Source organism: Uranotaenia lowii, chromosome 2 (genome assembly GCF_029784155.1).
Source record: "Uranotaenia lowii strain MFRU-FL chromosome 2, ASM2978415v1, whole genome shotgun sequence".
Lineage (NCBI taxonomy): Eukaryota > Metazoa > Arthropoda > Insecta > Diptera > Culicidae > Uranotaenia > Uranotaenia lowii.
In genome coordinates this window covers 47,871,279-47,943,367 of record NC_073692.1, presented here as the reverse complement: position 1 = coordinate 47,943,367, position 72,089 = coordinate 47,871,279, and the positions used below count along the sequence as shown (strand labels likewise).

At 31.7% G+C, this 72,089-nt stretch overlaps 1 protein-coding gene across 1 annotated transcript; it reads right to left on the bottom strand.

Annotated features, from left to right (window-relative positions):
- Positions 1 to 17,462: 17,462 nt before the first annotated feature.
- LOC129741363 (uncharacterized) lies at positions 17,463 to 69,132 on the bottom strand. The gene is made up of 3 exons (XM_055733087.1): positions 68,070 to 69,132; positions 18,890 to 19,093; positions 17,463 to 17,527 (listed from the first exon to the last, which is right to left on the bottom strand). The coding sequence occupies exons 1-3, from the start codon at positions 69,130 to 69,132 to the stop codon at positions 17,463 to 17,465; spliced, it is 1,332 nt and encodes a 443-aa protein (XP_055589062.1).
- Positions 69,133 to 72,089: the final 2,957 nt, after the last annotated feature.

Genomic DNA, 72,089 nt, shown 5'->3' with positions numbered 1-72,089 from the left:
TTGATGCAGACCTTTGATGCGGACCTTTAATGCGGACCCTTGATGCGGACCTTTTGATGCGGACCCTTGATGCGGACCCTTGATGCGGACCCTTGATGCGGACCTTTTGATGCGGACCTTTGATGCGGACCCTTGATGCGGACCTTTGATGCGGACCCTTTGATGCGAACCCTTGATGCGGACCCTTGATGCGGACCTTTGATGCGGATCTTTGATGCGAACCCTTGATACGGACCACCAAGCACAAGCACTACTTGTTGCGCATAAGAGCTTCGATTTCAGAATGCTCTCTTAAGCGACCAGGTTGCTTTATTTATAGCGATTGATACCCGCGCGTCACGTTTAAAACACTCGGGTGGGCAGAGGAAAACGCGAGTGGATTTTTTTCTTTCTTTTCTTCTTACCAGAACGCGTGTTCGCGTTGCTATGGGTTTCAGACCAAAAGTGCATAGGGTTACCAACGGACAAATATTGTATTAAATTTATTTATATATTTTTTTTATTTATTATTATTATTATTATTTCTAGTTCTAGTACATTATCCTACATTCTTGTATAGTTGAAATGTATTTGAAAGTCTTGCGAGACAAATATTGATGAACTAAAATTGATTTTCAAAAAAATTAAAAACATGAAAGCTCCGGGAAAGATGGGATTCTCTACATTTTTATTAAAAATTGCCTGTAAGCTCTTGAAACTTTTTAGATAAAATCTTCAATAAATGTTTTCTCTTGGCTTATTTTCCCAATAAATAAAAAAAAAATAAAGTAACTCAAATTTTAAAACCTGTTAAAAACGCTTTTGAACCTTCAAGTTATCGACCAGTTAGTTGGCTTCCTTCTTTATGTTCACTATTTTAGAGAGTTATTTTGAATAGAATGATGATTCACATTAATCAGAATTCTATTTTCCCTGATGATTGATCCCCAATTTGGTTTTCGTCATGGACATTCTACTAAACATGAACTTTTGAGTGTGACTAATATAATTGACTAATATGATGACTTATAATGATTCAAAATTATTTGACAAGCCAAACTATGCAAGAAAGCTATCAAAATTCATGCTCTGAAAGAATACCCATAAGAGCTGGTGTCCCTCAGGGCTGTATACTTGGGCCAATTTTATACAATATTTTTACTTCTGATCTTCCTGATGTACCAGAAGGAAAAGGTAGAAGATTATTTGCTGATGATACTTATACTTATACTTATACTTATACTTATACTTATACCGTGAAGGACCCAATGGCCGCGCATTTAAGCAATGATGAATGTTCTCTGTGCCGTACAAAAATCGTTTTTTGTGCGATTCCGAAAAGAAAAGCACTGAAACGTAGTAAAACTTACGTTCTTCAAGGGAAAAATTTAAACATGAGAGATTTTCCATTGTAATGCACAAAAAACGCGAATTTGTAAACCATCATTGTTTGTGTACCAATGACCGCGCACGCTTATGATGCTTGTTCCAATCGCCGCTCACAAGTGTACCAATGGCCGCGCGCTTCTTAATTTGGTTAAAAACAATGAATAAGGTATCCAAACAGTTAAAAATGCTGTTTACATGGCTCTCAGGCTCATTGCGATTATTCGCAGGCAAGGATTTTCAAGATTCACACATCAAATACTGATTTGTCGTCATTGTTTTGTGATACTAATCTAGTGCAAAATTAGATGAGGCGCCATTTTTACAAAGCATTATTTTGCCGGAAGATGTATTGGAACAATATTTTCGGTCCCGATTTCGATGAATCATCACAAATTCGGCGAGCTGTCTGAAAATCCAAGAGGAAACTGACCAACTAAAACGTAAACAGATCCGAATTGCTATCTAACCTCAAATTTCTAACACTTGGTAGCAATTTTTATTAGATAATCGTTTCTTCTGACACTGTTTCAAAAAAATGTGTTTTTTCAGCCGGTTTTATGAAGGAAAACATTGATTGGAAAACTTGCCTGTGAATCTTACATAACCCTTGTGAAATTCCGAAGAAGTTCTCTAAGTTTAACTGCTGATAAATACTAGAATACTTTCCGTGCGCGGCAATCGAAACATTCAAAAATCAAGTGTACCAATGGCCGTGCACAACAATATTGTCATTTTCTCCGCAACAGAACCTTCACTGTTCACTTTTCTTCACAATTGATTCGTTATACAGCCACAAAAAACTTACGTTCGAAAATTTTTGCCAAGGTGCTCGAACTAAACACAAAAAAACTGAATTTCAAAAAGGGACCCGTTTATCTCACTTGCTAAGGACAACAGAAAAAATGGCATCCGACAAAAACGATGTTTGTTTTTATTTTTTCCTGACCTCAAAAAGCAGAATAAATTTATTTCTTGAATGGCAAGTGAAAGATACCTAGCGGAGGTATCCGAAAATGCGAAACATAGAAATTTTCGTTGTTGAATTTCGGAGAAAATAAAGATTAAAGTTGAAAGTGCGCGGCCATTGGTGCTTTCACGGTACTCATACTTATACTTATACTTATACTTATACTTATCCCGAGCAGACTTTTATGGCAAAATAATACCTAATTTTGCTATCATGCCTTGAAAGTAAATTTTGGTATCATTTTGCCCGAATAAAGGTGGTACAATGCCAAAATTCGGGTCTCACTTTTCATATACCGATACCATGATTATGCCAACTGAAGGTTTCATTGAAACCTTAATGATACCTCGTTTAGACACCGTTTTAAAACACGTTTTGAGAGCAAGATGATACCAATTTTTGGCTCTGACTACATCCAAAATTTGGCATCGGTGTGCTTTCAAAATTTCTTTTAAATGCCTGGCTTAGCGAGGTATCAATGAGCTATCAGTACAACCAAAATTTTATAAAACTATGCAATCCATATAAGAGAAATGAGAGCAATGTTGGGGCATTATTTCACCGTTATCCGGGCAAAATGATACCAAATTTTGCTAACAAAGCATGATAGCATAATTTGGTAAAATTTTATCATAATTTTAGGTTTAATTGCACCTCATACAAGATCCAAATTTTAGTACTTCACTATCTTGATACGGTAAAGACATGAAAGCAAATCTGCGTACACCAGTTTGAACACTTTAACCTTTTTTGGTGTACCCAGGGTGAAAATAATATGATGCATTAAATTCAAAGAATTTGTTAAATCGCCTGCACTTATGCAATCTTCTGGCGTTACACTGGCATAAGATACCTAGTTGGTGTCTTCAGAAACTTTACTAAGTAGACTTCTTTCATTTAAACTGTTCTAAAAAGTTCTACCGTAGTGTTTATGTTAGCGTGTAGAAATCTTGACACATATTCGCTTCATTATTCAAAAATCTCCCAGTACATTTTCGGATAACTCCTTTGAAACATATATGAAATATAACAGTTTGATTGAAAGAAGTTCATAAAGTCAAATTTTCATAGAACTGCTGTATCTCAAGTTCTAAAAAAAATAAAAACGCCAAATTTCGCTAGATAATAGGTCGATAGCTGAAATTAAAAAATATTCATGAAGATAAAAGGTTTTGAACGTACGAAGTAAAATATCTATGTGCGTGCACCACAATTGCTATAGATTCAGGAACGGTACTGTAATTCCGATACTATTTCCTGTAGCTAAATGTCTGAACTTATGATTGAAAAAATTTATCGTAATGAACAGTCGTATAAACACTTAACTTCGCATTAGTATTCATATGTTTAAAACGCCTGAACTTATATTATCAATTAGATATTTTAAAACTATAAGAGAAATGCTGCTACAAGAGAAATTGCTATAAGAGAAATTTCTCTAGGCCTTAAACAAAGGAGTATAAGGGCGTCAAGGCATTTTTTTTGTAGTCAGTCAATTAAGAGAGTACATGAATGACTTATTTAAAAAGCACTAAATCATGTTTACGATAATATGACAAATCTCTGAAAACAGAGACTCAGTGTTTTGGTAATGATTTAATGAAAATGTTCATAGCAAATACTAGATCATAACAGCTTTCAAACTATTAAATGAAGTCAGAATTACTTGGAACTATGTGCAATTCTTTGTCAAATGTTTTACTTAATGATTTTGAATAGAAATTTGCAAAAAAAAATGGTTTATAACGAGATAACCCAGAAATTCCTACGACACACTAAAAGTACCTACTGTTTTTTCTGGGAGGTACAGTCTACATTTTTTTGTTTCTTTAAACTTTCTAGCCTCTTCCCGAGTTTTGATTTCTTAACGGTTGATTAACTGTTGCCAACTTTTTGCTTGTGGAAAAATATTTTTAGTTAATTGTTTTTTTTAGCTGCTAAGATAATTCAGATCTGCGATCTTTGTTTGACCATAATTATAATTTAAGTACAAAATCTAATTTTATAACTTAGCGCAGCACATTTTGTACTATTTCATGAAACCTTTAGAGATTTCCATGCATTATTTTTCAGGAGATGTTAACTTACCATTCTTCACGGAAGCACTAAAATTGAATTGATTTTGTCCTACGGGAAAGATTTTCCTGTCCTTAGCCTAGTGGTTTTCACAGGATGTGGATTACTTTTTCCAAGCACTGCATTTTGTGACCAGCCCGCAATAATTTCTTGAAGTTTCGACGATCGGGATGGGCTTACATATGACGAAAACACGCTTTAGAAAGCGAGACATTCCACAAGCATCTTAATAGGCACAGCTTCGACTCCGGAACTTACGATGGTTTTTCATCTTGCAGGACACCTTAGCCGGACCTTCTTTTAGCCGGTGCAGCTAGTGGTCTGATTTCTGCAGTAATCTGAGCCATGGCATTCATCGTCTATAATATTCAACACGTCCATTTTAAGTAGAAGTGCTGTATATAACACAAAATCTCAGTCAACACTGTACAAGTTTTTCTAACCTCACTATCCTTACCTCATTCCGGACCAGCCGACGACAGGTCAACAAAATGAAAATCCTTTTGTTATCGAGTTATGAGGAAACTCATTTTTCACACGATTTAAATACGCAATTTTTACAAGTTCCAAGAAAATACAATGTTTTTTCATCCCGCGTACCATTATCGGTCTCGGAAAAAAAACACATTGAAATGTTTGTTTACATCGATTACACGACAACAAAATTTACATCAACGAGTATTTAATTTACAATCATTTGAAAGGCTCATGAAATTTCATACACTTTTATGTATTTGTAATTTAATTGCATGTTACTACCCAAGTAACCAAAAGTTCCATAAAACGGTCTTTTAGAAGCTTACTCAGCCCTGTTTTCGGGCTGTATAGCCTTCTACTCAGCTTAAAATTTAAGTTCTTATTGATACTTTAAAGTCTCAAAATCAAAGCTGAGTAGAAGGCTATTCAGCCATTGTATGAGATTTTGAATAAAAAGATTTTTTTTCAAAAAGCATTGTAGGGGTATTTACTTTAACCCCCCTCTCCCATTGAAATTCTATTCATTTCATTTTTATTATACCTACTATTCCCGTTACTCTTAATGAAATTTATACTTACAATTTTCATGAAGATTTGAACCTGAACCTTTTTGGTGAAAACTGAACATGCTACCTCTGTACCATAGCCAATACTAAGATTGATGTTATTTAAAACTTCTATTCAAAGTTAACTCTGGTTTATCACCTTTTCCGAGTAGGCAACATTTGCATCCATTAAATAATGCATCATTTATTTTCAAAGCGGACTCGCATGGTTCGTGATTAAACGTAAGTTTTTAAATGTTTGATTTTGCTTTATGTAAAATGTGTGCCTTACTTTTTTGTTTCAAGTTCTAGTTTAAAAAAGAAGAACCAATAATGAAGTGCTGCGATATCTCTTCAAAGTTTAAATTTTCTGCAACAGCAAATGGAAAGCCATATTGAGCTCGTGAATTAGTATGGTTTTTTAAAATGAGTTTTATTTGTTCTGTGCCACTAACGATATTTTTTAAATTTTAGATTCTTGTTGGATGAAATCAAAAAACAAAGTTCTTCAAAATGGGCCTGAAAAAAACCAGAAGTCGCATAGTTTTAAGTTTTTCTCATATGAGGGCTTCTCTCGGTACCTACCAACCAGTGGAGACCTTGCTTTAGGCCGCTCCGATTCTTCTGTAAAGCTGCTCCTCCATGAAGAAAACTAATGAAAATGAGAAAATATGATTCGGTGTGAATAAATACTATCATTGAAAACTATTTGAAAACAAAATTTGAATAAAAATTTGATTTTTTTGTTTGTTTGGCTCAAAAACAATACTATGGATTATCAATGTTCCAAAAGTAAAGAATTTGTGGAAAGCTGGTGCAGAAACTTGTTTTGGATTTAGTAAAATATTCCCTTAGTATCATTTACTTATGAACCTGGACTTTTCCATTCCAATGTTCTTTTCCTAACATCATTCTTGTTCTAATCGCCGACGGAGATAGTAAAACCTACCATTCTTTAATTTTTTGTAAATAATGTATACGTTTGCTTGAAGTTCTTAAGAAGTTCCTCATGGAACCAAAACGTTCGTAACAAGTTCTGCATGGATCCAAAAAGTTCGTAAGAAGTTCTTCATGGAACCAAAAAATTCGTAAGAAGTTCGTAACGAAGCACGATAGTCCAAATTGAATCCTGGATTTTTAAAGGTACTTCCCAAGTAACCAAAAGTTCCATAAAACAGGCTCTTAGAAGCTTACTCAGCTTTGTTTAACGAATGAATAGCATTCTACTCAGCCTTAAATTTAAGTTCTTATCGATACTTTCAAAGTCCATAGTTGAATCTGAGTAGAAGGCTATTCAGCCTCCACACGAGACCTCGAAAAATAAAAATTATTGAAAAAAGAATCGTACTTTTTCCTTGCTTTGGATTGTTATACCTATTTATTCTAATTTTATGTTGCTTTAACTGTGAATGAGTTTTATACTTACTTGAAAAACTTGCATGCTTGAAGATTTGAACCTGAACCAACGAGGTGAGAACTGAACACGCTACCTCTGTACCATGGCCAATACTTAGATAGCTGTTATTTTAAACATCAATATAAAAGAAACTTAGAATTATCGCTTTTTCAAAGCAGGCGATATTGTAAAAATGTAAACATTCGTATCTATTTACCAAAGGATGTATAATTTTTTTCCAAAACAAACTAGGAGGAATCGAAATTAAACGTGAGTAATTTATTTTTTATTTTTGTTTTTTTGATTAATTTCCTAACTATCTGTTTCCAATTTTAGTTTAAAAATGGAGAGGGCTTTCATGAGATTGCTCATCAAGGTTTTTCCCAATCATGACAATCAAGATTTGCGGAACTGTATCAAATATAGAAAAGGAATAGAGAAAGTTAGATTCAAGTTGATCCTTTTGAAGAATTTTGCTAACAGCTGCGAAAAGCTACCGTCGATACAAGCCGGTAATAAATTTGCTCTAGGTGCTGGAGGTTTTCCAGCTTCAGCTGTAATAATAACTTCGCAATGGATAAATAAAGGAAATCGGATTGTAAACAAGGAGATGTGTTTTTTTTTTTCAGTTTGTTAGATATGAATATTGTGAAAACAAAATAAAAGTGAAATATATGTTAGATTTATGCCATCTATCCATTTTGATTACAACAGTGGATTTATTTGAAAGATTAATTCGTTGTTCGTATATTCGTAGCTCTGATATTTTGTTATTCACTCTTGGGCAAAATCTTAACGCTAACGTTTGCAATGAAATTCTATAGAAGTTCCTCATGGAACGAAAAGGTTCGTATCAAGTTCTGCAAGGAACCAAAAAGTTCGTAAGAAGTTCTGTATGGAACCAAAAAATTCGCTAAAAGTTCGTAACGAAGCACGATAAGCCAAAATGGATCCTGGATTATTTAAGGTACTTGCAACGCGCAAAAATGTTCTATGCTACTTGTTTAGACTTTTTTTGTTCGTTCAGAATCCCAAAACAAGCCCTTATTTTCATTTCTCTCGAGTACCTTTTATCCAGCCAAATGTGAACTTTTGATGCACAAAATTAAGTATCTATGCGACTTTTGGTTACTTGGGATTGAATGTGATTTGGGATAACATTGTATGTGAGCGAATTTACAAAACATAGTGTTGAGTTTTAAATCAATTGAAGATCTACATGAAATGAAAAAAGTTCATCTTTTTCTATGTGTATCTATTACAAACTGTTAACTTGACTTAAGAAATGTCGAATGACAAATTTGTCACCAAACAGTGAGTAAGTAACAAATGTTGTTGTTAGAATGATGAATATTATCAAACTTTTTTCAAGTCTTTAAGGAAGTTTTGCATTGAACAGCTTAGCAAACTTCATCAAACTGAGCATACCTTATCTACTACCTTACAAACTCAATACCTCGTTTTGGTCTCGGTTTGCTATTGTATGAAAACTAAAGTTTTTTTTTAAATAAAGAATAGCTATTAAATATTTTCTTATTTTTTTTTTTGTCGAGATGAAAATTGCATTAAAATTGATGATACCTTGATGACGCCTAGTTTCGATATCACTGGAAAATCAAACACCAATTAAGGTCCGCACTATGCTGATAACAACTAAATTGCAGTTTGTTCAATCTTTTAACTCTTTGTAGACTTTTTTTTCCATCTCAGAAAATGGAACACCAAATCATGGTATCGTTTTCATCTCACTTTTCTAGTCGGTGAAAATAAGTTAACCTTAGTGATGCCTTGTTTTGTTATCCTGGAAAAAAGCAAAACCAAATAGTGCTTTCATTTTGGTCCCAATGCCTTATTTAGAGCTTAGATTTGAAGTTTTAATGATAAAAATCATATATTTATTCTATTTAACCTGTTATTTAAGGGTAGTGGCATTTTACAAACATGATGCGGGCATACAAAAACACTCTCTTTTTCCACTTTCCCATCATTAAGAAACCATCATAAAAGCTTAAACTTATTTTACTTTTATGGTTCATTTGAACAAGTAACAAAAACCACCCAACTTTTTGTTTTAAGCTTTTTTACGTATAATTTTTAAAATTCAAAATATTACATCAAAAGGTGTCAAAACCTTGTATGAATTTTTATTATTTCTTTTTTTGAGTTGGTATATTCATGAAATTCTTTCTTGCCTTATGTTCAAAGCGTATCACCCTCAAAATGCATTGATTGGATAAGTTGTCTTGTCAGCCATTTCGCCAAACGGCCGTAGGGTCATTTAACCCGATAGGCCCATCTAGGTAACCTTTCCCCTACGGCACTTCACTCGGTTAGAACACGAAAATCTAGACTTAAAACTAATTCCAAAACCCCCAAAACACATCTCAAGTCCAAAATTCTGTAGCACTTTTCAATTTTTTCTCACTTGTTCATCGAAATTTAGGTCGGAATTTGAAATTTTGCATTAAATTAAACCCATTTTGGAGGATCTGGTTGCAACACTCCCATAATTAAAATTGTATTCCTATTTTCGTATTTCGAATTCTGTATCCAGTTCAGGATGCTTGATTTTCAGTTCGAATAATCATAAGAAAATAGAATTGAAAAGCTTATTTGAAGTACTGGTTTAGATTTGGTTTTGCATTTCATATCAAATTTGAATCATGTTTTTCGAGATCATCAAGATCGAGTTCTTGAACTTGATTCTTACACAAAATTCAAAAATGTATAGCATCGGAATGGCAATCCAAAATTGAAAAGTCAAATTCGGATATTTGTAAATTCATATTTAAATTCTGAATCACAATACAAAATAACAATAAATAATTTGAATAGTGAATTTAGGTTAAACCTGAACTACAGAATTTAATTAATATTTTCATGAATGAGGGCTCTAAAACTTGGCTCATAAAATTCTGATCTGGATAAGTTTCAGAATTTTTTTTTTTTTTTTGTACATTTCTGAAATCGTATGAAAATTTGGCTACAGATTCAAAGCGCAAATTTTGATTTCAGGTTAAGAATTTATATTCATAATGCAGATTCAAAATTCAGAAAAAGATTAAGATTGTAGATAAATGCAGTGTGCTACACTTCGAAGAATAACTCGAATGGACTGAATTCAAGTTTTAAACTTTATCCGACAAAATTGAACACAACATTTGCTGTAACTTAAAAATGCTAAATTTGTAAAATTTAGTCCGAAGGATTCTAAGATATAGAATGCCTAATTTCGGTGTTTCTCGTCATAGATTTTTTTGGACCTTTATGTGTTAAGATCGCTGGTCAATTCAATTACCAGATTTCAAATTTAAAAAAATAGTTTGTATACATAATTCAGCTGAAAATTACAAATAAAAGGTAGAAAACCCAACTTTTATTTTAAAAAAAAGTCATCCACAGGATTTGCATTATGGAAATGATTCTTTATGAAAAATATTTGCTGTTAAAGAAACATCTTCGCCTTAAAAATCTGCACAAAATTCTTTATTTTCCCAGTGTATTGTTTAACATTATTAACACTTCAAAGACACACAAATTCGGCATTTTATGTTTCAGAAACCAAAAGGCAAAATTGTGCTAATTTAATATAGATTTTTGAGTAACGGGAAGTGCTGTGTTAAAATTTATAAAATGAGATTTCATTATTAGTTTCATAACATTTTAATAATGCTTTTTAATGGAGCATACTAGTGGCAAGCGGAAAAAGGAGATATTTCGTATTTGGTCCGCAATGTGTTCTTCCTTTTTTTTTGTAGCAAAATTGTTTTTTTTTTCATCAAAGGTTCAAATCTTTGAATTGTCAAAATAGGCTTCTTTGATTTGAGTAAAGAATAAGTTTTTTTTAACAAATGGAAGACTCTCCTAAAAAATGCTTATTTTATGCCCAAATCAACTAAGTTTGTTCTACCAGACTTTTGAACAAATTTAATGATTTTAACCATTGATGAATACGAATTCAGCGCACTCGTTGGGTTTAGGACCAATTTTCTAAAGGTACGATTTAATTACGAAAACTTTTAATGTCAAAGTTCTCAAACATTTATATCATATACATAGTAACAATCATAATTTGTTTTAAATTTAAATACTTGATTGCCCTTAGCAAATTTAAAATACTTGATTGCCCTCAGCAAATTAAAGTCGTATCAATATTATTTTACTATTTAGTTAACTATAGGGCTTTGAAAAGCTCATTATTGAGCTGAACGCCTAATTTAACATAATAATGAAATATAAATGTAATGATGAATTGGTACAAATAAAAACATATTTGAAAAAAAAAGTCCTTACAAAATTCCTGCTGTTTGCCCTGGCGAAATTCCTTACGATTTTCACTCTACTCCGAAAGGTGGTGAACTTGAGCCACAGCAGAATAGATTTACAACAGATGTTCATCTTCGATATCTTAACGTCGCCCGCAATTGCTCCGTTCTTTAAACCTACACGCTCCAGCTGGTTATCCACACAGCCAGAGCTTTCTCTAGGTTACGAGAAGTTTCGGACAGAATAATACAGTCTGTATGACCACAGTGTAGAAGGATTAATGAAATGATAAACTGGTTAAATAAATAAAATAAATAAATTCAATAAACAAAAATGATTAAAAGTTTAAATATTTAATTGATGATTTAATGTTTAACCCGTAATTGAGTTTCGAATTTTAGCGTGTATATTCTGCCAGCTTTCAGGGCGCCCAGCAAGCAAGAAAAAATCAGTTGGTTAACGGCCATTCTTGAAAACGGTTGCGACTTGAGATTTGTGGTTTGCGTTTTAGTATTATAAAAATAAAGTGATAAAAAATGGATTCAACAGGCGGATTCGACAATACTTCAATAGTCAAAAGACTTCAGTCAAAGACTTCAAATAATCAAAGACTTCAATAAATTACCTAATTATTGGAATTTCGTTTGCAGAACAAAATATTCAAGGGTAACCAAAAATGTGACATCCGCCAAACAAATTTTTGCGATTTTTCCATGCATATTTTCAAATCAAAAACCCAAGTACCGTAGACCGGGGTAATATTGATCACTTTTTTTTCAATATTTTTCGATTATTTTTTCTGTTAAGGAGAATGTGGCATGGTTCATATTTTTAAAACCAGTACTGGACTTCTATGGACGTAAAACATGGATGCAAAAATTTTTTGGACTACTTTAAATTTGATTTAAATATCGATTTCGTTGCTGTACAGGAATTAATGCTTTGGGGTTACATTGATCAGTCTCCATTTTGACGGTTTTAACGAGTTTTCTTGATCATTAAGGATACAAAACACCTTCATAATTGTTTATAAATTCTAATTTATCAATTTTACTTTGCTTTTTAACGTTTTCTTTTAAAAACATTTATAATCGAAAAAAAAACAATGAAGCTGCATACATCTAGGCGGCATCCATTGCTCTTTTTTGACCCCCTCCCCCCGTATGTCACAAATCGTCACGCTTCGACATACCTCCCTATTAAAATTACGTAACGCTGACAATTAAACCACCCCCCCCCCCCCCTCCACATCTTCCCATGATTTTAAACACTGATTTTCGAAGGTAATATATAATATAACATAATTTTTTTAACATTCTTTAAAACGGAATTGTTATCCATTCAAATCGCTTCTTTAGTACTCATTGATGACAACTCTTTGATAAAGTAAATTAATTGTCTTACTACGAGTTGCTCTGTGCTTGTTAACTGGTGATCTAACTTGTTTACTTTATTTTGTTCAAGCAGCATAACTTGTTATGCAAAATATTCTCCATTTGGTAATATTCGTCGGAATAATCAAAACAGCTAATCGGAATAATCAAAATCAATTGAGAACAAAATAGTAAAATTTCCATCTTAAGGATGGATTGAGTTCTTGGGAGTAAATGTACCTAATATTCGGTTTTACAATGGTTAATTCACGGATATCCAATACACGTTTAGTCTAGCTTAGAATCTTTAAATACAAATCAGTTTCAATCTTGTTAAAGCTAACAAATTTTGAGCTGATTTTGGTTTGCTTATCATTCAGCAAAAATTGCATGATATCAAAAAAGCTGCAATTAAACTGATTTTTTTAGGAACAAAATCGTTACGTAACGATGAGCATACCTCCCCCCCCTCCCCTATGTCACAATTCGTAACGCTCGAGCTTACTCCCTCCCCCCCTAGGAGTGTTACGTAATTTATGGATGCCCCCCTAGGGGCAAAAAATATAATAATTGCTAAATAGTTTTAGCTACAAAATTCAAATGAAATTTTACCTTCACACATTTCCCTAGGCCCTCCAACTATTTCCATTTTCATTTTTTCTTCAAAGTTAATCATTTGATAGGATTTCTATCCATTCGTCCAATAAGGGCTTAATCTCGGAAAATGTCCTTACTTTTAAAATATGAAAAATTAATCTTTAAATGACTATAAAAATAGCACAATAACTATGCATATACAAAGAATAAAAGTTGTTATTTCACGTTCAACCATCCGTTTGCTTCTAAATACTTTTTGATATCATCATGGCGAGCTTTGAAAAAAATAGATATTTTAAGATTTTGAAATTCCACTTTTACTGTCAGAAAACAATTTCAAATACCAACCAAATTTTGTCTATTTGATACTCAATTAATAGGCCTTCAAACGTAGAAAACAGTTTTCAAAAATTCAAACTAAAGACTAAGTTATTGATGATAATGTGGAAAAATTTATTGATGGTCAATGTTACCCCGGTGATCAAAGTTACCCCGTTTTACGGTACCTAAGTTTAGCGCCGATGTGGTTTAGCGGATAGGTTCGATTCCCAGTATCGGCAAGAAAACTTTTGGGTTCGAATCGCATATGTGACCGACAGGTAAGACGTGTTTCCTCATATAACTGACTATATGTGTAATAAGAATGCTCAATCAGTTGCCAGCTGGCCAGGTATATACACGGATGCTGGAATACCTGCAATTAAACTAGCCCACATAGTTGACTCGTTCTTCCAAAATAAACCTACACCAACACAATACATTCACTCCATAACAGTTCATACGAAGCCATGGGGTCCGGGTATGGTGTACGCGTTGCATTGGAGATTTGTCGAACCTTATAATCTAAGAATGCATGTGAGCTCATACTTAGGCAGAAACTGCGGTGAATCCTTGTACCCATGGTGCATAATCTACATACATACATACAAAAACCCAAGTACCTAAGCTTAAATTTCAAATCTGCAAAAATTCTGTCGTTCGTTTTGATGGAAAAGGAAACTTTTTAGACCACTTAACAAGTTCCAGTTCAAAGGTGCATATAAATGCTAGATCCCCTCTTTACCTCAGCTATATGACTGAAACGTAGTTGGTAATAAAATTCATCTCAATTATGAAGGAAGGCTGTAACTTTTTGAAAATATCCTGGAGAAGCTATCCAAGACATTTCATCACTGATTACGATTGGAGACTCAGAACAATTCCGATAAAAATTAATTTCGAGACGTTATAACTCTTATCTCCAAACTATCCTTAAAATGCTGAACTAAAAGCCGTGCATCATTCGAAAGTGGAATGTTATTATTAAAAATGGTCCCGCACTCTCGAAATTTCCCCTCCGTTAAACGATCTGTGAAAATGGCAAAAATCAGCTCCAGAGCTAAAAGGTTTTTCATCCCATAAATTCCTCACTCCCGGAAGAGTAAAATGATTTACTACCTTTGCTGCCATGTTTTGGACATTTGCATCGGTTGATGGTCGAACGACGAAATGGAACGAAGGAATTTTCCCATGATGACGAAAGGAAGTATGGAAATGGGCAAAAAAAGCACCAGTAAACCGGTTATGTGTATATGGAAAACATCTTTTTCCCTCCATTCCCGGAGCGGATTCCCCGACGCAGAGGACTTTTCCGGTTGTGTTCACATTTCCCAGCTGTCATCGAATGTAATGTCACAATTTGTCCTTGTATATATTTGGTTCTGTGGTTTTCCAGTTATACTTTTTTGTTGTTATTATTTCTTTCATGTTTCCTGTTTTCCATTGGTTTTCGCATTTTTGGGAAGGTGCTATAGCATCTGTGAAGTAGCCCGGTGGAGCTTAGAAAAGAGGAAAGGAATAGGACCAAGTTGGTCTGACCCCGGAGCCAAACCATGAGGGAGTTCGTTCAGTCAGTCGGATGTGAAATTATGAACAGAGAGAAAGGGAAAAAATCACATGGCCAAGGACGGTCGCTTTCCGATTCCGGTTGATTCGCCCTTTTGGCACTGCACTTGTCGTGAAAGGCGGCCGCGATCATAGGTCGAACACACACACCAATTCTGTGGCTGGCATGGCAATTTTGACATGGGTCTTCGGGAGTATTTTTTCCGGTGCCGTTACCCGGTCACGCATGAATTGACGGTACTTTGCCAAATCGAGATATTTTTTACTATACACAAACTGGGCCCTGACATTCCCTGGTAAGTTTTGCTGTAAGCAGTATTTTCCCGGGGGAGCAGCATAGATATGAATGGGAATGTAATGAATGTAAATCATAAGTTTTGTCTTCTCCCAGAACGTTTCAGAAGACGGGTGACCTCCAAAAGTCGGAAAATGATCTAGAAAAGGAAAAATTTAGTGTATAGGTTGAATGTTTTGTTTAAAGTTGACTCGTCAACTGACAAGTAAAACTTGTTGTTCCACTTTTTTTAACAGCAAAAAAAATAAATAATATCGCCATCATTATAGACTACTTTTGCTATAAGGTTTGTTCAGCTAAGTAATTGGTCGTATACAATTTACGATATCTCCATGAAAAAATATAAAACAAAACTGGTGAAAATATGTTTTACAGGGTTTTAACGAAAAAATACAATAAAAATACTAGTCTGCTGTTTTGGTGATTAAGCGAACTTTTCGTAGAATATCTCCCATTAATTTCTACACAGTGGCAACATCAACCGTATGATGAGTTCTTCATTGTACACTGCTAGCTGAGATTTTTTAGCTTTTGGTTGAGAGTTGTTTTTACGTGGGAACTTATTTTCATGCAATCAGTGACATCTAGATGCATCGTAGCTGCACGGAGAAAAAAGTATAGTTTTATAAACTATATTTCACTTTTTCTTCGTTTCGATTATAGTCGTTTTAACATCTTTATGTCATTCACGGTACAACTGTGATCGATGTTTACTCTTGGGCTCGAGCTCACGGACATCTGCTCAGGAAGCAACTGACTTGCCAACTGAGCTTTATCACAAGCCCAACTATATTTCACATATGTCCCATCATATTGTTGATTGATTCTCGACCAATTATATTTATTAAATATTCAACTATATTTCAATAAGTGGTATGTGAATTCAACTTTAAATATGATAGCTTCAACTACCATTGTATGATTGATCCAACCATAAATATAATAAATTTAACTACACCCAAAATAATGTGCACGTTGCTGCTACCTAAAAAACTACATAATTTATAGCAATTGATTTTCACGTAATTTGTACGAATAAAATAAGTAAACGCTTCCCTAATAGGAATTTTGTTCTATGAACATCACATGCAAGTTACGTGAATTGTTCATGCGTTCAACGTGTTATGAAAATGTCTCTGTCACTACACTTAAACTTCATTATTTAATCACAATTCTGGAACTTCTTTCCGTCAAGTTGGTGTGTCCTGTAAAAAATGGAATATATTTAACAATTAAAAATAGAATCATCAAATTGATAATTAATTTACCTTGTTAGGATCAGTAAAAACTAACTTCCATTCGGGCCAATTTGGTGCTAAGGCTTCTTCTCACAGCCCTTCCTCGTCTTCTCTTTTTTCCGGGATTTTCATCCTTTAGGATGATTCATCCCTTTTCCTCGTCTTCTCGAATTTCTTGGAGCTTTTATTTTAAGCTGGAAAAAACACAAACCACTGCCTAAATTGAATTAAATTTCGACAGGGAAAGCAATTCAAACTTACCACCTTGCTCCCGAGGCTCGGTTTGGTATTTCTCGTGTTTGGGACCCGCAAGACGTCCTTTGTGGTGTACTGCTCGTCTTCCGACGCTGGATGCTTCTGAGCTGGCGCATCCAGACAAAATCAGGTTAGCTAATTGACAACAATTCCCTTTTCCATTATGAATACACTACCACATACTTGAGAAAATTGCAAAAAAAAAGTATTCAAACCCATCCACATAAACTTAACGTCAAATTCATGTGATAGTTATATGGAAGTACAGTAGTTACTACAAAGCATACGTAGAAGCTATGTGATGCCACAAAACCTTAGTTTAAGTGAAAAATCCCGTATAAATAATTTCTAAATTATTTTGGGTGTATATATACTGATTAATATTGTATATTCAACTATAAATATGTATAATTGAATCAATCATACTTCTATGATTGATTTTAAGCGTTTAACTATATTTAATAGTTGTTCTTTTGTTATTTTCCTGCATTTATTGTTACGGTTGGTTATTGGTTATTGGTTATTATTGGTTATTATTATTATGGTTTTATACATTTTTTTTGTTTATTTGTTTGCACGAAAAAGATTATGTTAACAACGAATAATACGATTATGCTTTGTACGGGATAGCGGTCAGCACATCAACGGTTTTGGCATTGTCCAGCCATTTCTGCTTCCCGATGAAACGTAAATCGGTGCCACCAAACCGGGATGTCTACTACCGATTACTCCAGCGGTATCATTTCCTTCGTTTGCAATTTAGTTGCTGCCGCATCTGGCTTGATTTGACCTGAAGGAAGGAAAAAAATTTTCACAATTTTCTTTAACCCTCCAAAGCTGTTCGGGTCAATAATACCCAAAACGCACATTTCAAACATCTTTATCATCATTCCAATATACTGAAGAACTGGGAATTTTAGAAAACCAAGTATGTTCTATGAAAATAATGCTCAAATTAACGACAAATAATTAAAATTTAAGTTTTGAAAATCGGTAAATTGGAAAATGAAATACAGCTAAGCAAAGCCAAGATAGGATGTCGTTTTTTAAAGTAAGATTTTTTTCTACCGGAAGATCTGAGTTAGCGGTTAAAACTTTCATTGGGCTCCAACATATCTATACATTGTCGGATAGATGGATTCTCAACAATTTCAAACATCAAAGAAACACTTTAATGCTGAAAATCTGTCAGAAGTTATGATTATTTTACAAATAAAATTAATTTTTCGGATTTTTCAATTCCTCAACCAGAATATTCTGGTTAAACATATCGACTTAATTTTGAAATGTCGAGTAAATAAAATAAATTACCTAAACAATGAGTTTAAAAACAAATGTTTAGCGAACGACTTTGGAAGGTTAAACAAGCATATGTGCTATTCAATTATACTTCCTTTGCTTATTAGGCCGGAACAAATTTCAAATCCTTCTTTTGTCACTCGGAGTATGTACACCGAAAGGGGGGGAGAATAAAAAATAATGCAAAAAACAAATCAATTGGAATAAATTGCACGAAATCTTGTATGCAACCAAATTGCATACAATAGCATTGCACAAAATCTATAGATAAAGTAATTTTGTATCGAAAAATTCAATGAAATCAAGAATAGAAAAGGTGAAATACCTCCCATCTTCCAAAATTTGTTTTTTGGTCTTGTAATCATTCGGATATTTGAATTTTTTTTTCAAAATTTAAATAAAGTACTTCAAACTTTATTTATTTCCCCCTTCGGGTTTTCGGAAATTTCGAAGGGGGGCGGGGGAGGGGGGTGACAAAAGAAGAAATTGAAATTTGTTCCAGCAAATATCTCCAGTTGATAAACACGAGCTGCCTGCTGCTGAGAGCACACAGGCTTGACTTATGAACATGTAGTTTATGAATGAATTAGTTATAGTAACACAATCAATCATAAAATATAGTTAAATATACTATATTCATAGTTCAATGCCTAGAATCAATCATACATTTGTAGTTAAATTAAGGTTGCCAGATTGCCCGGTTTTATCCGGGTTTGCCCAGTTATTTAATACAAAATTTATGAAAAGTCCGGTCCGGCCCGGTAGCCCGGATTTCATTGAAAACAGCCCGGATTTTGCCCGGATTTTTTCACTTTATTTGCCAAATCAAACAAAAAAACCAATTTGTCGTAACCAGGGCCGTCTTCAATGTCCATGTCCTCGGTATCTCCGAAAAGCTCCCTCTCGAACAGCTTTCGGGATGCCATCGATTTCATCGGCTGGCTGGACCTCGGCTGGCTGAACCTCGGCTGACTGGAACCCGGCCGGCTGGGACCCGAATGGCTAGAAACCGGCTGTTTGCTGGCCATCTTGCTGGAACACGGCTTGCCACTGCGAACTAGGTTTTTCCTTCAATAATATAATTTTGTTCAACTGTTACAAGAATCTCTTTCTGCGTCACACCCTGCATGTACAACCAAAAAGATGTCCGTGATAGAGACACTCTTCTTAAGTGCATCGCATAAACCTCTTTTTTTGGAGGAATTCGATTAGTGATTTCGAACGTTTTCTCTAAATACTTTCTAATACAGAGCTTAATTTATGTACTTTAAGTTATCCAAAGATAAGCTTGAAGTATTAGGCTACATACAAACCATATTTAGCTTAAAATACCGAATGATTCAGCAGTTATAAGCCGAAACTGGTATCATTTTAATCGGATTTTTAAATCATTGATCCTTATTCTTCCTTCCTATTAACTGGTATGTACCACACAATTGTGTTGCACTTTTTTTTTTTATTTATACGTCAAAATAGAAAATTTCTTAGCAATCTTTATAAAAATAATTTTGAAAGATTTTTTGGAAGCCTAAAATTTGATATCAACTAAACTGATAAATTTTAATGAAAAAAATAATTATTTCAAGTTTATTTTTGTGGATTTTTGTTGAGTTATTATTGAGAACAAATTTGCCCGGATATTGCCCGGTTTTTTGGTCATAAATTTCAAAACAAATGCCCGGATTTTGCCAGGTTTTAAGATAAAATTGCCAGGATTTATCCGGCCCGTATGGGTGCTGAAAAAATTCTGGCAACCTTAAGTTAAATCTATAATATTTACAGTATAATCAGTTATACTATTACAGTTGAATTCATCATATTTATAGTTAAATGTGAAAGGTGTATAGTTGAATCTGTTATATTTAGAGTTGAATGCATGAAATCAGTCAAACAATTGTAGTTGAATCTATCATATTTACAATTGAATCAATTTGAATCTATTATATTTATAGTTGAAAGTGAGAGGTCAACCAGAAATGTATTGTTGAATCTGTTATATTTTTAGTTGAATGCATAAATTCAATAATAGAATTGTAGTTGTATCTATCATATTTTCAGTTCAATCAATTATATAGTGTCGGACAATAGAATAGGACCACAGCTCAATCCAAAACAGAAAGTGACAAAACTTTGAGAAAAAAAAATTCCATTTAAGTGCCTCAAACCATTTACGAATTGTAAATTCCATTCTTTGAAGAAATTAATATCATCCGTAGTCAAAACAATTGTCCTTTATTTAAAAATACGTTTTAAGCATACTTACTGACTAAAATAACACGACATAAAATAGGACCGCTTTAGAATTCATGGTAGAAAAATTTAAAAAAAAAAAGGAAATTCATACCGTGATCGATTTGCAGGGTTAGTACTTGGTGGTATAACCCTTATTACGCATCACTTCTCGCACCCGGTTCGGCATCGACTCCACCAGCTTTTGGCACGTTCTCACCGGGATAGCGTACCACACCGCCTGGATTCTCTCCCACAGCTGCTGCTTGTTTTTTGATTTTCCGGTGTACACCTTACGTTTAACTATTTCCCATAGATTCTCCATGGGATTGAGATCAGGGGACTGTGCTGACCACTCCATAACGTCTACCTTATTATCCTGGAACCACTTTTTAACCGTTTTAGTGGTATGTTTGGGGTCGTTGTCCTGCTGGAACTGCCACTTTAGGGGCATCTCCCACTCGGCGTGTGGCAGCATTACTTCCCGAAGTATCTGGGCGTAGAGATGCTGGTCCATAATCCGGTCGATTCAGTACAAGGGACCCACCCCGTACCAAGAAAAGCACCCCCACACCATGATGCTACCTCCTCCATGTTTGAATGTTTTATTTGTATACTGGGGCATATACGCAGAGCCGAGTGGGCGATGGACCCAACTCTTTCCGTCCGAGCCGATGAGGTTCACTTTGGTCTCATCCGACCACAGCACATTTCTCCACAGTTTCTCCTTTTCCGGACCGACCCAATCGAAATGATCCTTCGCATACTTCAGCCGCGCCTTCAAGTGCTTCGGCGTCAGCATCGGCACCTTCCGGGGACTTTTTCCTCCTAGTCCCTTCTTCGCCAACCGTCGCTGAACCGTCCGGGAACTCACAGATAAGTTCAGCTCGTCTCTGATCTGGTTGGACGCTTTGAAAGGGTCCTTTTGCGAGGCCCGCTAGATTGCCGAATCGTCCTTTGGCATCGTTTTGCGGGGGCGGCCGGTCAGTTCCCGTTTGCCGGTGCTGTGAAGCGCGTTGAAAACGAAAGTTTTCGACCTTCCTAAGTAGTCGGCAATCTCGCGTTGGCTTTTGCCAGCCTTGTACAGATTCCGGATGATCGCTCGCTGGACCTCCGTGCAGTGCTGTGCCCGACCCATCGCTTTTTCGCTGAAAACAGAGTAGGGGGAAGGAAATCTTTATTTTTTGTTTGTTTTCATGATTTACATGATTAATTTTATGGGAAATACTTACCAGGATACGAAAATGGACAAACAACACCGAAAACAACACCTTTTCTTCAAATCTAGAGCGTTGAAAATGCCGGAACAGCCGAACCGATGAGTTGGTCTTATTTTATGACGCGACTTTTTTCACCCTCTGACAGCTTTCTGGTCGAGTAGAACAAACGGGTTGCTTTGATTACAACAAACGTGCAGTATACAAAGTTGGCATACTACAATAAGTGCTTGCCGCTAGGTGTCGCATATTATTATATTTGAATTGCCAGTTTAAAGGTGATTTGAATATTTTGCATTAGAGCGGTCCTATTCTATTATCCGACACTGTACTATTATAGTTGAATCTGTTATACTCATAGTTGATTGCGTAAGGTCAATCATCAGTTTGTAGGTATGTCTATTATATTTGCAAAAAATGCAAAAAAAAATAGAAAAAAAGGATATGATTTTGTATGGGAGCCCTCCAAAAAAAACTAAAATTCTCGAAACCATTATACAAACCATCTTTGGCCCGAAAAACCCTCGGATACCAAATTGCACTTCATTCCGACCGTCCGTTTATACGTGATGGTGTTACAAAGAAAACGTCTCCATTTTTATATATAAGAAGATTTAAAAAGTTGAAAGTGTTTATTACAAAAGGTGGCCTCCATCAGTCATTTTTACCGATCGCGGTTTAAGTTAATAACCCCTTTTTTATATTAAAGTCAATACGTCTTTACACAAAAAGTTTGAACCTGGCGAAACAGTAAAAATTCTTCCAACCCGATAAACATTGTTACTTTGAAGCTAAATTAGGATTCCAAGTATCAAATGAGAAGTTTCATCCTTTCTGGGATTCTGGGAATGAAACACCCTTCCTTGTCAAAAACCGAGTTAACGACAGAGAATGTCGTATTACATCCCCTGAACCGCGCCACCATCGTGTGTCAATAGTGTTTCGTAGTTCAAATTCAAGCCCTGGCGGCAGCGGCCAAGGTTCAACTCCCTACAATCTACATACATAGTGCCAAGGAACAACCACCTTTTCCTCCCGTGGGTATTGTTGGACCAGAATTATAACCAGGAACGCGTCGAGAATCGCTCGCAAAGTTACCGGGACATGTTCGAGCTAAGCTTGAAGCCGCCAATTTGTTGGATCCATGTCGCAGCCTTTCGTCATCTTCTTGTTGCCTCGGTTCAGCTGAGTTATTCAAACATGGCAAAGGCAAATGTCATTTTCATGTCAACCGAGCCGCCCGACGTGCATATCCCGAGAATCGTGTGGGTGGATGGATTTACACCGTTCTAGACTTAGACATGTTGCTAGCTCGAGATCCCCAAAGGCGGAATTCATCAACACGCGCTTTGTACGCTGCGAGCAACGCTAATTTTGGAACCAAGCAATTTGTGGATCCTGTGAATTTTGTTGGTTGGCCCTAAAAATTGGAAGGGGTTAAATTTGCCTTTTTTTGTCATTTTTGTCATTTTTGTAATTTTTGTCAATTTTGTGAATTTTGTCAATTTTTTATAGATTTTGTCATTTATGTTATTTTTGATATTTTTGTAATTTTTGTAATTTTTGTAATTTTTGTAATTTTTGTAATTTTTGTAATTTTTGTAATTTTTGTAATTTTTGTCATTTTTGTAATTTTTGTAATTTTTGTAATTTTTGTAATTTTTGTAATTTTTGTAATTTTTGTAATTTTTGTAATTTTTGTAATTTTTGTAATTTTTGTAATTTTTGTAATTTTTGTAATTTTTGTAATTTTTGTAATTTTTGTATTTTTTGTAATTTTTGTAATTTTTGTAATTTTTGTAATTTTTGATTTTTTTGTAATTTTTGTAATTTTTGTAGTTTTTGTAATTTTTGTAATTTTTGTAATTTTTGTAATTTTTGTAATTTTTGTAATTTTTGTAATTTTTGTAATTTTTGTAATTTTTGTAATTTTTGTAATTTTTGTAATTTTTGTAATTTTTGTAATTTTTGTAATTTTTGTAATTTTTGTAATTTTTGTAATTTTTGTAATTTTTGTAATTTTTGTAATTTTTGTAATTTTTGTAATTTTTGTAATTTTTGTAATTTTTGTAATTTTTGTAATTTTTGTAATTTTTGTAATTTTTGTAATTTTTGTAATTTTTGTTATTTTTGTAATTTTTGTAATTTTTGTAATTTTTGTAATTTTTGTAATTTTTGTAATTTTTGTAATTTTTGTAATTTTTGATTTTTTTGTAATTTTTGTAATTTTTGTAATTTTTGTAATTTTTGTAATTTTTGTAATTTTTGTAATTTTTATAATTTTTGTAATTTTTGTAATTTTTGTAATTTTTGTAATTTTTGTAATTTTTGTAATTTTTGTAATTTTTGTAATTTTTGTAATTTTTGTAATTTTTGTAATTTTTGTAATTTTTGTAATTTTTGTAATTTTTGTAATTTTTGTAATTTTTGTTATTTTTGTTATTTTTGTAATTTTTGTAATTTTTGTAATTTTTGTAATTTTTGTAATTTTTGTAATTTTTGTAATTTTTGTAATTTTTGTAATTTTTGTAATTTTTGTAATTTTTGTAATTTTTGTAATTTTTGTAATTTTTGTAATTTTTGTAATTTTTGTAATTTTTGTAATTTTTGTAATTTTTGTAATTTTTGTAATTTTTGTAATTTTTGTAATTTTTGTAATTTTTGTAATTTTTGTAATTTTTGTAATTTTTGTAATTTTTGTAATTTTTGTAATTTTTGTAATTTTTGTAATTTTTGTAATTTTTGTAATTTTTGTAATTTTTGTAATTTTTGTAATTTTTGTAATTTTTGTAATTTTTGTAATTTTTGTAATTTTTGTAATTTTTGTAATTTTTGTAATTTTTGTAATTTTTGTAATTTTTGTAATTTTTGTAATTTTTGTAATTTTTGTAATTTTTGTAATTTTTGTAATTTTTGTAATTTTTGTAATGTTTGTAATTTTTGTAATTTTTTAATTTTTGTAATTTTTGTAATTTTTTAATTTTTGTAATTTTTGTAATTTTTGTAATTTTTGTAATTTTTGTAATTTTTGTAATTTTTGTAATTTTTGTAATTTTTGTAATTTTTGTAATTTTTGTAATTTTTGTAATTTTTGTAATTTTTGTAATTTTTGTAATTTTTGTAATTTTTGTAATTTTTGTAATTTTTGTAATTTTTCTAATTTTTGTAATTTTTGTAATTTTTGTAATTTTTTAATTTTTGTAATTTTTGTAATTTTTGTCATTTTTGTAATTTTTGTAATTTTTGTAATTTTTGTAATTTTTGTAATTTTTGTAATTTTTGTAATTTTTGTAATTTTTGTAATTTTTGTAATTTTTGTAATTTTTGTAATTTTTGTAATTTTTGTAATTTTTGTAATTTTTGTAATTTTTGTAATTTTTGTAATTTTTGTAATTTTTGTAATTTTTGTAATTTTTGTAATTTTTGTAATTTTTCTATTTTTTGTAATTTTTGTAATTTTTGTAATTTTTGTAATTTTTGTAATTTTTGTAATTTTTGTAATTTTTGTAATTTTTGTAATTTTTGTAATTTTTGTAATTTTTGTAATTTTTGTAATTTTTGTAATTTTTGTAATTTTTTTTATTTTTTTGTAATTTTAGTCATTTTTGTCATTTTTTGTCATTTTTTGTCATTTTTTGCCATTTTTTGACATTTTTGGTCATTTTTTGTCATTTTTTGTCATTTTTTGTCATTTTTGTAATTTGTCATTTTTTGTCATTTTTGTAATTTCTGTAATTTTTGTCGTTTTTGTTGTTTTTGTCATTTTTGTCATTTTTGTCATTTTTGTAATTTTTGTCATTTTTGTCATTTTTGTCATTTTTGTCATTTTTGTCATTTTTGTCATTTTTGTCATTTTTGTCATTTTTGTCATTTTTGTCATTTTTGTCATTTTTGTCATTTTTGTCATTTTTGTCATTTTTGTCATTTTTGTCATTTTTGTCATTTTTGTCATTTTGTCATTTTTGTCATTTTTGTCATTTTTGTCATTTTTGTCATTTTTGTCATTTTTGTCATTTTTGTCATTTTTGTCATTTTTGTCATTTTTGTAGTTTTTGGAGTTTTTTTTCATTTTTGTAATTTTTGTAATTTTTGTAATCTTTGTTATTTTTGTAATTTTTGTAATTGTTGAAGTTTTTGTTATTTTTGTTATTTTTGTCATTTTTGTCATTTTTGTCATTTTTGTCGTTTTTGTCATTTTTGTCATTTTTGTCATTTTTGTCATTTTTGTCATTTTTGTCATTTTTGTCATTTTTGTCATTTTTGTCATTTTTGTCATTTTTGTCATTTTTGTCATTTTTGTCATTTCTGTCATTTTTGTCATTTTTGTCATTTTTGTCATTTTTGTCATTTTTGTCATTTTTGTCATTTTTGTCATTTTTGTCATTTTTGTCATTTTTGTCATTTTTGTCATTTTTGTCATTTTTGTCATTTTTGTCATTTTTGTCATTTTTGTCATTTTTGTCATTTTTGTCATTTTTGTCATTTTTGTCATTTTTGTCATTTTTGTCATTTTTGTCATTTTTGTCATTTTTGTCATTTTTGTCATTTTTGTCATTTTTGTCATTTTTGTCATTTTTGTCATTTTTGTCATTTTTGTCATTTTTGTCATTTTTGTCATTTTTGTCATTTTTGTCATTTTTGTCATTTTTGTCATTTTTGTCATTTTTGTCATTTTTGTCATTTTTGTCATTTTTGTCATTTTTGTCATTTTTGTCATTTTTGTCATTTTTGTCATTTTTGTCATTTTTGTCATTTTTGTCATTTTTGTCATTTTTGTCATTTTTGTCATTTTTGTCATTTTTGTCATTTTTGTCATTTTTGTCATTTTTGTCATTTTTGTCATTTTTGTCATTTTTGTCATTTTTGTCATTTTTGTCATTTTTGTCATTTTTGTCATTTTTGTCATTTTTGTCATTTTTGTCATTTTTGTCATTTTTGTCATTTTTGTCATTTTTGTCATTTTTGTCATTTTTGTCATTTTTGTCATTTTTGTCATTTTTGTCATTTTTGTCATTTTTGTCATTTTTGTAGTTTTTGGAGTTTTTTTTCATTTTTGTAATTTTTGTAATTTTTGTAATCTTTGTTATTTTTGTAATTTTTGTAATTGTTGAAGTTTTTGTTATTTTTGTTATTTTTGTCATTTTTGTCATTTTTGTCATTTTTGTCATTTTTGTCATTTTTGTCATTTTTGTCATTTTTGTCATTTTTGTCATTTTTGTCATTTTTGTCATTTTTGTCATTTTTGTCATTTTTGTCATTTTTGTCATTTTTGTCATTTTTGTCATTTTTGTCATTTTTGTCATTTTTGTCATTTTTGTCATTTTTGTCATTTTTGTCATTTTTGTCATTTTTGTCATTTTTGTCATTTTTGTCATTTTTGTCATTTTTGTCATTTTTGTCATTTTTGTCATTTTTGTCATTTTTGTCATTTTTGTCATTTTTGTCATTTTTGTCATTTTTGTCATTTTTGTCATTTTTGTCATTTTTGTCATTTTTGTCATTTTTGTCATTTTTGTCATTTTTGTCATTTTTGTCATTTTTGTCATTTTTGTCATTTTTGTCATTTTTGTCATTTTTGTCATTTTTGTCATTTTTGTCATTTTTGTCATTTTTGTCATTTTTGTCATTTTTGTCATTTTTGTCATTTTTGTCATTTTTGTCATTTTTGTCATTTTTGTCATTTTTGTCATTTTTGTCATTTTTGTCATTTTTGTCATTTTTGTCATTTTTGTCATTTTTGTCATTTTTGTCATTTTTGTCATTTTTGTCATTTTTGTCATTTTTGTCATTTTTGCAATTTTGTCATTTTTGTCATTTTTGTCATTTTTGTCATTTTTGTCATTTTTGTCATTTTTGTCATTTTTGTCATTTTTGTCATTTTTGTCATTTTTGTCATTTTTGTCATTTTTGTCATTTTTGTCATTTTTGTCATTTTTGTCATTTTTGTCATTTTTGTCATTTTTGTCATTTTTGTCATTTTTGTCATTTTTGTCATTTTTGTCATTTTTGTCATTTTTGTCATTTTTGTCATTTTTGTCATTTTTGTCATTTTTGTCATTTTTGTCATTTTTGTCATTTTTGTCATTTTTGTCATTTTTGTCATTTTTGTCATTTTTGTCATTTTTGTCATTTTTGTCATTTTTGTCATTTTTGTCATTTTTGTCATTTTTGTCATTTTTGTCATTTTTGTCATTTTTGTCATTTTTGTCATTTTTGTCATTTTTGTCATTTTTGTCATTTTTGTCATTTTTGTCATTTTTGTCATTTTTGTCATTTTTGTCATTTTTGTCATTTTTGTCATTTTTGTAATTTTTGTAATTTTTGTAATTTTTGTCATTTTTGTAATTTTTGTAATTTTTGTAATTTTTGTAATTTTTTGCAATTTTAGTCATTTTTGTCATTTTTTGTCATTTTTTGTCATTTTTTGTCAGTTTTGGTCATTTTTTGTCATTTTTTGTCATTTTTGTAATTTCTGTAATTTTTGTCGTTTTTGTTGTTTTTTTCATTTTTGTCATTTTTGTCATTTTTGTCATTTTCGTCATTTTTGTCATTTTTGTCATTTTCGTCATTTTTGTCATTTTTGTCATTTTTGTCATTTTTGTCATTTTTGTCATTTTTGTCATTTTTGTCATTTTTGTCATTTTTGTCATTTTTGTCATTTTTGTCATTTTTGTCATTTTTGTCATTTTTGTCATTTTTGTCATTTTTGTCATTTTTGTCATTTTTGTCATTTTTGTCATTTTTGTCATTTTTGTCATTTTTGTCATTTTTGTCATTTTTGTCATTTTTGTCATTTTTGTCATTTTTGTCATTTTTGTCATTTTTGTCATTTTTGTCATTTTTGTCATTTTTGTAGTACATGTAGTTTTTTTCATTTTTGTAATTTTTGTAATTTTTGTAATCTTTGTTATTTTTGTAATTTTTGTAATTGTTGAAGTTCTTGTTATTTTTGTTATTTTTGTCATTTTTGTCATTTTTGTCATTTTTGTCATTTTTGTCATTTTTGTCATTTTTGTCATTTTTGTCATTTTTTGTCATTTTTGTAATTTCTGTAATTTTTGTCGTTTTTGTTGTTTTTGTCATTTTTGTCATTTTTGTCATTTTTGTAATTTTTGTCATTTTTGTCATTTTTGTCATTTTTGTCATTTTTGTCATTTTTGTCATTTTTGTCATTTTTGTCATTTTTTTCATTTTTGTCATTTTTGTCATTTTTGTCATTTTTGTCATTTTTGTCATTTTTGTAATTTTTGTAATTTTTGTAATTTTTTTTATTTTTTTGTCATTTTAGTCATTTTTGTCATTTTTTGTCATTTTTTGTCATTTTTTTGCCATTTTTTGACATTTTTGGTCATTTTTTGTCATTTTTTGTCATTTTTTGTCATTTTTGTAATTTCTGTAATTTTTGTCGTTTTTGTTGTTTTTGTCATTTTTGTCATTTTTGTCATTTTTGTAATTTTTGTCATTTTTGTCATTTTTGTCATTTTTGTCATTTTTGTCATTTTTGTCATTTTTGTCATTTTTGTCATTTTTGTCATTTTTGTCATTTTTGTCATTTTTGTCATTTTTGTCATTTTTGTCATTTTTGTCATTTTTGTCATTTTTGTCATTTTTGTCATTTTTGTCATTTTTGTCATTTTTGTCATTTTTGTCATTTTTGTCATTTTTGTCATTTTTGTAGTTTTTGGAGTTTTTTTTCATTTTTGTAATTTTTGTAATTTTTGTAATCTTTGTTATTTTTGTAATTTTTGTAATTGTTGAAGTTTTTGTTATTTTTGTTATTTTTGTCATTTTTGTCATTTTTGTCGTTTTTGTCATTTTTGTCATTTTTGTCATTTTTGTCATTTTTGTCATTTTTGTCATTTTTGTCATTTTTGTCATTTTTGTCATTTTTGTCATTTTTGTCATTTTTGTCATTTTTGTCATTTTTGTCATTTTTGTCATTTTTGTCATTTTTGTCATTTTTGTCATTTTTGTCATTTTTGTCATTTTTGTCATTTTTGTCATTTTTGTAGTTTTTGGAGTTTTTTTTCATTTTTGTAATTTTTGTAATTTTTGTAATCTTTGTTATTTTTGTAATTTTTGTAATTGTTGAAGTTTTTGTTATTTTTGTTATTTTTGTCATTTTTGTCATTTTTGTCATTTTTGTCGTTTTTGTCATTTTTGTCATTTTTGTCATTTTTGTCATTTTTGTCATTTTTGTCATTTTTGTCATTTTTGTCATTTTTGTCATTTTTGTCATTTCTGTCATTTTTGTCATTTTTGTCATTTTTGTCATTTTTGTCATTTTTGTCATTTTTGTCATTTTTGTCATTTTTGTCATTTTTGTCATTTTTGTCATTTTTGTCATTTTTGTCATTTTTGTCATTTTTGTCATTTTTGTCATTTTTGTCATTTTTGTCATATTTGTCATTTTGTCATTTTTGTCATTTTTGTCATTTTTGTCATTTTTGTCATTTTTGTCATTTTTGTCATTTTTGTCATTTTTGTCATTTTTGTCATTTTTGTCATTTTTGTCATTTTTGTAGTTTTTGGAGTTTTTTTTTCATTTTTGTAATTTTTGTAATTTTTGTAATCTTTGTTATTTTTGTAATTTTTGTAATTGTTGAAGTTTTTGTTATTTTTGTTATTTTTGTCATTTTTGTCATTTTTGTCATTTTTGTCATTTTTGTCATTTTTGTCATTTTTGTCATTTTTGTCATTTTTGTCATTTTTGTCATTTTTGTCATTTTGTCATTTTTGTCATTTTTGTCATTTTTGTCATTTTTGTCATTTTTGTCATTTTTGTCATTTTTGTCATTTTTGTCATTTTTGTCATTTTTGTCATTTTTGTAGTTTTTGGAGTTTTTTTTCATTTTTGTAATTTTTGTAATTTTTGTAATCTTTGTTATTTTTGTAATTTTTGTAATTGTTGAAGTTTTTGTTATTTTTGTTATTTTTGTCATTTTTGTCATTTTTGTCATTTTTGTCGTTTTTGTCATTTTTGTCATTTTTGTCATTTTTGTCGTTTTTGTCATTTTTGTCATTTTTGTCATTTTTGTCATTTTTGTCATTTTTGTCATTTTTGTCATTTTTGTCATTTTTGTCATTTTTGTCATTTCTGTCATTTTTGTCATTTTTGTCATTTTTGTCATTTTTGTCATTTTTGTCATTTTTGTCATTTTTGTCATTTTTGTCATTTTTGTCATTTTTGTCATTTTTGTCATTTTTGTCATTTTTGTCATTTTTGTCATTTTTGTCATTTTTGTCATTTTTGTCATTTTTGTCATTTTTGTCATTTTTGTCATTTTTGTCATTTTTGTCATTTCTGTCATTTTTGTCATTTTTGTCATTTTTGTCATTTTTGTCATTTTTGTCATTTTTGTCATTTTTGTCATTTTTGTCATTTTTGTCATTTTTGTCATTTTTGTCATTTTTGTCATTTTTGTCATTTTTGTCATTTTTGTCATTTTTGTCATTTTTGTCATTTTTGTCATTTTTGTCATTTTTGTCATTTTTGTCATTTTTGTCATTTTTGTCATTTTTGTCATTTTTGTCATTTTTGTCATTTTTGTCATTTTTGTCATTTTTGTCATTTTTGTCATTTTTGTCATTTTTGTCATTTTTGTCATTTTTGTCATTTTTGTCATTTTTGTCATTTTTGTCATTTTTGTCATTTTTGTCATTTTTGTCATTTTTGTCATTTTTGTCATTTTTGTCATTTTTGTCATTTTTGTCATTTTTGTCATTTTTGTCATTTTTGTCATTTTTGTCATTTTTGTCATTTTTGTCATTTTTGTCATTTTTGTCATTTTTGTCATTTTTGTCATTTTTGTCATTTTTGTCATTTTTGTCATTTTTGTCATTTTTGTCATTTTTGTCATTTTTGTAGTTTTTGGAGTTTTTTTTCATTTTTGTAATTTTTGTAATTTTTGTAATCTTTGTTATTTTTGTAATTTTTGTAATTGTTGAAGTTTTTGTTATTTTTGTTATTTTTGTCATTTTTGTCATTTTTGTCATTTTTGTCATTTTTGTCATTTTTGTCATTTTTGTCATTTTTGTCATTTTTGTCATTTTTGTCATTTTTGTCATTTTTGTCATTTTTGTCATTTTTGTCATTTTTGTCATTTTTGTCATTTTTGTCATTTTTGTCATTTTTGTCATTTTTGTCATTTTTGTCATTTTTGTCATTTTTGTCATTTTTGTCATTTTTGTCATTTTTGTCATTTTTGTCATTTTTGTCATTTTTGTCATTTTTGTCATTTTTGTCATTTTTGTCATTTTTGTCATTTTTGTCATTTTTGTCATTTTTGTCATTTTTGTCATTTTTGTCATTTTTGTCATTTTTGTCATTTTTGTCATTTTTGTCATTTTTGTCATTTTTGTCATTTTTGTCATTTTTGTCATTTTTGTCATTTTTGTCATTTTTGTCATTTTTGTCATTTTTGTCATTTTTGTCATTTTTGTCATTTTTGTCATTTTTGTCATTTTTGTCATTTTTGTCATTTTTGTCATTTTTGTCATTTTTGTCATTTTTGTCATTTTTGTCATTTTTGTCATTTTTGTCATTTTTGTCATTTTTGTCATTTTTGTCATTTTTGTCATTTTTGTCATTTTTGCAATTTTGTCATTTTTGTCATTTTTGTCATTTTTGTCATTTTTGTCATTTTTGTCATTTTTGTCATTTTTGTCATTTTTGTCATTTTTGTCATTTTTGTCATTTTTGTCATTTTTGTCATTTTTGTCATTTTTGTCATTTTTGTCATTTTTGTCATTTTTGTCATTTTTGTCATTTTTGTCATTTTTGTCATTTTTGTCATTTTTGTCATTTTTGTCATTTTTGTCATTTTTGTCATTTTTGTCATTTTTGTCATTTTTGTCATTTTTGTCATTTTTGTCATTTTTGTCATTTTTGTCATTTTTGTCATTTTTGTCATTTTTGTCATTTTTGTCATTTTTGTCATTTTTGTCATTTTTGTCATTTTTGTCATTTTTGTCATTTTTGTCATTTTTGTCATTTTTGTCATTTTTGTCATTTTTGTCATTTTTGTCATTTTTGTCATTTTTGTCATTTTTGTCATTTTTGTCATTTTTGTCATTTTTGTCATTTTTGTCATTTTTGTCATTTTTGTCATTTTTGTCATTTTTGTCATTTTTGTCATTTTTGTCATTTTTGTCATTTTTGTCATTTTTGTAATTTTTGTAATTTTTGTAATTTTTGTCATTTTTGTAATTTTTGTAATTTTTGTAATTTTTGTAATTTTTTGCAATTTTAGTCATTTTTGTCATTTTTTGTCATTTTTTGTCATTTTTTGTCATTTTTGGTCATTTTTTGTCATTTTTTGTCATTTTTGTAATTTCTGTAATTTCTGTAATTTTTGTCGTTTTTGTTGTTTTTTTCATTTTTGTCATTTTTGTCATTTTTGTCATTTTCGTCATTTTTGTCATTTTTGTCATTTTCGTCATTTTTGTCATTTTTGTCATTTTTGTCATTTTTGTCATTTTTGTCATTTTTGTCATTTTTGTCATTTTTGTCATTTTTGTCATTTTTGTCATTTTTGTCATTTTTGTCATTTTTGTCATTTTTGTCATTTTTGTCATTTTTGTCATTTTTGTCATTTTTGTCATTTTTGTAGTACATGTAGTTTTTTTCATTTTTGTAATTTTTGTAATTTTTGTAATCTTTGTTATTTTTGTAATTTTTGTAATTGTTGAAGTTCTTGTTATTTTTGTTATTTTTGTCATTTTTGTCATTTTTGTCATTTTTGTCATTTTTGTCATTTTTGTCATTTTTGTCATTTTTGTCATTTTTTGTCATTTTTGTAATTTCTGTAATTTTTGTCGTTTTTGTTGTTTTTGTCATTTTTGTCATTTTTGTCATTTTTGTAATTTTTGTCATTTTTGTCATTTTTGTCATTTTTGTCATTTTTGTCATTTTTGTCATTTTTGTCATTTTTGTCATTTTTGTCATTTTTGTCATTTTTGTCATTTTTGTCATTTTTGTCATTTTTGTAATTTTTGTAATTTTTGTAATTTTTTTTATTTTTTTGTCATTTTAGTCATTTTTGTCATTTTTTGTCATTTTTTGTCATTTTTTTGCCATTTTTTGACATTTTTGGTCATTTTTTGTCATTTTTTGTCATTTTTTGTCATTTTTGTAATTTCTGTAATTTTTGTCGTTTTTGTTGTTTTTGTCATTTTTGTCATTTTTGTCATTTTTGTAATTTTTGTCATTTTTGTCATTTTTGTCATTTTTGTCATTTTTGTCATTTTTGTCATTTTTGTCATTTTTGTCATTTTTGTCATTTTTGTCATTTTTGTCATTTTTGTCATTTTTTTCATTTTTGTCATTTTTGTCATTTTTGTCATTTTTGTCATTTTTGTCATTTTTGTCATTTTTGTCATTTTTGTCATTTTTGTCATTTTTGTCATTTTTGTCATTTTTGTCATTTTTGTCATTTTTGTCATTTTTGTCATTTTTGTCATTTTTGTAGTTTTTGGAGTTTTTTTTCATTTTTGTAATTTTTGTATTTTTTGTAATCTTTGTTATTTTTGTAATTTTTGTAATTGTTGAAGTTTTTGTTATTTTTGTTATTTTTGTCATTTTTGTCATTTTTGTCATTTTTGTCGTTTTTGTCATTTTTGTCATTTTTGTCATTTTTGTCATTTTTGTCATTTTTGTCATTTTTGTCATTTTTGTCATTTTTGTCATTTTTGTCATTTCTGTCATTTTTGTCATTTTTGTCATTTTTGTCATTTTTGTCATTTTTGTCATTTTTGTCATTTTTGTCATTTTTGTCATTTTTGTCATTTTTGTCATTTTTGTCATTTTTGTCATTTTTGTCATTTTTGTCATTTTTGTCATTTTTGTCATTTTTGTCATTTTTGTCATTTTTGTCATTTTTGTCATTTTTGTCATTTTTGTCATTTTTGTCATTTTTGTCATTTTTGTCATTTTTGTCATTTTTGTCATTTTTGTCATTTTTGTCATTTTTGTCATTTTTGTCATTTTTGTCATTTTTGTCATTTTTGTCATTTTTGTCATTTTTGTCATTTTTGTCATTTTTGTCATTTTTGTCATTTTTGTCATTTTTGTCATTTTTGTCATTTTTGTCATTTTTGTCATTTTTGTCATTTTTGTCATTTTTGTCATTTTTGTCATTTTTGTCATTTTTGTCATTTTTGTCATTTTTGTCATTTTTGTCATTTTTGTCATTTTTGTCATTTTTGTCATTTTTGTCATTTTTGTAGTTTTTGGAGTTTTTTTTCATTTTTGTAATTTTTGTAATTTTTGTAATCTTTGTTATTTTTGTAATTTTTGTAATTGTTGAAGTTTTTGTTATTTTTGTTATTTTTGTCATTTTTGTCATTTTTGTCATTTTTGTCATTTTTGTCATTTTTGTCATTTTTGTCATTTTTGTCATTTTTGTCATTTTTGTCATTTTTGTCATTTTTGTCATTTTTGTCATTTTTGTCATTTTTGTCATTTTTGTCATTTTTGTCATTTTTGTCATTTTTGTCATTTTTGTCATTTTTGTCATTTTTGTCATTTTTGTCATTTTTGTCATTTTTGTCATTTTTGTCATTTTTGTCATTTTTGTAATTTTTGTAATTTTTGTAATTTTTGTAATTTTTGTAATTTTTGTAATTTTTGTAATTTTTGTAATTTTTGTAATTTTTTGCAATTTTAGTCATTTTTGTCATTTTTTGTCATTTTTTGTCATTTTTTGTCATTTTTTGTCAGTTTTGGTCATTTTTTGTCATTTTTTGTCATTTTTGTAATTTCTGTAATTTCTGTAATTTTTGTCGTTTTTGTTGTTTTTTTCATTTTTGTCATTTTTGTCATTTTTGTCATTTTCGTCATTTTTGTCATTTTTGTCATTTTCGTCATTTTTGTCATTTTTGTCATTTTTGTCATTTTTGTCATTTTTGTCATTTTTGTCATTTTTGTCATTTTTGTCATTTTTGTCATTTTTGTCATTTTTGTCATTTTTGTCATTTTTGTCATTTTTGTCATTTTTGTCATTTTTGTCATTTTTGTCATTTTTGTCATTTTTGTCATTTTTGTCATTTTTGTCATTTTTGTAGTACATGTAGTTTTTTTCATTTTTGTAATTTTTGTAATTTTTGTAATCTTTGTTATTTTTGTAATTTTTGTAATTGTTGAAGTTCTTGTTATTTTTGTCATTTTTGTCATTTTTGTCATTTTTGTCATTTTTGTCATTTTTGTCATTTTTGTCATTTTTGTCATTTTTGTCATTTTTGTCATTTTTGTCATTTTTGTCATTTTTGTCATTTTTGTCATTTTTGTCATTTTTGTCATTTTTGTCATTTTTGTCATTTTTGTCATTTTTGTCATTTTTGTCATTTTTGTCATTTTTGTCATTTTTGTCATTTTTGTCATTTTTGTCATTTTTGTCATTTTTGTCATTTTTGTCATTTTTGTCATTTTTGTCATTTTTGTCATTTTTGTCATTTTTGTCATTTTTGTCATTTTTGTCATTTTTGTCATTTTTGTCATTTTTGTCATTTTTGTCATTTTTGTCATTTTTGTCATTTTTGTCATTTTTGTCATTTTTGTCATTTTTGTCATTTTTGTCATTTTTGTCATTTTTGTCATTTTTGTCATTTTTGTCATTTTTGTCATTTTTGTCATTTTTGTCATTTTTGTCATTTTTGTCATTTTTGCAATTTTGTCATTTTTGTCATTTTTGTCATTTTTGTCATTTTTGTCATTTTTGTCATTTTTGTCATTTTTGTCATTTTTGTCATTTTTGTCATTTTTGTCATTTTTGTCATTTTTGTCATTTTTGGCATTTTTGTCATTTTTGTCATTTTTGTCATTTCTGTCATTTTTGTCATTTTTGTCATTTTTGTCATTTTTGTCATTTTTGCCATTTTTGTCATTTTTGTCATTTTTGTCATTTTTGTCATTTTTGTCATTTTTGTCATTTTTGTCATTTTTGTCATTTTTGTCATTTTTGTCATTTTTGTCATTTTTGTCATTTTTGTCATTTTTGTCATTTTTGTCATTTTTGTCATTTTTGTCATTTTTGTCATTTTTGTCATTTTTGTCATTTTTGTCATTTTTGTCATTTTTGTCATTTTTGTCATTTTTGTCATTTTTGTCATTTTTGTCATTTTTGTCATTTTTGTCATTTTTGTCATTTTTGTCATTTTTGTCATTTTTGTCATTTTTGTCATTTTTGTCATTTTTGTAATTTTTGTCATTTTTGGTCATTTTTTGTCATTTTTGTAATTTCTGTAATTTTTGTCGTTTTTGTTGTTTTTTTCATTTTTGTCATTTTTGTCATTTTTGTCATTTTTGTCATTTTTGTCATTTTGTCATTTTTGTCATTTTTGTCATTTTTTGTCATTTTTTGTCATTTTTTGTCATTTTTTGTCAGTTTTGGTCATTTTTTGTCATTTTTTGTCATTTTTTGTCATTTTTGTAATTTCTGTAATTTCTGTAATTTTTGTCGTTTTTGTTGTTTTTTTCATTTTTGTCATTTTTGTCATTTTTGTCATTTTCGTCATTTTTGTCATTTTTGTCATTTTCGTCATTTTTGTCATTTTTGTCATTTTTGTCATTTTTGTCATTTTTGTCATTTTTGTCATTTTTGTCATTTTTGTCATTTTTGTCATTTTTGTCATTTTTGTCATTTTTGTCATTTTTGTCATTTTTGTCATTTTTGTCATTTTTGTCATTTTTGTCATTTTTGTCATTTTTGTCATTTTTGTCATTTTTGTCATTTTTGTCATTTTTGTCATTTTTGTCATTTTTGTCATTTTTGTCATTTTTGTCATTTTTGTCATTTTTGTCATTTTTGTCATTTTTGTCATTTTTGTCATTTTTGTCATTTTTGTCATTTTTGTCATTTTTGTCATTTTTGTCATTTTTGTCATTTTTGTCATTTTTGTCATTTTTGTCATTTTTGTCATTTTTGTCATTTTTGTCATTTTTGTCATTTTTGTCATTTTTGTCATTTTTGTCATTTTTGTCATTTTTGTCATTTTTGTCATTTTTGTCATTTTTGTCATTTTTGTCATTTTTGTCATTTTTGTCATTTTTGTCATTTTTGTCATTTTTGTCATTTTTGTCATTTTTGTCATTTTTGTCATTTTTGTCATTTTTGTCATTTTTGTCATTTTTGTCATTTTTGTCATTTTTGTCATTTTTGTCATTTTTGTCATTTTTGTCATTTTTGTCATTTTTGTCATTTTTGTCATTTTTGTTTTTTTTGATATTTTTGTCATTTTTGTAGTTTTTGTAATTTTTGTAATTTTTGTCATTTTCAAAATTTTTATAGCAAAATTGTTTTTCAATCCGCAGTAAATTTTCCACAACAGATTAAAGACAGATGAAAATTTAATGATTTAGTGCCCTGGGGAAGGCTCTAAATTTCGCTTCTGTCTCGAATCGACTTACTATGTAGCTATTCTAGCTCTAGCTCATAGTTTAATCCCGGCTATTTATCATAAAGTTATCTTTCAAAACAGTCCCCAAGGATTCAATCGAACCAGAACGCTACTTTATTGCCCGTATCATAACGCCGCTGCTGGAGCGTCTGGTTCATCGATGCATAATAAATTCCAGCGGAATTCACCTATAGTTAGTAATCTATGAAACAGACTTCCATCGACCGACGACGCGCAGGAAAATTCTTGTCCGTTCCGCCTCACTTTGCCCACCCAAAAAAAAAACACCAGGCAGCAGCGTGTGGTTCCAATCACGCGAATTAGTTCAAGGCCATTAGGCTTTGGCGCGTACTCGCGCTCGAAGCTTCCAATATCGCAAAGCGTCGCGACGGCAGCGACATCATTACCATATAAATTAGCTCCCCACGCGTACACTCTAGTCTACAGCCAGAAGTAAGTGAGAAGCTACCGAATAAAGTGTGCCCCATTTGGCTGGTCCTGCTCCTGGGGAAATTGTTTTGGGGCGTCACGGTTGGAGATAATCATATTTACCTGATTTTAGGGTTTCTGCACCGGGGACGCCAACAATAAGCGTCTCATTTGAAGGACGCCGACACGGTTTGCTTTAGTTTAAACTCAACTCTTGCGTGATTCGGTTTGAAACTCACCCTTTAATGTTAAACAACTCCAAAAGGTTCAGTTTCCCTCAACTTCCAAGAATGTTAGGCAAAAGACGCATAGCACAAAATCGATCTCCATATTTCACCTTTGTTGACACATGAAATCCTTTGGTTACCAACGTCAGAAAGAAAGAAAAAACAGAGACCCATTCCAGCCAATTCAGAATGTGTCGTCGGGTAACTGACCTGGAAAACTTCCACCCAGAAAAAAAAACAGAGAACAACTCTAAGAAAAACAGAGAAGAAAAACCTCGACCGAAAGACTCGGTCAGAAGCAATTTTGCGTAATCCTTTTACAAGAGTTTGCCTCACCTCCTGCAAGTTGGAATCCTTTTTCGTTGTTTGTAGGTTACATGTGCGTTGCCCTCTTGAATATTTTTCGCCAAGTTCTGCTGGTTGTTTTGCCATCATTTAGATGTCATTTGGGTATTACAAATGTATACACATCCGAAAATGAACAACCTTAACTGGCAATGTCCTTTTGCTGAGTTTTTTTTTCTCCAGGCTTTGACCGAAATATGCGGTCTGGAGTTGTCTCCCTAGCTCTCTTCGTTGAAGTCAGATGACAAACTTTAATCCTTTTGTGGGCGATTTTTCTTTCTTGGTGATTATTGACCAACTGTTTGAAAAAAAAAGTCAATAGAAACGATTCTGTTTCTTCAAAATATCATTCAAACAAAAGATTCTTTACACAGTGCAAAATGAGGTTGAGATTTTAAATTTTTCTAAATCCTTTTTATGAAAAACTGTCATTTAAGGAAGAAACGGGCTTAGCTGATGAAGTTGGAGTTTTTCAATAGAATTTTTACATGAGCTCTGATCAATCCTCATTCGAAAAATGTTTCGTGATGCTTATTTGATCTAAGAGGGTTAGTTTGAAGATACCGGTTGAAAATCCCTCTACTGATTCTCGACCGATCAGAACAAAACTTTATGTGAAAGAATAGGTATTTGTAATGTAAATACAACATGATTTTTTGACATTATTCTGCTATGAAATTTTCGACTATTCGATGCCAAAAATCAGATAAATAACATCAGTTAAAAAAGCTGTATAGCAGCTGGAAAAAAAATAGTTGGTACTTACTTTGAAGGTACAAATTAGAAATATTATTTATATTTCTATCATTCAAACTGCACCTTTCATCATAATAAAGTATATCTCAAGTTCGCAGAAGGTGTGTGAAATCAAAATATGAATCATCAAACATATAGTTTTTACGTTGAACTAACAAAGTAAGTACGAATTAAAGGCTTTCAAATGTACTCATCAGATCTTCAATAGGTTGTTAGATTTCGAAGATATGCTCTAAATATGCTTAAAACAATTTTTGATGTGAATTATCTAAAAATGATCTTATTGAAGTTTTAATGACTTCAACTACTATACATTGTCAAAGCAAGAAAAGCTATGATCATTTAGTAACCGGACACTTCATTTCAGTGATAGCGACGTTACTAGAGCTTGGGTATGCAAATATTTAGCAGCATTGTGTTGGTTATAAAAAGGGCTATCTTGCCTTATTTTTTCAGATTTTTAAGTTCACGTGTTTTTGAGATATTAACGATGCAAATAAACATGATAATAATAATGTTGCACAATCGCCTCGGAAATTCTACATTGTCGATTTGATAACTCATTTTTTTGCCCTAATGGTTGAGAAGTATAAGCAGCCACTCTAGGATGCTCACGAAGTTCAAACCAAGCATCGTAGTGGAATCCTTGATCTCAACTATGGTGAAAAGTCTAGGGCTATTAGGGATAACTTAATGCAGACTCCTGAACTATGCAGTATATCCGTTTCTGGTAGACAAAAAGTGTTGCCTGTCTAGTAGAAGAAACCCAGCAAATAACTAAAAATGAGCAGTTTCATAGATCGCAATCTGTGCAACCGGTTTTTACGCAATGTGACAGATGTGTTCTGATGGACAAAGAAATTTATGTTAAAAGCGAATTTAAGATTTCTAATTCTTCGAGATGCCTGCTCATGAAAAGGTTCCAACCAGATTCCAATTGGTTTTTCCAGATGAATTTGTGTAAAACATCTTGCAAAACATCACCAATCGTCAGATGTAAACTAGTCAATCTGTAGCTTTATAATTCAATTGACTACATCGAGTGGAATTCGCTGCTAGATTAAGCTTGCCAGATTGCCCGGTTTTATCCGGGTTTGCCCGGATATTTGATGCAAAATTTCGAGAAAGTCCGGTCCGGCCCGGTTGCCCGGATACCGTGAAAAAAGTCCGGATATTGCCCGGATTTTTTCACAACTTTCACGAAGAAACCAAAAAAAAATCAAATTTTTTGAGTAAGTTTCAGGAAAACCGATTATCGGTATGAAAATTTTCAACGGTTGTTCCAAATAATTTCGATGATTTACTTTAATAAACCTTTAAATATTTAAGTGTTCCAAAATGTTTTTGGAAGTCTGCAATTACATTAATCAGATATTAATTTCATTTTTTTGCATTTTTCTTTGCTTTTATATATAATAATACCTAAATTTTGCTCGGTTTTTGCCCGGTTTTTGGATTTGAAAAATTGAAATCCATGCCCGGATTTTGCCAGGTTTTTTTGAAAAAATGCCCGGAATTGCTAGGACCGGATGAGAGTGCAAAAAATTCTGGCAACCTTATGCTAGATGCTATGGCAGAAAACGCTCATCGTGCCCCGATAGATAGTGCTCTGTTCGCCCCAAGCCAACAAATTTAAGTAAATATGCGTTTTAAAAATGATAAAAGTGATAAATCAAAAATTTTATGATCATGAAAATTGAGAAATAATGTTTACATAATGTTGCAGTGCGTACATTAAATATCAAATGATTTTAATGTCATAAAAACTTATTTCGCGGTGCTCAAAAATTATAATATTTTCGTCACTTGAGAACCTTGATAATTTTTTCTAAATATTTCTGTAAAGATGATAAGAAGATTACTTTTTTAGTGAAAAATTAATACTATAGGAAGTACGAAACAAATCCTCATGAAAATTTCTTTAAGAAAATACGTACTTTTGTAGGAAAGGGGAATGCTTATTATGCCCCAGGTGGTCGTTATGTTCTCTTCTCCCCTATCTGACGTTAATTGAGGTATTTAAAATTTAAATTATACAGCCATAATTCCAATGTTTCCAATGCGTGCGTTGGCTCAAATAGGCTACGTTGAATTTCTCGGAAAAAAATCACACAAAATACGTTCCATTTGATTCATAATTTTCAAGACCGAACAATTAAAATTGTTGAGGAACTGAGGGTAAAACAGCCATAACTCCATTTTCCAATCCGTGCGGTGGTTCAAACAGGCTTCGTTGGATTCCTTTAAAAAACTTACACAAGAAACGTCCCATTTGGTTCAAAATTTTCAAGTCCGAACATGCTTTTTTCTAAAATATTTGAAAAATGTAGGGGAATTGAGAGTAAAAGTGCTGTAACGCAAACAGCCTTCAATGGATTCCTCGAGAAAATCACACAAGATACGTCCCATTTGGTAAACAAATTTCAAGTCCAAACATGCGTTTTCTTAACTATTTGAAAAATGTAGGAGAATTGAGGGTAAAACAGCCTCTCCTGTTTCCAAAACGTGCGGTGGCTCGAATAGTCTCAATTCCATTCCTTGGAAATAAAATCATACGAGATACGTTCCATTTCTTTCAAAACCGAACATACTTTTTTCTGAAATAATTGAAAAATATAGGGGAATTGGGGGTAAAAACAGCCATAACTCCATTTTCCGAGGGGTGTGGTACACACTACGAAAAAAATGTGTACAATCACATCGCATGTCATGTAAATAGAAAGAAGCATATTATATATCTAACGGAATTTTCAGTGCTTGTTGAAAATTACACGCCAGTACAATTTATCAAAGTGAAAAATAAAAAATTATGCAAAATTTTGCAACGTGTAAAGTAAAAATTATGTGAATTATAAAATCACTGAATATTGGTAGAAAAACTTTCCAATAGGAATTTGCTCAGTTTTAGTTATTGTTAATATGATTAATGGAATTAATGGAATTTTCTCATCTCCTAATAAAAATAAAATCTTTCTATAATTATATAATTCATTTTATTAGGCGGCAAAAATTTTTATCTCGCAAATATTTTGAATTATTTTAATTTTCTTCCCCAAAGTACTGGATCCAGTACCGCATCCCTGCTTCTCGAAGATCTCCGGGAACTATCAATTCCGATAAACTTACTCGCGCGCGGAGACAATTCTTTAACAAAATACTTTGGTGCACGACTTGACTTAACAGTTTGTTTACATTTGTTGTTTGGTCCTGTTCTTGACAGTTTATAATTTTACATGGCATTATCACGTTCAGTGTATTGTTATATTGATTAAATTCAAATTCAATGTCCTTAAAACATTTTATGTCGTGTAATTTTAAAAAATTTCTAATTCAGTGTTGTTGAGATTTTTGTGTGACAAAAAAATTTGTAAAATTACATCACATATGAAAAAGAAGCCTCACATATGATGAATTTGTGAGTGTGAGTTAAATATTACACGTCTTGTAACTTCTATAGACTTGTAAAATTAGAAAGACATGTAAAAAATTTAAAACGTGTAATATTTAATGCGCACTGAAAATTCCGTCATATTTGATGCTTCTTTCTATTTACATTATATGTGATGTGAATTTACATCAACTAATCGTGTTCCGTGTCAAGTAATATTTGTGTCATTAAAATTCAATGCTGTTAAGGATTCAACTTTTTTGCAGTTGTTAATTTACATTAATAAATCGCGTTCTATACGTCATGTAATATTAAAGGTTTTTAATTTTAGTGTTGTTAAGGATTCATATTTTTTCTGTGTCACTCAAACTGTAGACTGAGTCGATTTGGGGTCATTTTTGAATTTCTCAAACCCTGGGGTCTTAGAAGCTTCGTTTTGGTCCAAAACTCATCCATGATTTTTTGCAGAATTTTCAAGTAACGTTTACATGAGTAAATTTGAACTTTTAGGTATGTATGAAAAAATTGAATATTTTGTACTGAAAAATCAACATCGTTTTTGTTTCTTCTGTGGAACCGAGCCTGCTAATGGTTTTTGTGCCAATTTATAAATTTCTTCCAGGAAATTTTCCGCTGAACAACTTTGTCGAACATTATAACTTTGTATCTTTTTAGACAAAAAAGTTATTAGCTCTTTAACAGGTGTATGTCTTTTGGCATTGATAAACAATAAATTCAATTGACACCACTGCTGGCTGCCTAGCGAAGTATTGCAAGACCACTTTCCATGCCATACTTCGTGGGGCACAAGCAGTGATGTCAATTGAATTCATGGTTCATCAATCCAAAAAGACATACACTTGTTCAACAGCTAATAACTTTTTTGTCTAAAAAGATACAAAGTTATAATGTTCGACAAAGTTGTTTAGCGGAAAATTTCCTGGAAGAAATTTATAAATTGGCACAAAAACCATTAGCAGGCTCGGTTCCACAGAAGAAACAAAAATGATGTTGATTTTTCAGTACAAAATATTCAATTTTCCCATACAAACCTAAAAGTTCAAATTTACTCATGTAAATGTTACTTAAAAATTCTGCAAAAAATCATGGATGAGTTTTGGACCAAAACGAAGCTTTTAAGACCCCAGGGTTTGAGAATTTTAAAAATGACCCCAAATCGACTCAGTCTACTCAAACAGCCTCCATTCGATTTTTCAGAGAAATTCGCACATGATAGGTCTATTTTATTCAAAATTTTCAAGTCTAAATTAGTTTTTTCTGGACTTTTTTTTATAAAATATAGGGGAATTAGGGGTTAAAAATGCACTATAACTCCGTTCGTAAGATCGTGCGGCGTCTGAAACTGCGTCTAATCGATTCTCCGGGCATTTTCACTAATTGAAAGTACTTTTTCATAGATTTGTTCCGTGTAGGAGGAAAGATATTGAATATCTTCACAGTTTATACTCTTTTCCCCATTGTGCATTGTATTGAGATGAACATTTGCACATTGGTTTTGAGGGATGGACATTTAATTTCAGGTATCAGATTTAGGGGTCGTCCATATTAACTGTTCACTGTTTTAGCTATATTGACGTTTAAAACACCGGATTGAGATGGAAGTTAACACACGGGAGTTTTAAGGAACGAAAAATTGATTCCAATTATCCAAATACGGGTCAGGGTGGGGAAAGAGGTCGTCCATATTACAGGGTGGCCACAGAACCGGGAAAACCGGGAAAAAACCGGGAATTGGAAATCGGACCGGGAAAACCGGGAAAAAACCGGGAATTCAGACCCAAAACCGGGAAAATTAACAAAAGGAAATCAAAATTTAGTTTTGGTTCCAAGACAAGGGATTCACCCCAAAATTCAGAATTGGGAATTATTATTTTAATTTCCATGCCAGAATACAAACGTTCAAAAAATGTGTGGAAAGAAAATCAAACGTTGGAAATTTAAAAACTACTGGGATCGCATACATAAATTAACTTTGAATTGGAAACTCAATATTCACCGGTACCCAGAGTTCAAAACTGTCTTGAAGAATGAGATAAGAAAATCGAGAAGTCTCTTAAAATTTGTTCAAGTATCGCATGTCACTACATTCATTGTTTAATAAAACCATTGATCATACAAAAACAGATGAATTGAAGTCAAATCTAGAATTCAGATCTCTTTGTTGTAAATCCACATATCATCTTTGCGCATTTTTGTAGCATAAAAACAACAAATTAAACATCTCTTAAAATTTTAGGAAACGATCTCCTTTTTCATACGCCCTGTTTGAGAAAAAAAATTCATCCGTGAATTATTTTTGAAGTTGATTTTAAAATTTAATTTTCTCGAAGCAGTTAGTAGTCATTATTTAACAAACAAAAATCAAATTACACATTATAAAGCTTGAATATGTTACGAATTCAATATAAATTTACAAAAATTTCGAATAAACAGATTTTTTTATCTGATTCGTGATATAAAATTTGAAGGAAATTTCTTAAAATTTACTTGAAATGGCCTTGAAATAGGACTTTTTAGTTACACTGTAAAGAGTTTGTTAAGTGCTTTTGATGAAAATATTTTTAAGACACATTGCTTAAAATACTTTCAAATTGTTTCAACTATTCAACATTGATACTTTTCTCAAAATATTTTTGTGTTTTAAGTGAAGTACTTAAGGAAAATATCATTGTATTTGACTATTTGAAAGAGGTTTTGTTTAATCAAATCATTGCATTCGAATTGATTGTTTTTACTTCGTTTTTTTTGTTAGATTCACAACAAAACAACACAACAAAATTCGTGGTGCCAAAGGTTAACGAGCTATTTGAACTTATTTGAGGGGGCTCAGTCCAAATATGCTTTTTGTTTTTTTCTTTCTACCAGCTATAATTTTAAAAATTCAAAAGTTACCTTTTGAACAAAAAGGTAATTTTTTTCAAAATAATCTTTTACGAAAAATTAGAAAATTTTATAAGTTACTCGAAACAAGTTTTACTATGTAAATAAAATAACGAAACAAGTTTTAAACTACTTAATGATCAACTTTTTGAAGACCACGTGTAGTTTTAATTAACTTTTAACAAGACCGGGGTTTTCTTTTAGTTCATGTTATTTGTTTCTCTGAAACTAGAATGGTTAGTTTATATCTTAATCTTTGATCAAATGGAGATTAATTCAAAGATTTGAAATCAGTTTTTATTTTTTGTAGAGAATTGTCGGTTCATTTGTTATCAATGATTAATTGTTATGGAAACACAATGATTTTTTAATCTAAAAGCAATACCATCAGAGCCAGAGGTTTTAGACAAAACCTGACAAATACTTCGAATTCAAAACGGTATAATTTTTCAAAATAAATTTTCGAAATAAAGGCAAAACTGTTTCTTGCCAATGCCCTAATAATTTCTAGTTCCGTTGCTTTACAGATTTGAAAACATTTTCACTGAAATAAAATCTACATGTTTCTGCATAACAAAGCTTACTCTCTACTGCATGAATTATGAATAAGTTTAGAATAAAAAGTGTCGATGGAAATAACTTGATTCATCTCTAAAGGTCGCGGTACACCGCAGGTAAAAATGATAATAAAAAATCGTATTTTGTCAGTAACTCAAAAAAGTGACACATATTGGCTTTGTAACATGGTAGAATAAATAGGGAGTAGTGAAAAGCTGAATTTTGAATCGGTTTCAGTCTTTAAAGCTTCTTTAAACTGATTTTATTTTGATTCCCAATTTCAATCCCAATCTGAAAAAATTTCCGCGGTAAAAATCGGGGAATCGAAATTCAAACATTTTTAAGAGGTTTTGAACACTTAAATTCCTGGCAAAAAAAGGTTTTGAACACTGAGACCAGTTCAAAATCCTTCTCCATCAATTCCACCATGTTACAAAACCATAATATGTCGCTTATTTGAGTTTTTGATGAAATAAGATTTTTCATTTTCATTTTAACCTGAGGTGTACCGCGATCTTAACTTGTAAATTTATTCAAAAAAATATTGAATTCTCTAAAAAGTGTAAGAAATAAGATAAATTTTATAAACAATGAAATTGGTTTGAAATGTTTTGCAGTACTGAATCAAGCTCTAAAACTTCGAAAAAAAATCGAGATCATATATTGTATGCATCGTATGCAGAAGAGGATTTAAGAATGCTCTTTTTACAAAGTTTTGGTTAAAAATTTTATGACTACTTCAAAAAAATTGTCATTTTGTTTTTAAAATTTCTTTCAAAATTTGCATACTAAGCACAACTATTCGTTGCTTTAATTTAAAATTTGGGTTATATTCGGCCCGAATATCCGGTACCGTTTTATATTGAATCACTGATTGAAAAAACTGATCTCTGAATCTCATGAGTTCTGAATTTAGTGTTCAGATTTTTTTTAAATACAATTGAACTCGAGTTTCAACGGATTAAAACGGCAAAATTACAATATTACTATGCTATGAAATCAATCATTAAATGTTTTCTAATGTTTATTGGTCAACGAACTTTGATTTTAGTATCATAAATTAAATAACCATAACTTTGAATACCTTTTTCATAAATTTGTAATTTGGAATAAAAATTCCTTGACTAAAAAAATGCAGTGGGGCAATCTAAATAGAAATAAATGTATCATTCTTATATATTTATACCTCAAACTTTGATAATCCCCATAACAGTAAATCTAGTCTGTGTGACTTGTTGTCCATATTTTTTTTTAATTTTCGCAATGAGAATTGTTAATTGAAATCGTGATTTTCAAGTTCTGAAATGAGAACTTTGAACTACGATGCAAAAACAATGTTTGTTAAATTTTTAACTACTTTAACATGGAGTTAAAAATGATCTAGATTTTTTTCAATTTATGGGCTTTTTCAAAATAGAAAAAAAATTTTTATCGAATTGTATAGAAAATATTTTTCGTTTTGAAACTCGGGTTAATAAACAGAAGACAAGAATGTCGAAAATTGGTGGGGTCATCTTAGGTAAATATGATCATTATTACTTTGATTTCTTGTTAGGTTATAAATTTAAGTATTGGCAGTATTTCTAGAGCATTGTTTCACTCCGTATAGATACGATTTGTGATCTTCCTAATATTATCATTGATTAGTCATGGGGTATTTTCGTTTCGACGATTCATAAGTTATGTAGACCGGTTTATTTTGAAAATCTTGATGATTATTGGTATTTTAATCATAAAAGGTAGGTTTAAGTAATCAAACAAATTTCCAGAGAAATTAATGTTGTGAACTCTAATGACACAATTGGTATCTGTAACTTAAAAAAATGATTGAATATCACATTTAATTCATTTGATTTCTTTTTGGTTCTTACCGTAGCCATAATAACGACTGATTAATTGTAAACATTGTTTAGCACACCATATTTAAATTTTTTGTGAACATGATTTTAACTTATCTATCGAACATATGTTTTAAATGCATCATAGTGTGGTCGACACCAGCTTTTCTATTCCCATAACGATTTTGTGTACGGTGTTTTTTTAAATTATTTTCATAAAAGGTGATAAATCGAGTTCGTCTAAATGTTAAATGATATGAATGTGATAAAACAACCAAATCAATGAAATAAGTTGAAAATATTGCTTTTCTTCGATGAAATTGGACCATAAAAACCTGGGAAACCTTGAATTTATAACGGGGAAAACCGGGAAAAAACCGGGAATTTCCAAATGAAAAAGTTGTGGCCACCCTGATATTACCTAATCACTATTTTGCAATATTGCATTGGATGGATTAAGATAAAAATTAGCACACGGAAGTTTTCAGAGGCGGATAATTGAATTCAGATTTAAAATTCAGTATAAAAGGTCGACAGAAGAGGTCCATATTACCTAATCACTGTTTTTTGCGATTTTGCGAACACGAAATTATTGCGACACATTCAACAGGACATAATTTTTTTTACTATTGAGTAAAAATCAACCAAATTCTGCACACTTTCTCATTGATGTGTATTGTTTACATGCTGTCAAACTCGAAGTCGTGTTTTTCGCACCGGCAGTTAGGAAAAATGTTGAATATTCACCGTTCAACCGTCGCCAGAGTGTTGAAGCGGTTGACGACCACAAAATATGGCTGCTGTGTGATGGACGACAAAACGTATATAAAAGCCGATTTTAAGCAAATTCCGGGGTTGGAGTTATTCACCGGCAAGAACAAGTTTGATGTGGACGACAAATTTAAGAAGGAGAAAATGTCGAATTTAACCTCAAAATATCTCGATTGGTAGGCCATCTGTTCTTGCGGACTGAGGAGTGAGCCTTACGTGGGCACAGTAAATGACGAGATCTAGAAATCTGACTGCCTTGAGAAGCGCCTTTTACTGTTCTCGCGTCAACACGACGAAGCTCCGCTATTTTGACCAGATTTTGCATCATGCCACTATTCTAAAAGTGGCTGCGCCCAGTGAAGCAGTACTGAACAATAACGAAGAGGGAACATCGGAAGAGCAAGAAGACAGTCAAAGACGAGAAGGACATGTTAAGAAATTGGAAAAAAACTGAGAAACTGGAACCGGATGACACTGCACTGTAAAGACTTCTATGGAGGGCTTCAAAGAAAATGCGTTCAATTATACACTCAAGGCTCCATCGATTAACTTTTCTTTTGATTTTTGAAGTAATTTCGCATTCGCCATTTATTCATTCGATTTAGATGAAAACTGCCACACAGGCGGGCAATCATTTTCAGATATTTAATTTGGTGTAACCGGTCTGCAGAAGGGGTCGTCTATTTTAACAGTTTATGTTTTTTAATGCATCGGACTGGGATTAAAATTTCCGCATCAGGATTTAAAGAAACGGCCAATTATATGGATGTAAAAATTAGCACACGGGAGGTTTTTTTAGGTAAAACGAATCAATCCGTATTGTGAAATTATGAGTTAAAAGTTAATGCATAGCATCGATGAAAAAATTTTATTCAAATTTTTTTATTAGGAATTTTGGGTATTCAATTTCGGAATTATGCAACAAAAATGCGTCATTCTCATGAAAGTTAAATAATAGCTCATGAACTGAAATTAATTTGTATAAAGAAAAGGGTATGAGATACAAAATTCATCCATTGAGAGACATACAAATATTGAAATGAATGGCTCCGCGGGTTACTAGGTTTAATTTTAAAAACACCCATCGGGAAATAATTGGATCTGATGAATACTTTAACAGCAATCCCTAACCAAAACTGTCTTTGGGGAGAATACCTTGAACGACTGGAGAAGGCTAATAGAAAATGAATAAATAATTGCTCATTTCAATGGATACGTTCCTGTTAAGTCAATACTTCCGAGAAAATAGGGCCAATTGATTCGAAATGGAAGAAATGCAATCTCATCCGAAGAAATTCCTAGAGGATTGCGGCGACAATGAGCGTTAATGGCTATCACATGAGACGATTGCATACGTGAGATAGTGCATAATCACATAGTAACACACATGTATGGTTTAATGACGATGATTTACTATCGTGACTTGAGAAATTTTATTCAGATGTAGATATTTATATGAACAAAAGTCGCAGTGGATATAGTATGCTCCCTCAATTCAACAACTTGCTGAACTTCATCTTCATTCAAACTCGAGCCGCCAAAAAGCGCCGCTGCTCTGCTCGGGGAAGTGTTTTATTTTTCCCAGTACAAAACCCCCACTCCTCGGCTTGAATCAAGGTCCCCGGATTTAAGTAACCGTAACTCAAGTGTGTACAATGTACATTAAAGTTCATCTCACAGAGGAACAAAAAAAACATTTCTGGCACTAGTAGAAGTAGGTATGACTTGAAATTTTTGTTCCAACTTTTGGGTGAACGAAATGAAAACCCTGCCCAGCCAACCGTTAAACACTAGTTTCGTTGAACACTTTACTTCTTCCTTCTCTCTCTAGCGGTCTGTATTTCAATTTTATTTTTTTTTTTTGCCCTTCATGCTAAAAGTCGTAAGAGTGGAAGCAAGCAAATGTAGTGATTTTTTTTTCGAGTGGTGCCGCGGCTTTTATTTCGTGGTTCTTTCCACTTTAATAATCACAATGCAGAACACGACAACCTGATGGGATGGATAAAAAAAATTAGACCCATTCAACGTGTGTGTTACCGTATGAAGCCCCCTGGTGTGAATAGTGGGGGCGTACCGTACCTGTATTAAATTAAAAGTAAATTAATTCGATAGAAGAATAAAAAATCGGTCGAACATAGAGCAAATGAATGACTTTTTCGGGCAACAAGGCTCCGGATCAGAGGGGTCCTAGGGGAGAAATCATAGAGTGGAGACTTTGAATCAAATAATTTTCTATGGAAGCAAACTAGGTAAATAAAATAAGTGCAATAAAATCCATTTCAAGCAACCAGCCACCAAAGAGAGTGTTCTTTTTTTTTATTTGTATAAAAAACCCGAGCATATTGTTTGTCAATTTTGTAAATTTTGTCAATTTTGTCAGTTTTGTCAATGTTGTCAATTTTGTCAACTTTGTCAATTTTGTCAATTTTGTCAATTTTGTCAATTTTGTCAATTTTGTCAATTTTGTCAATTTTGTCAATTTTGTCAATTTTGTCAATTTTGTCAATTTTGTCAATTTTGTCAATTTTGTCAATTTTGTCAATTTTGTCAATTTTGTCAATTTTGTCAATTTTGTTAATTTTGTCAATTTTGTCAATTTTGTCAATTTGGTCAATTTTGTCAATTTTGTCAATTTTGTCAATTCTGTCAATTTTGTCAATTTTGTCAATTTTGTCAATTTTGTCAATTTTGTCAATGTTGTCAATTTTGTCAATTTTGTCAATTTTGTCAATTTTGTCAATTTTGTCAATTTTGTCAATTTTGTCAATTTTGTCAATTTTGTCAATTTTGTCAATTTTGTCAATTTTGTCAATTTTGTCAATTTTGTCAATTTTGTCAATTTTGTCAATTTTGTCAATTTTGTCAATTTTGTCAATTTTGTCAATTTTGTTAATTTTGTCATTTTTGTCAATTTTGTCAATTTTGTCAATTTTGTCAATTTTGTCAATTTTGTCAATTTTGTCAATTTTGTCAATTTTGTCAATTTTGTCAATTTTGTCAATTTTGTCAATTTTGTCAATTTTGTCAATTTTGTCAATTTTGTCAATTTTGTCAATTTTGTCAATTTTGTCAATTTTGTCAATTTTGTCAATTTTGTCAATTTTGTCAGTTTTGTCAATTTTGTCAATTTTGTCAATTTTGTCATTTTTGTCATTTTTGTCATTTTTGTCATTTTTGTCATTTTTGTCATTTTTGTCATTTTTGTCATTTTTGTCATTTTTGTCATTTTTGTCATTTTTGTCATTTTTGTCATTTTTGTCATTTTTGTCATTTTTGTCATTTTTGTCATTTTTGTCATTTTTGTCATTTTTGTCATTTTTGTCATTTTTGTCATTTTTGTCATTTTTGTCATTTTTGTCACTTTTGTCATTTTTGTCATTTTTGTCATTTTTGTCATTTTTGTCATTTTTGTCATTTTTGTCATTTTTGTCATTTTTGTCATTTTTGTCATTTTTGTCATTTTTGTCATTTTTGTCATTTTTGTCATTTTTGTCATTTTTGTCATTTTTGTCATTTTTGTCATTTTTGTCATTTTTGTCATTTTTGTCATTTTTGTCATTTTTGTCATTTTTGTCATTTTTGTCATTTTTGTCATTTATGTCATTTATGTCATTTATGTCATTTTTGTCATTTTTGTCATTTTTGTCATTTTTGTCATTTTTGTCATTTTTGTCATTTTTGTCATTTTTGTCATTTTTGTCATTTTTGTCATTTTTGTCATTTTTGTCATTTTTGTCATTTTTGTCATTTTTGTCATTTTTGTCATTTTTGTCATTTTTGTCATTTTTGTCATTTTTGTCATTTTTGTCATTTTTGTCATTTTTGTCATTTTTGTCATTTTTGTCATTTTTGTCATTTTTGTCATTTTTGTCATTTTTGTCATTTTTGTCATTTTTGTCATTTTTGTCATTTTTGTCATTTTTGTCATTTTTGTTATTTTTGTCATTTTTGTCATTTTTGTCATTTTTGTCATTTTTGTCATTTTTGTCATTTTTGTCATTTTTGTCATTTTTGTCATTTTTGTCATTTTTGTCATTTTTGTCATTTTTGTCATTTTTGTCATTTTTGTCATTTTTGTCATTTTTGTCATTTTTGTCATTTTTGTCATTTTTGTCATTTTTGTCATTTTTGTCATTTTTGTCATTTTTGTCATTTTTGTCATTTTTGTCATTTTTGTCATTTTTGTCATTTTTGTCATTTTTGTCATTTTTGTCATTTTTGTCATTTTTGTCATTTTTGTCATTTTTGTCATTTTTGTCATTTTTGTCATTTTTGTCATTTTTGTCATTTTTGTCATTTTTGTCATTTTTGTCATTTTTGTCATTTTTGTCATTTTTGTCATTTTTGTCAATTTTGTCAATTTTGTCAATTTTGTCAATTTTGTTAATTTAGTCAATTTTGTCAATTTTGTCAATTTTGTCAATTTTGTCAATTTTGTCAATTTTGTCAATTTTCTCAATTTTGTCAATTTTGTCAATTTTGTCAATTTTGTCAATTTTGTCAATTTTGTCAATTTTGTCAATTTTGTCAATTTTGTCATTTTTGTCATTTTTGTCATTTTTGTCATTTTTGTCATTTTTGTCATTTTTGTCATTTTTGTCATTTTTGTCATTTTTGTCATTTTTGTCATTTTTGTCATTTTTGTCATTTTTGTCATTTTTGTCATTTTTGTCATTTTTGTCATTTTTGTCATTTTTGTCATTTTTGTCACTTTTGTCATTTTTGTCATTTTTGTCATTTTTGTCATTTTTGTCATTTTTGTCATTTTTGTAATTTTTGTCATTTTTGACATTTTTGTCATTTTTGTCATTTTTGTCATTTTTGTCAATTTTGTCATTTTTGTCATTTTTGTCATTTTTGTCATTTTTGTCATTTTTGTCTTTTTTGTCATTTTTGTCATTTTTGTCATTTTTGTCATTTTTGTCATTTTTGTCATTTTTGTCATTTTTGTCATTTTTGTCATTTTTGTCATTTTTGTCTTTTTGTCATTTTTGTCATTTTTGTCATTTTTGTCATTTTTGTCATTTTTGTCATTTTTGTCATTTTTGTCATTTTTGTCATTTTTGTCATTTTTGTCATTTTTGTCATTTTTGTCATTTTTGTCATTTTTGTCATTTTTGTCATTTTTGTCATTTTTGTCATTTTTGTCATTTTTGTCATTTTTGTCATTTTTGTCATTTTTGTCATTTTTGTCATTTTTGTCATTTTTGTCATTTTTGTCATTTTTGTCATTTTTGTCATTTTTGTCATTTTTGTCATTTTTGTCATTTTTGTCATTTTTGTCATTTTTGTCATTTTTGTCATTTTTGTCATTTTTGTCATTTTTGTCATTTTTGTCATTTTTGTCATTTTTGTCATTTTTGTCATTTTTGTCATTTTTGTCATTTTTGTCATTTTTGTCATTTTTGTCATTTTTGTCATTTTTGTCATTTTTGTCATTTTTGTCATTTTTGTCATTTTTGTCATTTTTGTCATTTTTGTCATTTTTGTCATTTTTGTCATTTTTGTCATTTTTGTCATTTTTGTCATTTTTGTCATTTTTGTCATTTTTGTCATTTTTGTCATTTTTGTCATTTTTGTCATTTTTGTCATTTTTGTCATTTTTGTCATTTTTGTCATTTTTGTCATTTTTGTCATTTTTGTCATTTTTGTCATTTTTGTCATTTTTGTCATTTTTGTCATTTTTGTCATTTTTGTCATTTTTGTCATTTTTGTCATTTTTGTCATTTTTGTCATTTTTGTCATTTTTGTCATTTTTGTCATTTTTGTCATTTTTGTCATTTTTGTCATTTTTGTCATTTTTGTCATTTTTGTCATTTTTGTCATTTTTGTCATTTTTGTCATTTTTGTCATTTTTGTCATTTTTGTCATTTTTGTCATACGTTTTGTCGGCTATTTATTAAAAATTTAGATCGGTCAATAAAGTTCACGTTGTTTTAAAATTTAAGTCAATAAGCAAATTCTGGTTTAAATAAACGTTAGAAAGATTTGTATGTCCCCCGAGAGCAAAATCCGTGTCTGAGTATAAAAACCCCATATTGTGAATGCCTACGGCGCATTCCGTACCTGTATTAAATTAAAAGTAAAGGGTAGAAAAATCCGAACAACACAAAACAAATGACTGGCTTTTTCAACCAATCGAAAAGAGCAAATTCTGCTAGATTGAATTTTGCCTCTTTGTTTTTTCACAGGCCACTACTAAATGGGGGCCAACTAATGCTGACCGAAAACACAAATTAATCTATTCTCTAGAGATAGTAAAAACAAAATGTTTCGGAGCAGCGCTTTTATGAAGTAAAAAAAAGCTAGCCGTTTTTCCCACAATCGTTTCAGGGGAATTCGTTGAGATTGGTCTCGAAAAAAAATAACAACCCGAATCTGCACACCAAACCGATAAGTAATTAAATTGCATCGGGCACGTCCCGAAAATGTCCTCCTACCCATTCACAAACACCATAAATCAACCAACATTGATTTAAATTCCTGCACGCGGGTCAACCAGAATCTGCGAGATCAGCCCCCCTCATGATGGTCGCGGAAGGTGAAAGGCGAAAAGCGGAAATCAGCGGGAAACTGGAGAAAGAAGAATAGCCAGAAAAAAAAGTCCACCGGAAATCGTAACTAACGCCAGCCAATGATCTATGCGGAGGCCCTGGGCCGGGAATTTTCGACATTCCCCGTCCTCAAGCCCCAAGGACCAGGAGCTGCCACAGATTTATGACCCAAAGCTTGGGGAGCCAACCGGTAGAATTCCGCTGCCATGTGCCAGCCAGCCTGCAAGCCAGCGAAGGGTGCAGAACATCAAAATCGACTAGAGGAACATAAATTCAATCAACACACATCAACTCGAATGAGTGACACACGGCCACGCGATTCCCTCCAGGCAGCATCCGGCCACTCTCGTCCTGGTCTTGGTCGAGATCGATGATTCCGGTGAAATGGAAACGCCCAAATGTAGACACATACAACTCTCTCCTGTCCTATAGACAACATCCGGATCCGTACGTGAGGAATTCGAATCTGGTCGCAGCAAAACGTCCGCCTTCGAAGAACCCGCGATGGATACTGACTGAATGCTCCCCAATTCAACTTTTATGCAAGTTGCGAGAACGTCACTCCACGTGAACTTGAGTTGAGTCAAAGAAGTCTCAAACTAAAACTCCCTCCCGCGTTGGGAGAATCGATTCTCACTTTTTTGGCAGTTGAGTCGGATAGAAGAAGTTGCTTGCCGCAGGTCAGGACTCGCATTCGTCGTAGGACCAGACCAGAACGGCTGCTGCAGCGAAGACCTTCATCAAACCCACGAATGGAGAGAGCAAAACAAAACGGAAAACCTTCCGATGCGGTGGGGTTTTGGGTGAGTGTGTGGGTGGGTGGAAAAACATCGAAACTCTCTCGAATTTACTTTTGGTTGAGAGCAGAAGAAAGTTTCCTAACAGTTGAGTGGATTGGATTTGGATTGAGGTTGCGGAGAAGTGAGCAGTGAGCAGGTGAATGGTGTTCGAGTGAGGAAAACGGAAATCAGCCTTGTTATTGACCTGAACATTGAATTTAGGAAATGTGATTAATGACCTGTATTGTGGAGTTCTTGTTCTTAGCGAGTAGGTAAGTATGTTAGAAAAATCAAATAAATTGTGTTTTTAGGAGACTCACGAATAGCGATGGCCAACAGAACCCGCACCTCGAAGCGCCAACAGTAAGTCGCATAAATGGCGTCAACTCGGAAGCGCCTTCGCTGGCAGAAATAGAAGCGGCAATCAAAAACATGAAATCCAACAAAGCGTCTGGAATCGATTGTATTCCTACTGAGATGCTCAAGTCAGCACAAATGTTTCACCGTCTTTTTGCTGACATTTGGGATACTGCAACTTTCCCGGCCGACTGGATGCAGGGTATCCTTGTAAAGGTCCCGAAGAAAGGAGACCTGACCGAGTGCGGTAACTGGCGAGGCATAACTTTGATCTGTACAACTCTCAAAGTACTCTGCAAAGTGATCCTGAACAGGATCCAGGAGAAGATCAACGCTACACCCCGACGAACTGCGGGGCAGAACCTATATACAGTGTCGGACAATAGAATAGGACCGCTCAAATGCAAAATATTCAAATCACCTTTAAACTGCCAATTCAAATATAATAATATGCGAAACCTAGCGGCATGCACTTATTGTAGTATGCCAACTTTGTATACTGCACGTTTGTTGCAATCAAAGAAACCCGTTTGTTCTACTCGACCAGAAAGCTGTCAGAGGGTGAAAAAAGTCGCGTCATAAAATAAGACCACACACTACGAAAAAAATCTGTAAAATTACATCACATATGATGTAAATAAAAAGAAGCATCATATATGACGGAGTATTCAGTGCCAGTTGGAAATTACACGCCAGTAAAATTTTGCAGCATGTAAAATAAAAAATGATGTAAAATTTAGCAACGTGTAAAATAAAAATGATGTAAATTATAAAATCACTGAATATTTGAAAAAAAAAACATTCCAATTGGATTTTTGTTTTGTTTTATTTATCGTTAATATGATTCAATACTGGAATTTTCTCGTCTCTTAGAAAAAATAGAAATCCTTCGATAATTAATATAATTCATTTTATTAGGATACAAATTTTTTTTATCTCACACATAAGTTTAATTACTTTTATTTTCTTCCCCGACGTACCGGATTCAAAGTTGAGCAACGTGGATCCGCTTCCTGAACCGCATCCCTGCTTCTCGAAGATCTCCGGGAACCATCAAAACCGATTAGGGGCCATTCAAATATTACGTAACGCGTTTAGTGGGGGGGGGGGTATAAGAGTTTGTTACGCTTTATGGATTTAAGATAGAAAGTCTGAGACGAATGTGTTACGTAGGGGGGGGGGGGGGGGTTGAAAATGACCGAAAATTGCGTTACGTAATATTTGAACGGCCCCTTAACTTACTCGCACGCGGGGAAAATACTTTGGCGCACGACTTGACTTAACAGTTTTTCTCACATTTGTCTGGTCCTGTTCTTCACTGTTTATAATTTTACATGACATTATCACGTTCAGTGTATTGTAATATTTCATGTCGTGTAATTTTAAGAAATTTCCAATTCAGTGTTGTTGATTATTTTGTATGACCAAAAAAAAGTTGTAAAATTACATCACATATGATGGAACAAAAAAGAAGCATCACATATGATGGAATTTTCAGTGCGAGTTGAATATTACACGTCTATAAACTTCAACAGACGTGTAAAATTTGAAAGACATGTAAAATATTAAGACGTGTAATATTTAATTCGCACTGAAAATTCCGTCGTATGTGATGCTTCTTTTAATTTACATCATATGTGATGTAAATTTACATCAAATAATCGCGTTCCGTGTCAAGTAATATTTGTGTTATACGAATTCAGTGCTGTTAAGGATTCAACTTTTTTTAATTTGAAAATTTACATCAATAAATCGCGTTCCACGTCATGTAATGATACAGGTTTTCAATTTCAGTGTTGTTAAGGATTCAGATTTTTTTTTCTGTGCAGCTCATCGGTTCGGCTATTCCGACATTTTCAGCGCTCTAGATTTGAAGAAAAGGTGTTGTTTTCGGTTTTGTTTGTCCATTTTCGTGTCCTGGTAAGTATTTCCCATAAAATTAATCATGTAAAGCATGAAAACAAACCAAAAATAAAGATTTCCTTCCCTCTACTCTGTTTTCAGCGAAAAAGCGATGGGTCGGGCACAGCACTGCACGGAGGTCCAGCGAGCGATCATCTCTTTCAAAGCAGATCAAAGCTTAACTTATCTGTGGGTTCCCGGACGGTTCAGCGATGGTTGGCGGAGAAAGGACTAGGAGGAAAAAGTCCCCGGAAGGTGCCGATGCTGACGCCGAAGCACTCAAAGACGCGGCTGAAGTATGCGAAGGACCACTTCGATTTGGTCGGTCCGGAAAAGGAGAAACTATGGAGAAATGTGCTGTGGACGGATGAGACCAAAGTGAACCTCATCGGCTCGGACGGAAAGAGTTGGGTCCATCGCCTACTCGGCTGTGCGTATATGCTCCAGTATACAAATAAAACATTCAAACATGGAGGAGGTAGCATCATGGTGTAGGGGTGCTTTTCTTGGTACGGGGTGGGTACCTTGTACTGGATCGACCGGATTATGGACCATCATCTCTACGCCCAGATACTTCGGGAAGAAATGCTGCCACACGCCAAGTGGGAGATGCCCCTAAAGTGACAGTTCCAGCAGGACAACGACCCCAAACATACCGCTAAAACGGTTAAAAAGTGGTTCTAGGATTATAAGGTAGACGTTATGGAGTGGCCAGCACAGTCCCCTGATCTCAATCCTATAGAAAACCTATGGGAAATAGTTAAACGTAAGGTGTACACCGAAAAATCAAAAACCAAGCAGCAGTTGTGAGAGAGAATCCAGGCGGTGTGGTACGCTATCCCGGTGAGAACGTGCCAAAAGCTGGTGGAGTCGATGCCGAACCGGGTGCGAGAAGTGATGCGTAATAAGGGTTATACCACCAAGTACTAACCCTGCAAATCGATCACGGTATTAATTTCCTTTTTTTTTTAAATTTTTTTTACCATGAATTCTAAAGCGGTCCTATGTTATGTCGCGTTATTTTAGTCAGTAAGTATGCTTAAAACGCTTTTTTAAATAAAGGACAATTGTTTTAACTACGGATGATTTTAATTTCTTCGAAGAATGGAATTTACAATTTGTAAATGGTTTGATGCACTTAAATGGAAATTTTTTCTCAAAGTTTTGTCACATTCTGTTTTGGATTGAGCTGTGGTCCTATTCTATTGTCCGACACTGTATACAAGCTGGGACAAAACCTCGTTTTTCATTTATTGGATTAAAAATTTAATATTTATATGTTTGGAAACAAAATTGATAGCGCACCTCAAATCTTTAAAAAGTTTTGAAAAATTTGATGTTTTGAGCAACTTACTAAATTGGAGAAGTTGGGATAAAAAAAATTGTGAAAAATGTGAAAAAATTAAGGTGTGTATGTAAAATACAATTTGGTCAATATAAACGTTAACATAATATATTAAATTCCTGTAATTTTTTCCAACTTTCATAAAAATTGTAAAATTCAAACTTACAAAATATCTTGTCTAAGTTATGGCGAGAATATCTTATATAAAAATATGGAAACATTTTCTTTGTAACACCATCACGTGTAAACGGACAGTCGGAATAAAGTGAAATCACAAAATCCCATAGGTACAAAATCAACTTTAAATGGGGCACATTCCTGAGCACGAAAAAGTTAAGGACGTGAAGATGAAGTTAAACATTTTTGACGATTTATCAATTTAAAGGTAAACAAAGTTTATCGGGTAAGCTAGTTTCACATAAAAATGCATAGATTTTTATCATTTTCAATCATCTGCTAGTATAATTTTTCAGCAAAATTACACGTCAAGCTACATATTCAAGTGAAGAAGATCCATAGGGGAGAATGAGGATACTTGATCCCTGGGGATACTTGATTCCTTAGCTATATCTCGAAACTGGAATGTCTTACAAAGATCAAATGTTCTAGAAAAATGTGCCAAAATGAGCAAAATAACAATGCTTGTAGTTTTAAAAATTTTAACAAATTATTTGTTTGAGTAATTGAACTTTGTTTGAAAATTTTTACAAAATGTAACTTGAAGATCTTTTTTCATCACTTTAAAATGTTCCTTACATGGGAAAATTATGAAAAAAATATTTGTCCCAATGTATCAATCGTTCGAGCGTAAAATGAACTTCACTATGCCATATTTTCAAAGCAATGGAAAACTCTCAACTTTTTTCAGAAAAAGTTTTCTAAAATGTTGATTATGGGTACAATTGATCCCCTAGAGTTGGGTACAATTGATCCCCCTTCCAAACGGCATATTCTTCTTCTGAATTGATCGTTATGATTGCTGATTACGAAATTACTAATATTTATCCAAAAACTAATATTTACCAAACAGTTGTCTGAAGAAAAGGATTAGGGCTTCCTGAATAAAAGATCAAGTATCCTTCAATAGGGGATCAAGTATCCCCTAACTTCAGAAAAATCGCAATTTTTTTACTCCCACGAAAATGCTTCTAGTTCATCAACGGGTTCAAGTATCGTTCTAGTTTTTGGAGCATTGAAACTTGAAGTTACAAGCTGTCAGAAAATGTCAAAGACAGCGAGTTGCTAAATTTTTCCAAAAAGATATGGTGAAAATAAGAAAAGGGGATCAAGTATCCCCACTCTCCCCTAAAGTTACAACTTTATGGAGAAACAGAACGTAGTTGCTCGTACGTGCTAACGAAGAAGTTATTCAACTTTTTGTGAGGCATGGTTTTGGTGTTTATCATGAAATTTTGATAATTTTTCTCAGCGACTCGTTCTTGGAATGGGAGCCTACTGTCTAGAGTGAGATCATAGTGAGTTAATGTTTAATACTTTTAATTTGTTACTTTAATAACTCGAATTAAGTTAACTTTAATTATTCTGCAGAAACTTCTAAAAATGCTCAGATTGCGGAGTAGTTAGCCATCTTTATCTAAACAGATTCATGGCAAATTTCATTAGCGTTCATGATCGATATTAAATTATCTTTCTGATGGAAATAGGTTCGATTGCAAGAATTAACATGTATGACCTCGGATTATGTGCGGAAGATATTGCTAAAGCAGAATCACAAAAGTCAGAAAAGAGCTTTACTCTTTTTTTTAAGCTTAAAAAAATCTTTGACACTGAATAACGACTGACGAAAGGTCGCAGGCTACTCTTATGTAGCTAAATGGTTTATTTTATTTTGACCACAAGTGTTAGCAGCGCCACCAAATCAGCAAGCCCCATTTCTCCTACATCGGTCTGTCAAAGTATCGACATCTACACATCAGCGGGAAAAGAAGAAGAGACACGAAAGTGAACTCGAAAGCGGTTTAGGAAAGCGATCTAGTTTGAAACGCGTGTGAGAAATTCTTCTCTGTTCCTCAGTTAAGTTTGTGGCCCGGTTATATTCATTATAAGTTTAATTGTAAACCATCTGAGGTAAATTTAGCACTATTTACAAGCTAGGCGAAGTTTATCTATTTTCCTTTAAATCTAGGTGGCATTTGCAGCCCTGTAATATAGTCCGGGAACACAACTAATGCTTATCCCAATCGACTAGGGTATGTCACACAGTGAAGCATAATTTAGCTACAGTTTGCTAATCCAATATTTTGTAGATCTTTAATCCCAATTCCATATTTACCGTTTTGTTGGCCATCGCTCCCGAAAACTAAAATTATCGATATCTCAGGTGAGCCGCTTAGAAGAAATTTCCAAGTCACTATACTTACCTAACCTTAAAAACTAAACATCTTAGGTTTGGATATCATACGTGATCATACTACCAGCCAATCTGGTTACTTGTGCAAGGCAGGAAATCACTAAAAGTAAGGTGTAGATATTTCTTCCAAATTCTTACATTTAATAATCTACCTCTATTGTAGGAATTTTGTAATAAACAAACAAGTGGTTTATTAACAAACTCGTCGATTTTTACTGCCTCGCAACAACAAGGTTAGGAATAAATAGATTTGATTTATTTTAGTCAAGTAGTATTAAAAAAAACTTTTTACGAAATTAGTTTATCGGCTGTATCGGTGAAATTTTATATTCTTTGAGAAAGAATATTTAAGAACTGAAAGATTATAGACGGATAGAAGATTAGAATAAGATGAATGCTGTTGAAAATGAGCGGAAGGGTAAATTAAATTTGAAAAAATTTTCATCACATTTCATCTCTTTGTTCCTCACAGGCCTACTACACAGTAAACGAAAATAACCGAGTTCGGTATTTTTTTCACCGAAAATCTAACATGTTCGGTATTTTTTTTTCTTGGCAGAGACGTGACAGCTGTCAAATTTTACAGACCTTTCTCGGTAAAAACTTTCGAAACTCGGCTGATTATATCAAAGATCATCTGTCAAATCACTGACAGGTGTCAACGTGATAGCTCGGTATATTACCGAATATCTGGTATTGTTGAACCGAAATGTCTGTAATTGATACCGAAAGGCCGGTAATGTTTAGTCGAAAAACTATAGAAGCTCGTCAATATGTTCCGAACAACCGGTAGAGTTTATCGAAATACCTGTGATTACTATCGAAGCATCTGTACATATTATCGAAATACCGAGATTTTTTTACCGACAAGCTGTAAAAGCTCGGTAATTTTGACAGAATAACCGGTAAACAGCACCGAAATACCTATAATTACTACTGAAATTTCGGTAAGTTTCACCGAAAAAATGTGCTGAAATTGCCGAACGTTTTACGCATTTCGATAAAAATTATCAATGAAAATTATCAAAATTTTTAAAGTTTACCTTGATCATCAAGTTAATAGAAACAACCTAGGAAAAAACCAATTCAATATTGGTAGAGTCTATTTATTTATTTATTTATTTTTGAAGTCTTTGACTACTGTCATACAGACTGATTGTTTAACCCTCATCCGCATTAGAGTGTCATTTTGACACTATTTCAAGTTTGAATGCTTGTATCTTTTTTCAGAAGCATCAAAAAAGAAAAATTTCTTCGGGGACCCTAAATGAATTCAAAAGTTCTTTAATTTTGCATCTTTACTTTATTTATGGACGAACCCTGGAAGCCTGGACAAAAAAACTCCCTTTTCCGACTTAGAGTGTCATTTTGACACTCCAAAAGTAAAATCCATTCAAGTCGTTTGAAATGTTATGAACTTCATATAAAACTTATATCAATAGAAACCTTGTAACGTCAGTAAAATATGTTTAGAACATTATATATAGCTAAAGCTTCTAGTTTTATCGTTATTCAGCATGAAAGAAAAAAAATCCGAAAAAACATGCCTCAGGAAAACTGCTGTAGTTCATATGTTACACGTCCAAAAAAATATTTGTCTTATGCATATGAAAGCTGAAGTTAATGTCTACATCATGGAACAAAGAAATATTTTTTTAATTTTTTTTTAAAGAAATGGTCGCAAAAAGTTCAAAAAAGTGGTCTAAAAAACCTACTTTTCATTCGATTGCCAGTAAATACTGTTTGAGCGATGGTAGAGTGTTTTAAAAAATATGACTACAAACTTTATTGAAATTCTAACATTTTGCTGTCTTTAGATTTTCGATGCAACAAAAATTGAATTTACTGGAATTTTTCAAAGTTGACTACTTTGCGCGATTTTTTCACTAATTGAAATTTCATCTGTTTTTGTGGTCTTCCGTCAGGTTGTACCCGGATTATCAGTGCTTTTACTTTGTTTGGACCAATCAAGAGTATATTCATTGGAAAGCACATTTAATCTACATTCTAGTGAGGTGCTACAATTCACGCTGTGAGATTTCACAAAAATATGAAAATTATAAACGTAAAATCATTCCTGAATTTCTAGAACTACAAGCAGCGGTCCAGCAAAACGTGTTTGTTTGCTCTCCGAGTAGGTACGGTGGGTGGTTATTCGGGCAGAGAGCGAAGCCGAGAGAAGAAATAACGATGCGTGTCGTGCATTTCTTGGTCTGTCGGCTTCGCTCTCTGCCCGAATAACCACCCACCGTACCTACTCGGAGAGCAAACAAACACGTTTTGCTGGACCGCTGCTTGTAGTTCTAGAAATTCAGGAATGATTTTACGTTTATAATTTTCATATTTTTGTGAAATCTTACAGCGTGAATTGTTGCACCTCACTAGAATGTAGATTAGATGTGCTTTCCAATGAATATACTTTTGATTGGTCCAAACAAAGTAAAAGCACTGCAAATCCGGGTACAACCTGACGGAGGACCACAAAAACAGATGAAATTTCAATTAGTGAAAAAATCGCGCAAAGTAGCCAACTTTGAAAAATTCCAGTAAATTCAATTTTTGTTGCATCGAAAATCTAAAGGCAGCAAAATGTTAGAATTTCAATAAAGTTTGTAGTCATATTTTTTAAAACACTCTACCATCGCTCAAACAGTATTTACTAGCAATCGAATGAAAAGTAGGTTTTTTAGACCACTTTTTTGAACTTTTTGTGACCATTTCATTAAAAAAAATTTAAAAAAATATTTCTTTGTTCCATGATGTAGACATTAACTTCAGCTTTCATATGTATGAGGCAAATATTTTTTTGGACGTGTAACATATGAACTACAGCAGTTTTCCTGAGGCATGTTTTTTCGGATTTTTTTTCTTTCATGCTGAATAGCGATAAAACTAGAAGCTTTAGCTATATATAATGTTCTAAACATATTTTACTGACGTTACAAGCTTTCTAGTGATATAAGTTTTATTTTAATCGGTTAGATATAAAGAGAGTTATGACGATTTTAGCTTGGAGTGTCAAAATGACACTCCTAGTGCTGATTAGGGTAATGAAATCTAATGCAGATTAGCTTATAATTAAACTACATAGCAATTAAGTTAGGGGACGTCACGGATTGCACAATTAAACTTAGATTTAGTAACATAATAGTCAAACAAGTGAGAAACAGCATTGAAAACTTCACAACATCGAAAGAGGGGGTGATTCTGTCCGAAGACTGTCCTGCTTCTTGGCAGCCAAAACATGGTTTGATTACGCAGTCGGCGTGCTAGAACGTATATGTTCAATCTCTGGAGCAATTGCGGGCAGTCAACGGCATTTATCAAGATGTCGTAGAAAAATTCTTCTTTGGCTCAAAGACGTCATTGATAACAAGGCACACCTCTCAGAATAGGGTGGTAACCGTACGGGATCTTGCCATGGCAATCGACGCAGTGCGTAGCGGAGAATTTTTTTTCTGAATCCTTTCGAGCCTTTCGCTGTGAACAGAGTGGTAGGGTGCCCAGACTGGTACCGCATATTCCAGAACACTGCGTACCAATGAGCAGAAAACTGTTTTCAGAGCATACGGGTCCCCAAAGCTGAGTGTATTCCGACGCAGGAAACCGAGCAAAGCAAAGGCTTTGACTGCAGTGGTCGCGGTGTGTTGAAAAATTAGAGCTTTTGGTCAAACGTTATTCCGAGGTCTTTAATAAAGGTTACTCTTTCGAGATAGGTGTCACTCAAACCGTAATCGTAGACAACAGAGGCTCTGGTTCTAAAAAAGCTTATGCACTTACATTGTTGCCAGGTCGTTAATAAAAATCACGAAGATGAGCGGTCCAAGATGACTACCCTGCGGAACACCAGACGGCATGTCGAATACGGAGGAGTGAGTCCCACGAATGTTTATAAAGCCTTGACGGTTCAGCAGATACGAATACAGCCATTTAGTTGCCCACTCGAGAAATCCATAACGATCAAGTTTTTCTCTTACGATTGTGTGAGGTAAAGGGTGATACGGTCAAAATTTGGTCAATTTCAACTTGACGTATTTCTTTCAATTTTGCATTTAAAAAACCTGAACACCCCTCATTTTGAAGGTGTGTGTGTGTGTGTGTGTGTGTGTGTGTGTGTGTGTGTGTGTGTAGAATGTTGATCCTTCTTTGATTTTGGAATTGACTCTTCAGTTGTCTAAATGCCGTCCAAGGAAGAAAGGGCAGCGTATCAAAATTTTGCTCGCGCATCGCGAAAATACGAGCTACTCGCACGCAAAGCTCGCAAAACCGCTAAAAGTTGCCTAATCAACCGTTACAAATGTAATTAAAGTGTTTGGGGAACGTTTGTCGATAGCCAGGAAGTCTGGATCGGGGGGAAATCGAAAACCGGAAGCCGCTGAGACGACATAGAGAGTTGCCGGTAGTTTCAAGCAAAACCTTAACCACTCTCTCCGAGATGCCGCAAATAAGCTGGGTGTATCGTCTACAACCGTGCATCGAGCCAAAAAACGAGCCGAACTATCGACTTACAAGAAGGTAGTGACTCCAAATCGCGATGATAAACAAAATAAGACGGTCAAAGCGCAATCCCGGAGGCTGTACACGACGATGCTGACGAAGATTGACTGCGTGGTAATGGACGACAAAACCTACGTAAAAGCTGACTACAAGCAGCTTCCGGGACAGGAGTTTTATAAGGCAAAAGAAAGGAGAAAGGTAGCAGATATTTTCAAGCACATGAAACTGTCCAAGTTCGCGATGAAATATCTGGTTTGGCGAGCCATCTGTACCTGTGGCTTGAAAAGCAGCATTTTCATAGCTTCCGGGACTGTCAACCAAGAAATTTACGTGAAAGAGTGTTCGAATAAACATCTTCTGCCTTTCCTGAAGAAACACGATTGTTCCGTACTGTTTTGGCCGGATTTGGCATCTTGCCATTACGGTAAAAAGGCCATGGAGTGGTACGCTGCCAACAACGTGCAGGTGGTTCCCAAGGACAAAAACCCTTCCAACACGCCAGAGGTCAGCCCAATTGAGAAATTCTGGGCTATTGTTAAGCAGAACCTAAAGAAGACAAAAAAAAAGTGCTAAGGACGAGCAGCAGTTCAAAGCTAACTGGCTTTCTGCGGCGGAGAAGGTGGACAAGGTGTCTGTACAAAATCTGATGGCAGGGGTTAAGCGTAAGGCCCGGCAATTCGGATTTGGAAAAGCGGAAGCTTAACTGAATGTTTTTCCTGAATTTTATACTAATTGAACTTGAAAACGAAATTTAATTTGATTTTTTAAATAAACGATTTCACCGATTTACACGCGTTTTCCCTTGACCAAATTTTGACCGTATCACCCTTTGCTTTGTCGAAAGCCTTGGCGAAATATACGTAAATCGAATCCAATTTCAGTTTTTTACCTGTTGCAGAATGCAAATCGCTGACATAGATCATTAGGTTTGTCAAGGTTGATCGTTTCTTGATGAACCCGTGTTGGACATCGGTGAGTATTGGAGTGGCAGCTGAATAGATTCTCTCGTATCCAAAGTGCTAGAAGTCCTGATTACTCCTGATAATCAGGACTTCTAGCACTTTGGAAAAGCAGCAAAGAATCGATATTGGCCTGTAATTCTCCACACGATGACAATTTCCTGACTTATGGATCGGAGAGACTGATGCAATTTTCCAAGCAGTAGTAAAAATACCTTCTGAGATCGATCGAATGAAGATCATGCACAGCGGTGTGACAAGCGAAGCAGCTATTTTTACAACAAGCGATGTTGGAAACCCATCAGGCCCAGATCCTTTCGAGGGATCAAGAGAATTTAGCACTTTTAGAACTTCATGTTCACTAAAAACGGGTTGCGGTAGACTGATGTCGTAGCTAGGAAGTGTATCAAAGTACACATTGTTACAATCAGGAGTGACTGGACTAGATACGCTGCTAAAAAAATCAGCAAACAAGTCAGCTGACTCTTTGATGCTTTCCGATGTGCGTCCTTGAAGCGTCACAGACGATGGGATACAGTTAGTAAGGCGGCGACTATTGATGTATTTCCAAAATGTCGAAGGATCGTGTTTCACGTTACGTTCGATGTTAGAAATATATTGGTTGAAAACATCATTGCGAAGAGTCGAATATTCAATCTCTATCTTTGAGAGCATTGACTTGTTTTGGTCAGTTCGGTCTCGAAGGTAGCGTTTACGGGCTTTGCAAACTAAGTTGCGGCTCCTCCGTAACTCAGAATTCCACGAAGTGAGCTTGTAAGACTGGCGTCGGTGTAGTCGTTTAGGCGGCGTGTGAATGCGTAAAACGTCCCAGAGATGATCATAGAAGGTTAATACCGCAACATCGATGTTCAGATCTTCGAAAAGTGTTTGCCAGTTTGTGTACAGTAACATTTCTATAACACGGTCGGTATCACAGTGCATAAAATCTAGAGCAGCAAAAACAGTAGGATGATGATGTCGGTCGGTATTTAAAATTGCGTTTGGAGGGTATAAAATATCAGCTAAATCGGGTCTATTCACAAACGGAAGGTCTAGAATTCTACCATTGGCGTTCGCAAGCGAACACATCTGAAACAACCCGCAGGCTATCGTCGATTCGATGACAGCAAGCTCCTGCTCGGTGGAGGCGTTTACTGGTAAAAATCCATCTGCATCCTCGTCGAAGGTCCAAAGCAAATTCGGTAGGTTGTAATCCCTAGCTACCACGATTATATCATTACTACTAACCATATTCATCAGGAATTCGAGATCAGACATGTGAGACGCATACATGGCATTTTCGCTGTTTGGCCTAAAATAGGCACAGCAGAAATAGACATTGCGACACCGATCTTCGATTCGCACAACAACTTGCTCTAGGTGGTCACAGCCTGGTATCGCCACCGAATCTACGTCTATACCGTGTTGAACAAAACAAAAATTCAAAAACCGTACAGTTGATGCAGTAGGGGAAAGTGGGGTATCGTGGGCCATGGGGAAACGTGGGCCACTTTTGATATCTCAGATGTATGTTGAGATAAAAATCTCGAACCAACTGTCATCGTCGTCGCTTTTTGTGAGCATATATTTCTATATGTTGTTGACTTAAATACGCATCATATGCTTCTTTTATTTATCAAGCTAAAAAAAGTTAGAAAAATTTACTTTCATCATTAAAAATACACCCGATAATTGCATCGATGGGGAACCTAAAGTTCATAACAAAAATAAGCTCATACGCTTATGATCTTAGTTTTGTCTTGATCTTTCACGTGGAAAAGGAATTTTTTATGAAACACCAATAAGTCACACAAACGCAACCAATTTGCAAATCATAGCTTGTGGAGAATCGTGGGCCACACATCTTTAACCACCTATATTTTTATGTTTTTATACACATTCTGAACTTAAAATACGTTTTCCCTATCTGTAAAGTTTTCTTATGCCAAATGAAGAGTTATGAAAAATATTATGTCCATCTATATAAGGAATTTTGCCAAAACGTTCACGAGCCAGGTTTTGGAATCTATTCGATCATACACAGCTCTCTTTTTTATTTCATCATCTGAAATTGATTTAAAATAACGAAATGAATTATGAAATCACAGTTTTGGGTCAACTCATAAACTTTGCATGTTATTTGGTCAATTGGGATTTAGTGGCCCACGATTCCCCAACAGTTTTCAAAATCCAAAAAAATAATGCTATTTTTAAAACAGTCAGAATTTGGGGAAAATAACTTATTAAAAATTTAAAAAAAATTAAAAACTTTATAAAAGGCGTAATCGTATATAAACTCATAAATAATGAAACCAATGCAACCAACATTGCAATGTCTCGACCAATTTTCGATAGATTTTACTTTTTATGGTTTAACGACATGTTGGAAAGAATTACAAGAGAGAAATTTCAAATTCCGAATCAATCGATGTGAAATTCAGATACGCAATCCAGATGAAGATCACAATATGACAAATATAAAACAGCATTTTAAATCCAGGCCAGGCCAAGGATAGTGGTTTCAAATCTAGCTTAAATAGCAAGATATTTTTATTTATTTTAATCTAAAACCACTTTTTCTTATCATCTCTGATAAAAAATCGATATACAGTACCGTTCATAATTGTATAGAAATTGGAAGCACGCGAACTGTCACTTCGACTTTGATTAAAAAATTGATTAAATTGATTAAAAAATATCACAGAGTGAAAAGTTATGAAAGTTCAAAGTCGAAGTGACAGTTCGCGTGCTTCCAATTTCTATACAATTATGGACGGTACTGTAGATAAATTTTTCACTAATTTTCGTTTCGATGATTTGTCCGTTACCATATCCTGATAAGGAGTTTTAAAATTTTCTCTGAAGTTTTAATATGATACTTATTTTTCACTTTAAAGTGGTAAAAAGACTCGAAATGCACAATTTTCATTTGATAAAATTTAATTTATAACTCGAGATAGCAAGGATAGAAGATAAATTACCTCTATTGCGGTAAAATAGACCGCTACAAGCTTTGTTTGGAAATTTCAAATTCTAAATTTTTTGCACCTCCCGTAACTTTTTTTTATTGTTTTTGCTGCCAGAAATATCAATAAAAATTTTGGAAGCTATCCATTCAGTACTGAATTAGCGCAATGAGTTTTGTATGGAAATTTGTATGGGAAAACTAAATTGTTCATTCAAAAATCGCCAGAGATGTATTGAAAGTTCCAAAAAATTCATCTTTGGATGAAAAATATTCCGTGATTCTTGCAGTACAATTAATGTTAATAAAGCACCAACCGAACTGGTCTCCAGAAAAGTTATTCGATGTTATACAAAAAAAAAATCAAAATTATTTTTTTTACTTTTTTGCGTTTTTGTCTGCTTATTTGAAAGCTGTGTGACCATAGGGTGGAAATAAAAATTCTCAAAAACCTGCTTTGCATTGCCAGAGAATTTATTGATTTATATAACTTTTGCAAAAAACATTTCATGCAACTATTAACAGCTCTAGCAAGCAGAGTCTGCCATTTTTATATACTTTTCAATGGATTCAGATTTTTTATTTAAAAATGGTTATAAATTTTTTCATGAAATTCTTAGCTGCATGTCGTTTTTGCGAAAAATGAAGCTTAAGAATAGTCAAAACCAAAAATGCAGCAGTCTACTGTAAAATCAAGGCAACTTCTACAAATGATAGAAAAAATGTCTTGCTAAATTTTACAACATGTTGAATTGAGCAAATCCTAAAAGTTTTCTGTTACCTTCAAAGTACTTTATTTTGTAGTTAAGTGTTAGAATTTAGTTTTTAGAATAGAAAGATGAACTCAAGATTGTTCGAACCGTATATTGCTCATCGGTGTATCTACATCCGAAAACCAAATTACCCATTCTCCTTCGTGTAAATTGTTATCTGAGTGGCTTTTTCATCTTCAAAATTCTCATTAAATATTTTTGAAACATTCAATGACCTCAAGTGCAGACAATTCAGTGCATTTTCTCCATACCAAGTTCCTCCATTCATACATTTTATCACTTTGCTAGATCTCCGCCAAAATGTCTCATTGTAGTCCGCGTCCGCGTATTGTTCACCGGCAATATAATTCACCGAGCACTCACTTACTTGAAATGCAAAACTCAACTCGACTTTTCAAAGCTCATAAAACATGATCGGCAGGGCGCTTGACTGCACGCGGCAAAAGATCAAAAATGCAAATTTAACCCACCACCCAGTCAGTCAGTCAGTCAGTTAC

Excerpts from the sequence above, each read along its gene's own strand:
- LOC129741363 (XM_055733087.1), bottom strand. The coding sequence starts at position 69,132 with ATGTCTGATCTCGAATTCCTGATGAATATGGTTAGTAGTAATGATATA. Across the intron at positions 19,094-68,069 it reads CATTCGATCGATCTCAGAAG|TTCGCAGTGGCAAGCCGTGT; the intron begins GTATTTTTACTA and ends GGAAAAACCTAG. Across the intron at positions 17,528-18,889 it reads GGACATTGAAGACGGCCCTG|GTCAAATCAAGCCAGATGCG; the intron begins GTTACGACAAAT and ends TCCTTCCTTCAG.